At 39.1% G+C, this 71,469-nt stretch overlaps 6 protein-coding genes across 7 annotated transcripts; 2 read left to right on the top strand and 4 right to left on the bottom strand.

Annotated features, from left to right (window-relative positions):
- Positions 1-3,033: 3,033 nt before the first annotated feature.
- Positions 3,034-3,494, bottom strand: LOC145483424 (uncharacterized). The gene has a single exon (XM_081461932.1). The coding sequence runs from the start codon at positions 3,492-3,494 to the stop codon at positions 3,063-3,065; it is 432 nt and encodes a 143-aa protein (XP_081318058.1). The 3' UTR covers positions 3,034-3,062.
- Positions 3,495-3,506: 12 nt separating this feature from the next.
- On the bottom strand, positions 3,507-4,157 carry LOC145483423 (uncharacterized). The gene has a single exon (XM_081461931.1). It carries the CDS (start codon positions 4,155-4,157, stop codon positions 3,507-3,509), a length of 651 nt encoding a protein of 216 aa, XP_081318057.1.
- A 23,853-nt stretch (positions 4,158-28,010) lies between these two features.
- LOC145485358 (trace amine-associated receptor 365-like) lies at positions 28,011-30,590 on the bottom strand. The gene has a single exon (XM_081464037.1). It carries the CDS (start codon positions 30,587-30,589, stop codon positions 29,219-29,221), a length of 1,371 nt encoding a protein of 456 aa, XP_081320163.1. The 5' UTR covers position 30,590; the 3' UTR covers positions 28,011-29,218.
- A 4,536-nt stretch (positions 30,591-35,126) lies between these two features.
- Positions 35,127-42,590, top strand: LOC145483422 (uncharacterized). Its single transcript, XM_081461929.1, has 6 exons — positions 35,127-35,295; positions 36,545-36,700; positions 37,221-37,370; positions 37,666-37,815; positions 40,818-40,967; positions 42,044-42,590. The coding sequence occupies exons 1-6, from the start codon at positions 35,241-35,243 to the stop codon at positions 42,046-42,048; spliced, it is 666 nt and encodes a 221-aa protein (XP_081318055.1). The 5' UTR covers positions 35,127-35,240; the 3' UTR covers positions 42,049-42,590.
- Positions 42,591-48,156: 5,566 nt separating this feature from the next.
- LOC145483421 (uncharacterized) lies at positions 48,157-55,346 on the top strand. The gene is made up of 7 exons (XM_081461928.1): positions 48,157-48,228; positions 50,806-50,903; positions 51,379-51,534; positions 52,093-52,242; positions 53,344-53,493; positions 54,277-54,426; positions 55,211-55,346. Exons 2-7 carry the CDS (start codon positions 50,846-50,848, stop codon positions 55,213-55,215), a joined length of 669 nt encoding a protein of 222 aa, XP_081318054.1. The 5' UTR covers positions 48,157-48,228; positions 50,806-50,845; the 3' UTR covers positions 55,216-55,346.
- A 96-nt stretch (positions 55,347-55,442) lies between these two features.
- On the bottom strand, positions 55,443-67,781 carry LOC145483418 (tauropine dehydrogenase-like). Of its 2 annotated transcripts, none has more exons than XM_081461926.1 (5): positions 67,283-67,781; positions 62,798-62,942; positions 60,149-60,423; positions 57,854-58,354; positions 55,443-56,353 (listed from the first exon to the last, which is right to left on the bottom strand). In XM_081461926.1, exons 1-5 carry the CDS (start codon positions 67,364-67,366, stop codon positions 56,258-56,260), a joined length of 1,101 nt encoding a protein of 366 aa, XP_081318052.1. In that variant the 5' UTR covers positions 67,367-67,781; the 3' UTR covers positions 55,443-56,257. The 2 variants fall into 2 exon arrangements, with proteins under 2 accessions (XP_081318052.1, XP_081318053.1); XM_081461927.1 differs by having other exon boundaries at positions 66,791-67,372.
- Positions 67,782-71,469: the final 3,688 nt, after the last annotated feature.

Here is a 71,469-nt window from a genome sequence, read left to right as displayed (position 1 = left end):
ATGTTTGGCACATTAAATTTTCATTCTCAGTGTCACTGCTCAAATTATATGCTATTGCGGTGCCTAGAGAGTGGCAGGTCTCTTAAAACAGATAAGGGCATTGTTAAGTTCATTGAAAGGTGATTAAAAAGATACCATCTTTCTTCTGACTCCTCTTTAATTTAGAGCACTGCAAACCAGCAAGGGGTATTTTGATATTTACCTATTGTCTTGGGTTTAAGGTGGCTGATTACAGCTCTTTCTAGCTCTTTCCAGAAGTCATTCTTTGACGGGTCAATTCTACAACTCTTAACTAAGGGATGTGTTTTAAACTTTGCGAAAAGTTTTGTCCTATCATGCTTATCACAATTCAATACCAGTGAGCCGCTTTCCGGTTGTAAGCCCTGGAGCTAAAGTTAGGGGTGCTTTTAATAGGCGGTATTGTACTCTCAAAATCGCATTTAGTTTTGTATTAAAATGTACTTTTTTACTGCATACTATTTAATTAAACTTGTAATGAGTATCAAATAATTCACAAATGTAGGGTTTCAAGCATGCAGCAATGACACAGCAATGTCCTTAAACAATTTACAAAGCATTAGATGTTTTCAAGGTTACACGACCGTGTCTGAGGTATGAATCGTAAAAGGGAAACAAAACTAAACTTAAACATTTGCAGTTGCGACTGTAATCGTCTTTACTTATCGCTCTTTGCGTGTTCATTGTTTTTCTTTTTTAAGACACTTGTTCATCAATAGACTGATTTCGATATATTAAAATTCAGCCTAAAACAATAGACCTCAATACGAGGCTCTGGGGAATAAATACAAAGTTTGTGGGGTTTATTTCCCAAAGCCTCGTGCTGAGGTCTATTGTCTTAGGCTGAATTTTAATATATCGCAATTGGTCTATTAAAGAACTCTTCAAGTTTGGTTTGCCTCATATTTTTTACTTGCAACCTTGAAAACGCATACTCCATCGCTGAAAGAGAGGAGAGGAATTCTCTCTCTCTCATTCGCCTGAACCGTCCAACGTAATAATAAAATCTCTTACTGCCTTGACAGCTTCAGTAGCTTGCACAAGAGTCAGGGGCATAGGTTCAATCACTGATATATCATCATCAGAGTCGGACTCATCCCCTTGAGAGCTAGCATGCGCAACTGGTTGGACTGCCTCCAAAGCCTCCCTTAATTCTCTGTGGTAACATCTTGGTCTAGAGATGCAAACTGGCTGAATAACACATCTGCCAGCGAGGGATACTGCTGGACTACCCTTCTCCCTAAACTAGATTCTCCACCTTCTTCTACACTCTCCTCGTCTGAGTCAAATTGACTGTCAACCACCACTCCTGGAAATCCGGCCTTTCTCCAGCAGTTTTGGATAGTGTCAGGGCTCAGGTTGTCCCACGCTTCGGCTAGCATAAAAATAGCATCCTTAAGATCTATTGCTTTGATGGGCTGATCCTCATCCAAATACTGCAGCATTCTTCGAATCATTGCCTGGCAGTAGTAGACCTTCAGTAGTAGAACATTTTCGAAATTATCAGCTCTGTGTCTATTTCAACTTAAGTGTCACTGTCAGTAAGGACCAGGCAGGGTCCACGGATCGAGGTCAGCCGATTCCCTCCAAACTTTCAGCATTTTTCCTCTATCAGATAAGATAACGACCGGTGGTATTTTTAGTAAAATAAAATAAATTTCATAGAATTTAGACCACCCCCTAGTTTTTGGTGCTATTTTGGTCACATGAGACGGGAAATTTGGGTAAACTTCCATGAATGATTTTATGTTTTTCACATTAGCCTTATTCATTTATACAAACTGTACATACTTCCCAGCCTATAAACAGCTCATGTCTCCAATATAAACGAATTTGGTTAAAAATAACTTACTTTGGAGTGGTTCCAAATATCATCACTTAGAGGCTATCGTAAATAAGAAGAATTTTGGCAATTTTCAAAGCTGGTTTTCTCTAAAGTGCAGCAGTTTATTTCCAGATCAAAACTAGTTTTTATTAGTCTGTCTTAAAGTCTTTACAAATACGCAAACTCTCATTTGGCAAGTTAAAATCCTGTTGCGTGAGCTTTCTCGCGACTTTAACCTAATTTCCTAATTTGCATAATTGTAGTTTTTCCGGGAAAAATTTCCTCTTGATTTACGACATGTTAGAGGCGTTTATTGGCTTTTTTACTATAACGAAGAGAAAAATATAACGTTTTCAGATAAGTGGTTATACTTCAACCGCATATTTTGTCATTTGGTGGGTCAAAATCCCCTCCCGTAAGCTTTCTTCAAATTTGACTAATTTGTATGTTGTCGATTTTTCCCCGGAAAGCTTCGCGTATTTGTGGATATTACATACAAGCGATGATGACCCTACACCTAATGAAACAAATTTTCTTTAAGTTCTTGTTTTTGAAACTATTGTTGTTTCGATCTTGCAGACGTTGACAGTCCACAACGAACATGACAGTTCGCGAATCGAATTCTGTCATTTTAATAACCACAGACACGCAAATTAGTATGCCAGACAGACTCAAGATTGTGTCTTGTAAGTTAGTGAACAGTTTTGGAGACCACCAGAGTTATTTTTTCACCACATGTGATGGAAGGCAAACAAGTTGCTGAAATGACAGTCAATCCGGTGGAAGAGTAAATGTAATTCGAACATTAAGTAACATGGCTGTTCAAATTAGTGAGTCGAAACTTAATACACTGTTACGTAATAGATTCCTGGCTGGGAAAGTGACAAAACGTTACTAAAGCTGATCAATCCGTGTTTATTGCTGCTGAAATATTCCTCCTATTTCTTTAAGCGCAGCTTTTTCGTCGATGAAGAAAACCCAGATTAGTTTTATCCATGATAGCATTTAAGCATGGCAAAGGACAGCTGGCGTTTAGCAATACGTAAAAATCCTTGCAGTTTTCATTTTACTGTGTTTACCATAGCATTCATTCAATTTTCAGTCTTATATTGTTTACAATTTTACGAGTATTTATAAACCCTGTTATCTAAGGGTCCCTGCACCTATCTAAAAGGCCCCAATAGAGAAGATGGGTGTAGAAGCAAAGAGATCCTCCCTACTAAAACCATGTGACGTTATTTTTGAAAACATGCGCAACTCTCAGAAAATTTTTCAATGGCCTCGAAGAAGTCTTTCTTCTTGACAGCGGTCCACTTGTTGTCAAGTGTAGCTGATTGCAGATTTCTTTCAGAATTGCCAGTTTGAGTGAGTCAAGGTTCTTGTTCTTTACAAGTTCGCAGATATTGCTAACACCCACGATGATTGGATGGCTTGGTTTGCCCATATCATCCATCACCAAACTTCTAAGGGTGTCAAGGACCATTTCCAACTCTGCAGCCTTGATGTCTTCCTCAGGGATTTCTTTCGCATCAATACCCCTATGATGCAGTGCCGCTGTCGGACGTGAAAACAGGCTGCTGATTTGCTGCGCAGTCCTCCACTCTTCGGGCTTAAACGTGAGCTCTCCGTCTTCATTTCTGAGGGTCTTCATCTCCCTCGCTACCTACACAGGATCGGCCTTGTTTCCAGTTCTTGCACCCTCTTCAAATTTCTTCATCAAGAAGGCCTTGACGTTATCAGTCATTCTGGTGGGTCGTTTTGTTATCTTCAGAGCCCACCCCAATGGTCTAGGGTCATATCCTCTGACAGCGCTGCCACTATCCTCACCTTGCGATGAGGTTGATGGCACATCCGGAGCGAACGTCACCGCTGTCGTAATTCCCGCCCATTTCCTCCTAACACGGACATACATGGACTCACAGTCCACCTCAAGATGGTGTTTGCCCGTGTCCATATGGTTGTCTGCCTCTGCTTGGGTCTTGAACGTGAGGACGCATCCAGTCTCTTGGCAAGAGTAGATTTCGGACTGGTGCCTGACGCTCTCACCCACACTTCCCCTGTGTGTAGCTTGACCAAATGGCTTTATCACCCTTAGCCCAGTATCTCCTTGTGGTGTAACTCCAAGACCACTATAGGGGATGAGGCGTCCAGGGCCAATGTCGCACGCTTTCCACACACGGATGCCACACTCCTCATACTGGAAATTGTTAAACACGCTAATACCTGGTATCTTGCCATCTTTGTTTCTCTCTCTGGTCGTGTCCACCTTGACGACCGCTGCTCTGCACCCATGGGATTCTAGTGCTGTTTTCATATTCTCAGCAGTGACGACGTCGTGCCTCTCGTTAACCCAGCGCTTTATTGTGCCTTCATAGCAGCAGTCTTCCTATCGCAGATGTCCTTACCAGCCTGTGGCTCTGAGAAATCATATCGCACTGGCCTGACACCGGTTCTCACCCCCACTTCTCTATGACTTAGCAACAGATGCCCATTGTGGTAACATCCAGCGTTATCTGATCGGAGGTAGGCTATTGTCACAACTGGATACTCCTGTTTGACTTTGTGCAGCAATTCCTCTATGATTGAAAGAATGGCAAAGCTATTTTGGGAGCAGTTGTTGAAAATGTGTACAAAACACTCGACTTCATGCTTGCTCTCCACTGTTGCTCTAGTGATTACTGTGCTGATATGCCAGCTTTTTCCCCTCTTGCCAAAAAAATCACTCATCTGTTCTCTGTATATCACAGGCACAAACTTCATTGCCCAGTCCATTATGACAAGACACGAGTTCTCGTCTAACTTCTGGAGGATATGTTGCTTGGCTTCGTCCTGGTTACTTGACCGTAGCAAGTGAGCCTTCCAAGCCTGTATATTGCGCACACACTCTGTGTACTCAAACCTCAGCCTAACCCTCACCTCTTCTGTCATATCCACTTCGTCTTGCATCTCTGCCACCTCTCTCAGTACTCCTTCCAGACTCTCACAGCGCTCACATTTGTAGCAGTGCTGGTGATCACATTCGCTCCTAAACTCCCATGCACTACTGTCACTTAGTGCGTGGACCGTGCAGTGATCACCACAATGTTCACCTCGTCCGATACGTGTCTTGAAATCATTCTTCAAGTACCTTTTTCCATCCTTTAGTAATTTCTGAGTGGCAATCACGCTGGTGCCCTGATCTGCTAAGCCCTCCAACATAAAAAATACCTGGTCAAATGCCTCTGTACCCTCTGCAGTGGTGTTGTCAAGTCCCTGAAGGGATTTCTGCATAGAGGCCGAACACACCTCAATCATTCGGTAGAGAGAACGTTGGCTCACTGACTCGAACTCTTGTTCTTTACTATAGTCTAAATATTGTCTGATGATGCATGAAGGGATGACAGTCCTAATGACCACTGGTATGATAATCTTCTCTCCCGAGTCAAGCTTGAGAGTTTTTGTCCCGCACGCCACGTCCTGGACAAATTCTTGTCTGGAGATATATTCAATGAAATGATCCACCTTTTCGTGCTCAATTCTTGTACGGAAACTAGGAATTTCGGGGAGTGGTTGGCCTTTTCCGGCTTCTGTTGCATGCTGGCGAGCTTGATCAATGCGCCATTTGGAGAGCCCAGGGATCATCTCTTGAAGCTCAGCTCTTGAAAAGTCGTCTGCAAAGAGGGAAAGGATCTGTCGCTTTGTTTGCCAATGACCTGCTTGCCCATAGGCCTTGACTAAAATGTCGACAAGACCAGAGTTGAGATCAAAACGCTTGCACTTTCCTTGGTTGTCTCTGTTTGGATCCAAAAGTACCTCCATTTGTAACGCCTTCCAAACCAGTTCTTCTTGGCCGGGAGTGATGACAGACAATGAGGTCGCTATAGTCTCTAGCTTTGCGGATGTAATATCGCTGCTGGGTGTCAGAGACGTCGTCCCAGGTCGTGTTCAGGGTGGACATTACAGGGCTGTACCGGCCACCTAAGATGCTGTGGACAGCTTTGTTTAATTTCTGCCGTTTGCTGTTTTGTTCCTCCATCTCGTCAACCCATATGCTAATCTCTTCTTCTGGTATCGAGGCTTGGGACGAATGGGACTGCGAAGAGACTGTTTCTGACCTCTCACCAGTGCTTGAGACCTCTGCACACACCGTGGCTGGCATTGTGCTCTCCTCACAAACAGTAATGACAGAGAAAGTGGCGGAATCAGACTCCTCGATATCGTCTCCAATCCCCAAGGTGTCTGAGTAAGGATCCTGAAGCGTAATAAAATGGATTAGCAAATTATGAACAAGATTATTAGCAATTCCACAAAGATCTCCTATACATGTAACTGTGGAAGCTCTATATGTGTTTCCTAACCGATGCCAAAGGGCGCCCTCGCATTTTTGTTCTCGTTGGTACCTTCAAGCACTGGTCATTATTTAAGAGCAGTTGAATCTTAGATAGGACTGGGACCAAGTTGCCATTCAGAAACTGTTCTCGACGCGTGATCGGAAAACTCGGATAAACCGCTATCTTTATAACTAGGTCCAAAGCCTCTCGGAAATCGACCATGCCTAAACGATTCAAAACGGACACCCATTGAAGAAAAGACAGGAAAACCAACAAAGATACCTTTTATTCATGTTGCCAGTCGTTATAGATATCGGGGCACCTGTGGGGCTCATCAAAAAATCCTCTGATTACTAAGCTGTGAATAGGCAATGTGTAGTAGCTTACCTGCGCTCCAGACATGAAACAGCGAGCCTTACGGGATTTGTAGTGTGCTCCGCGGCAGTTGGAACACACAGCTGTCAATAAAAATGATGATGATAAATAGATTAACAGTACTGACCACAATCACCATCACGATCACCATCAATGTGAGTCACCCTTACCGTCACCGTAACCATCGTCATCGTACCCAGCTTAACTAAGGATGGCTGCCCAGTCTTATTAGCCCATTAAGGTTATTTCGGGCTGCCATGTACTCTTTTTATTTTAACTTAGTGTTGTTCATTTAATTTCTAGCTGAGTGCAAATAAAGTTGTTGTTGTTGTCAATCTGGTTTGTGCACTTACGGAACACCAAATTGAAGTGCTGTAATTTCCTTTCATGACAGCCAAAGGAAGGAAGGCAAGTGAAATAATGGGCGGTGGGCGTCCCTTGCAGCCCCACCCACCTTCCCATTCCCTCAAGGCCCCCTCCTGGTTCACCTCCTTCCCATTCTCTCCCATTTGAAGTCATTTTGCAGGCAGGGTGCCTGATTAGCAAATTAACACTTCAGTCCACCTCGAAGCACTACCATAACGCCCCACTCCCTCCCTCCCTTTTTTTCCGAAAAAGTTATAAGGATATGAGACAATATAACAGAATCGAGCAATGCCTTTGTTTATTTACAAGAGTCGACTAAAAGCTAAAAGCTCATTCAAGCACAAAAGCAATGGCATGGGATTACGTCTGGCTTCCTTCCCTTGGCATATTCCAATAAAAATAAAAATTTATGTACTGACCATATTAACAAGCACAAAGTAAAATACGCACCTTCGAAATAAAGTTTTCGTTTGTATTTACCAGTCAAGCCCACCCCGCAATTCTGAGGATTATGGCTGCGGTCTGGCTGCACTCAGTTTGTACTTACCCGAGCCGATGGGAACTGTGGCATGGTGAAATTGGTAAATTTCTTCCGACAAGGTGGCGTTTACGCGGTGCGGTTTCATTATAGTTTTCCGCGGTCCTCGATGACTTGGATACGAGCATGTGTTGCTCTTTCTGCCAGCCCAGTCTGTAGTTAATTTTTTTTATGTCTCGGGCATATTGTCAGTGATATTTTCTCATTTTCGGTTGCAACAAAGTATCCAGCTCTATTCAGGATCAGGTCAACCTCATTTACGTTTTCGTCTCCGGTTCTCTGTTGCCTTGAGCTCACTCCCAGGCTTAGTAGATGTGCAGTAATGTCTAATTTACATGCCAACAGGGGTACAATCTGCGACCCCGTGCCCTCCAAACTACAGGCAGAATCAGGAGAACTGAACGAGCAAGTCAAAGTAACATTCATATTGCAAACAGCAACATCAGCTGAATTGGATCAGTGTAAAGAATCGACTACAACTGTCTGTAGATGATAAGATACGGAATGGAAAATTATCCTTCCTGACGGTGTACTTCTACCAAAAATCAGAACCGCTCAATATTTCAAAGAGTTTGACAAAATGCTCCGGTGCAGTATACTATGCAAAGCCATTGTACTAATCTGAAAAAGTAATGTGTTGCTCTTAGCCATAAATACTTGGAATGCATCGCAAATTAGTCAAGCGTGAAATATTTCCCGGAAAAACTACAATTATGCAAATTAAGAAATTAGGTTAAAGTCGTGAGAAAGCTCATGCAACAGGATTTTAATTTGCCAAAAGACCTTAGGACAGACTAATAAAACATACTTTTGATCTGGAAATAAACTGCCGCACTTTAGAGAAAACCAGCTTTGAAAATTGCCAAAATTCTTCTTACTCACGATAGCCACGAAGTGATGATATTTGGAAGCGCTCCAAAGTAAGTTATTTTTAGCCAAATTCGTTTATATTGGAGACATGGGCTGTTGATAGGCTGGGAAATATGTACAGTTCGTATAAATGAATAAGGCTAATGCGAAGTACGTAAAATCATTCGTGGAAGTTTACCCAAATTTCCAGTCTCACGTGACCAAAATACCACCAAAAACTAGGGGGGTGGTCTAAATTCTATGAAATTTATTTTATTTTACTAAAAATACCACCGGTCGTTATCTTAATGCTGAGAGTTTGGAGGGAATCGGCCGACCTCGATCCGTGGACCCTGCCTGGTCCCTGGTGACAATGACACTTAACATTGGTCAAGTCATGTGGTGCATGCTAAAATATACGTCTAACCCGTAAATTGAAATTTGACGAGGGATGGTCAAATATTTACATTTTTGACGTACTTTGAAAAGTTCTCGTGTCGCTCACAATCATTTGCCCAAAGAAATTTTTACAGGAATCTGTAGATCATCCTTCTGCAATTCAACCACCAGAAGCTTAATCCATTTTCGCATCATGAAAGCTGTCTTTTTCGAAATATCTTCCCATGTGATATAATACCATTCCAGAGGGGTTTGTTTATTTTCCAGACAGCTATTTACACAAAATCGCGATCTTGCTTAAAAGGTGCATGTTTTTTAATATCTTTAAGAGCAAAGTGACCATATTATACACACAGAAAGAATAAAAATACAGCCATTGTTTGTCTTAATTTGAAGACAAGATATCACAAATAATAAAATTCTTGCCGAAGTACTTTTAAGTGAATGAAATACATGTCTTCGAAATTTAATTATTTTGTGCCCAAAAAGACAACGCAACATTCCCTAAAACCAACCCAGTACACATTTAAACATTGCACAAAAATATTCGAGTGTTTTAAAGACGGAAGAATGATGTGGTTTTGCATGCGAGGCTCTCAAACTTGTTTCATAAAATGGTGCGTCAAATGACGATTTTAACGGAATTTGGTAATTTGCATATTTCTTTGAAATAAAAGGATATTTTGCCAAAAAACTATCCAGAGGTTTTTGTCATGCCCTAGCCTATCTACCATAAGAATATGAGCGAAATCGAATTTGTGACCCTTGCCGCGAAATTAAGAATTTGTCTGATTTTTACAGGCAGGCATTCCTAAATTCAATTTTTATTTAAATTGTAACTGTGTACTGATACTGTAATATTGTTATATCGGGGAAGATTTTATACTCGGTCCGCTCAATTCACATCGTCATATCGGGAATATCGTTATATCAAAGATCGTTCTATCGGGGTTCTGTCCGATACATTTTACTGTAACTTTTGCTGGGACATAGCATATTCATTGTTATATCGGGGATATCGTTATATCGAGGATCGTTATATTGGGGTTGCACTGTACCTTGCAGGTGTGTTTCATTTTAGATTGGAAGACGGAAACTTAACAATACCTGGTACATTGACTGTACCTCAGTTGCCTGCATGCAGCCATGCAATTGAAATAAGCTATACAGACTATAATTAATTGTTGAAATACGATATACAGTTTGCAAGAATTTGCACTCTGAATGACAGGCACACACATACATACATACACACACACACACACACACATACATACATAATTTATTTGATAAAGCAGGTTGGAGATCAAAACTGGCAAGATGCTAAGTCCTGATGTGGACCTGCACTATCTAAAATTATAAATTAATAAAATCCTAGGTAATACATAATCCTACGTAATTAAGTCAATGGCTGAATAATAATCTGCAGAGAAATGAAACTTTGATATCTGTGATTCTCATTTTTTTCTCTGTTCGTGAACTGTGCCTGAGACACCACCCTCCCTTCCCTGTACGATCCTCTCTTAAAGGGGCTATCTAGGTCAATCTATCTTAGGTAATTTGTTTAATTTTGTTAATTATGAGCTCTAAACGTCAAATTGGCAGAACAAGAGTCTTTTTAATTTCATTTGCAAAATCACGGCCACATAACAACTGAGAATGATTTTCCATCTGTGTAAATGACATTTTGACATAAACTGATATAAATTTGAAAAAAGGTGTCCGACGTTTTTCAAATTTACCCAAATGCAATCCAGTTTAATCCTCTTCAGTTTTGTCCATCCATATCCCTTCTTGGCTTTCCTGTGTTTTGTTTGAGTTCTTCCATAGTTTTGAGTCGTTTTTGTGATATTTTAGTTAATTCTATGACCATTTGATCAGTGCTGAAATTGCCTAAAATTGTATGACCTAGCCCCTTTAAATACAGGCAATATGGTAAGTAAATGTATCATGTGCCTTCCTTAGCTTGCCCTTGAAAGATAGGCAGGGATGTGGAGGGCAATTAAGCATTGTAGGCTATATTGCTGCCATCTCTGTGATTGGACACATGTGACAGTAAATTTGATTGTTAACTGTATAATGTTTTGCTTGACAAATTTGAGACTGAATTTATCTTTTCACCACCAATCAATTTCCATCTATGATAGTGTAACATGTATGTTTAACTCACCTTCTAATATTTCACTACTGGCTGCTGAAAAGGTTAGAAATAGTAAAAACTGATTAGTAATTGGAGTTACTGTATGATGTGAACCAAGAAAAAAAATAACTATACTGGGAAGGCAAAATGACAACAGGCAATTTACATTGACCATTTTGTTAGCAACTCACCAGCTTCCCTTCCACTGACTGTGGAAAAAAGAAGAAAAACGGCTGAATTTATTCAAAGATTACCACGATAACTCCACAATTGAACAAAATCAATGTTACAGTTTATTGCTTTTCACTTATTTTAAATTTTTTTTTCTGTTGCCAAATTAATTAAATCTTTTCAAGCAGTGGAAGGTAACTTAGCATCTTCTAATCTTAAGAATGTAGTACAGAATATCGTAAGAATAGAAAAATCAATGCATATAAGTAACTCACAAGCCTTACTTATTCCATTAATTAGCTAGTTTATATAAGCTTACTTTACTTGAAGCTTATAAACTGACATTAAATAAAATTATATTTTTCCCTCGTCAAAAGACTATGCCTTTCACTCCTCAAATTAAATTTTTTGACCCCATGACAAGTGTCCAATTCAAACAAATCTTGAAATGAAAGAATTTGTCAAATATCTTAGAAATGATTGAATTTAGTCTCTCAATGAAGAATCACATTGACTTCATCTGTCATAGAATTAGTAAATCAGTTGGAATTATTGCTAAACTAGGACATTTATTCATGTATATCCCATGTTGTCTCTTACTTTAATATATTACTCCCTATTTAAATTATGGTATTATGTGCATGGGGTTACTGCTCACAAACATATTTAAAACGATTGCTATTCTTACAAAAATGTGTATTGGGCTTGTTGCAGCCGCATTTAATTCTTTGTTATTTTTTCCGTTTGTGCGTGCATTCTTTCGTGATCATCGCATTCTTTTCGTTTATCTCGCTTTCACGTTATCAATATTCTGTTAGGTTTTTTCGCATAATTTTGTTTTGTTTCAGTTCCCTTTTGTATGCGTCTGTCTAGTTTATTTATGCATTTTCATCGCGACGCTACTGCCATCTCGTTTTCCTTTTACGTGTTCCTTAGCTTCCTAGTCATACAACGTTTGTAAGTATCGTCTACCTTCGGCTCGTTATTTCTGTTTCTTTTATTGTATTCGTCTATAACTTGTAATTTATTTTGTTTGTAGCAACCGCTCCCTTTTCATCGCTTTCTTCGCACTTGTGAAATTGCACATTTCGTCTTATCGATTAAAGCCAAGTAGCGTGTTGAACGTTGACTACAATAGGGCTTAATTCTCTTTCAAAAAAAGAAAACATTCAATTCCCTTAAATCCATTTGCCTTTCAATGCCACTCTTATTTTCTAACATTTGTCCTTCTCAATGTATTATATTCATATGCATAAAGCCCCAGTGAGCCTCGTGAATCAATTTCTAATTAACAAATAAAGAAGCCTCGACTGTGCTCTGTTCTGTTGTAAAGCACGCAGGAAGCGGTAGAGCACGAAAGAAGTGTAACGGATAACACGAGATGTAGTCAAATGTTTTTCCCTACTTGTTGAGTGGTCTACCGCTTCCTAAGCACTTTACAACAGAACAGAGCACAGTCGAGGCTTCTTTATTTGTTTTATGATAAAGAATCTGATAATTTCCCCACGCATTTGGCTGAATTTTCAAACCAAACTTTATTTTCCAAACAAATAAAAGTGGCGTCAGCCGTGCAGTGTTCTCTGATAAAGCACGCTAAAATAAGCCAATCACTATCCTTGATAGAATTGTTCAAATAATTTGGTTGGCTAACGAAGCGACAGCTATCAATCACAAACTGGACTTCAGCTAAGCTTTCAGTTTCGAGTAGTTTGAGCGGCTTTCGAGAGAAGAACGATGCCTTCAAAGTTCACTTTTGAGTTAACTTTTAAGTACGGATCTAAAGGCAGGTGAAGGTTTATAGTCCAGAGGAATCCCGCCGTATTGTGGCCCATGAAAACGTGCACTTTTCACTGGAAATTACGAAAGGCGGAGCTCAAAGCTTGCAGATGAAAATGCAAAATGCCGGGTTGAATTTGAAAGGAGCTGCAGTTATTTACAGCTTGTAGCCGCATGCAGCAAGATTGCCGGAACTAGCGTAAAAGTTAGAAAGACTAAACAGCTCTCACTGGTTCTACTCCGAGCACAGAAGAAAATATCAGAGCAAGCTTTACACTGACCACTCGTCGGTTAACTTCGCTGAGATAACCGGAGAACAAGCGTTACTTCACTGCATGTAAGTGTTGTTTGAGCCGTTGAGCATTTTTACAAAAATAAAGCTTCTCATCATATACAGAGACAGTTCAGTTGTTGTTTTCTGTCATTGTTTTACTTAAGTATAATTTCTGCCTTTGTAACAAATATAATGTCTTTTATTGAAGCACTGTTTAGGTTGAGAATTTGTTTATTTCACTACGTGTGTTGTCGGCGGAAATCTAGCAAAATTTGTTATTTTAGTGCAGTTTTAACACTACTGTTGCTGACAATAGTCTCTCAGAGCCATATTTACTACAGACATATAGCTTGTTTCCATTGCGTTTGTCTGAATCACAGGGGATGTTTAATTTGGGGCAAATTTGTCAAAAAAAATTTGAAAGCCAACTTACCGTCATCAACCCATGCTCTGTTCTCTGATAAAGCTTGCTCTTTCAGCCAATCAGAGTGCATGTTATATGGAAACTTTATTATAAAAACCAGTACAATACATAACTATAATACCAGATCATCCACGAATGAGTGCTCTGTACAATTTCTCAGAATTGAGAAGATGACAAAATCCTTCACAAGAATTGGTGTCTCAGTCTGGAATTCCATCCCATATTCAGTGGAATTACTAAGGAAATCTAAATTCCAAAAATAATATAAAGGAGCTACTCCTTTATGTGTTACAATGTGAAGAGATGGCTATATTTTAATAATTGTACCCTTGTACCTTTTGTAATTTTGCTGTAAATTATTATTACTTAGCTGTCCATTACTTTTGTACATTCTTTCCTGTTTAATTTTAACTGTGGCCCCCATCTCGATTAGTTCTGGAACTAGTTAGTACTTAACAATAATAGTTTGTACCATTAATTATTCAACAATGGGCTTTGCAAACCATAATAAATAGTACATTTTAAAAATATATTTTGAGAAAACCATGAAGTTAAGAGGTAACTTACAGTGCACTAGCCAACCCCCGGCTGCAGACATTACAATAGGCACCTTAACATAGCAGGGCGGGACGAGCTAGGACGGCTACCGGAAGTAAATTTACTTAACCGGGCATGCGCACGAGAACTCTCGACTCATCTCTCTGCCGTCTTTGTCTCATCGTGGACGCCATTTCGCCTGACTAGCCATTGTATCGAAAACATGAGTATTTTGCTCTTGTTTTGCCTCGGCAAATGTTCCAATCGACCTTATTTCCAGTTATATTGATAAAAATGTTTATAAGGTTCACATTTTTCGTGATTGTAGTGTAGAATACTATGCTGAGATACGAAAAGAAATGTGAATAAAAATTTTCCTCGTCTGTTCGTTTGTGTTTCAGTTACTGCACGGTTACTGTTCAGTCGCTGTCACAAGTGTGCAAGCTCAAAACGAAATACAAACTGTATGGATTGAGAATACATCAGTGTAAGTACAGTCGATAAAAAGCTGTAAGAATGAATGCCATGGAGCATCTATCAAGCAATTAAATACACATTTTCAAACTGATGTTTAGTTGTGTTTTTTTTATACCACCCGGAATTTGATGCAACGTTTGTCTTATCAGTTTTTATAATGCTTGTTACAATTGAAAGGCCGTATGCAAGAACGTCCCCTAGATTTTTCGGCCATTTTTGAAAGTGCTTAAAACTAGCTGAATTTTGGCATGTGGGCTTCGTTTCACCTGAGAAACATTGCTCTGAAGTTTTTTTCGCTGGGTTACTTTTCGTTCTCAAGAAATAACGTATGCAAAAAAGGCACACAGGTTGGAAAAACCGAGTGGTTTATTACATACGCAATATCTCGAGAACGAAACGAACTTAGCGCGAAAACTACGGGACATTGCTTAACATACCTGAACGAAACTGCATGCGAAATTTGGAGCGTTTGGACAAAGTTCACTTTTGATTAAAATACCTGACGCCCTTTTCCCGCCGAGTCCTTCAAATAAACGAAGCCGGGCCTTTGTTATGATAAACAGAGCCGATCGTTTGTTATAATAGCCAAGCCAAGCCTTTGTTATGAGTCGAAGTCTCGCCTCGGTTTATTATAACAAAGGATCGGCCCGCCGCGACCGCAAGGACTTTGATTTTGCTTAGAAACCAGCAAAATGTCAATTTCACGCAGCTTATATAAGCTCAAATTTGTTGATTTCAGGTCAAAAGTGCTTAAAATGTTGACTCATGTTAACGCGCGACGGCAAGGATGTTGATTTCTCTTAGAAAACAGCAAAATGTTAATTTCACTCAACGTATAAGTTCAAAAATGTTGATTTCAGGTCTAAATAGGTAAAAATGCTGATTTCACGTTAACGCGTGACGGCAAGGATGTTGATTTCACTTAGAAAACAGCAAAATGTTAATTTCACGCAACGTATAAGCTAAAAATTGTTAATTTCAGGTCTAAATAGGTAAAAATGTTGATTTCACGTAACGCGTGACGGAAAGGATGTTGATTTCATTTAGAAAACAGCAAAATGTTAATTTCACGCAACGTATAAGCTCAAAAATGTTGATTCAGTTTCAGGTTTAAATAGGTAAAATATGGCGGCCGGAAAATAGTGTTAACATCTGGAACTTTGGTTATCTGGGACAATGATTATCTGCACTGAACAAATAAACATCAAATAAGCACTTTTCCAAATACAGCAACGTCTTAAATGGCTAAAAATCACGAGATAAATACATATTTTTCGACAAACGCGATCGTAGTTTTATGTCACGCACCGCCTAACAGATTAACAAATTAACCCTTCTGCGCAACGTACGGGTCTCCATACATCTGCATGTCCGTTGATCCCAGAAGTTCAAAACACTACAAATCATGCCGATATGAAATAAAATCAACGCAACCTGGATCAAAGATCTATGTTACAATCGATCGCTACTTGTTGGCCATTATTATCTTTAAATGAAAAAAGCCGAAACAATCTAGTTACCAGTTCGAGAAACGCAAGCAGAACGTGATCGCAATGCATGCCGGGAAGGGTCTTTACACCTCGTGCGCGGGAAAACATGGTGGTCGATACAAGACAAATTTTATAAGTCAAAAACCAGTTCTCGCTTTCCAAACTTTGACACTAGCAACGCTTGGCAAATGGGCCACAACTCACGAGAGGGTATTTTTCTTGGGCAAGAACTGCTCTTGGACTTTGCTGCCTGGCTCGATCTGACTTCGAACGCCGATAACACGATTACGGTATATCAGCTACCTTTGAAGTTTCAGAACACATTTTGATTCTTTAAAACGTGCTGATGACTTACGGGTTCATCGAGGCTTTATGATGCCTCTCAACCACCAGGCAGGCATACAAGGTACTTTAACACAATGCTTAAGATATTAGTTGACAGAGCTCTAATGCGGCACATCTCGTTTTTGTTCGATGGTATTTCGTTTGCCGCTCGATCGATTCACGTGTTGTGTTTACGTCACAATAACCGATGTAAACAATCTGTTCCCAGATTTCCGCTCTATATACTATTTTCCTTTGACTTTAAGACAGCTAAGATTCAGTGGAATACACTATAAACAGTCTGCCTGTTTGCTGTTCGACAAAATAATGTTTCTTTTGTTTTTTGTTCAACAAAAGATCTCCAAAAGATGCCGCTTGGAAAACTGAGCTTTTTGCATACGTTATTTCTCGAGAAGGAAGAGCGCCACAGCCAAAAAAAATTCAGAGCAATGTTTCTCAGGTAAAACGAAACCTACATGCCAAAATTCAGCTATTTTTGAACACTTTCTAAATGGCCAAAAAATCTAGAGGACGTTCTTGCACGCGGCCTTTCAATTACAGATTGAAATTGAAATGTTCGCCAAAAGTCAGGATTCTTCGGCGACAGAATTCTCAAACGTTCTGGTGGTAAAAAGCCATCTGAAGCAGGTCGATCAGATTGTTCGTTAAATTTTTTCATACGGAAATTCAGTTTCTCTATTGAAGTATTGACAGATGTTTGCTTCACTTATAAAGAAAAAGGAATTCAGCATCGCTGTTCACTACCGTTTAAGCTTAATAGGATAAGATTTCTATGTCTCTTATAGTCTAAAGGATGTCATTGTTTCTGTGAATAGCTTGTACGAAGTTCAAATTATTGACGTCGCCATCCTTTGCGAAAATACACTTCTTAAGCATTTTGTTTTTGGTGACACAACGGGACCCGCAAAATATTCGCCGCGTCCACTAACGTTCCCGTCCTGGCCTTTCCCGTCCTCGTATCTTAAGGTCCCTATTTCCTAAAGGAGAAAGGAACAATTCAATCAAATATGAGGAAAAAACAAAGCTTACTCTGAGACTTTCACAGAATTTAAGCTTTAGCACTCGCAGTGCAAATGCTCGAAATAGCTAGGGATTTCAAGGTTTAACGCTTAAGCTTATATGTAATCCTATCCTTACATGTTTTTTATGAACTCAATTTGAGGGTTATAAACTTACCTCTCTTGCAAAAAAAATTGTTGAATGACGGCATTCTGCAACCAAAATGAAATATAACATAAGCTTAAGCTTTTAAATGATTATACACTTAAGCTTAATGTTCCACAAAACGGTGAAATAAGACTTGGAAGTTAAACCCACTGACAACTTAGAAAACTGGTCTTAAAACTTTTATAACTTCGCCCTTATACAAAGCGTATGTTTGCAAATAATTGAGAAAATAACTCCAAACATTTGCAAAAGTGTGCTTCTGAAAGCAACCACACAACTTATATCGTTGTCACAAAGAAAAATGTCACTGTCTCCCTGCCCTGGTGGCGACACGAAGTCAATGTGAATTCAGCACAAAATCTAAGACAACAAAAATGGGCCGGTTTGCGTCAAATGAGACCCGAGCCTGGGTCTGGGGACGTTGTCCGTAACCAGGAGGGTATCCTGCCGTAACTTATTTTAAGGAATTCTTAAAAGTGAAAAGAAGAAAGAGAAAACAATTATACTCACCCCATAAGTGGCTCGTCATCGATCTAACTGAAAATTTTACAGTGCAAGCTGTATCTCTGAGTCAATGGCGGGAAATTTTCGCCATTTACCACGATTTCCTGCGGATTGTTTCCGTCAATGTATTGCTACAATTTTCCCTTGGACACATAATTGACGACGCGAGCAGGTTGTGTTCCTTGCACCACTGTATGCACTGATCGTGATCCGCCAAAATTTTACACAATTTGAAGAAGTTTAGAGAAGACATGTCAAGTAGAAAAACAGTAAACTGTAAAATTAATGGTAACTTCCAAAAGTAATTCTTGAGAGAACAGATGCGACAGGGAGAAAGAAATAAATCATTCCCCTTTATATTCCCCAGGGAGCTAGTGATAAAAACATGCGATACGTGTTTTCGTGCAGCGTGAAACATGCTTTAAACAGATGAATAATTTAATTGTGATGTAAATTTTTGGGAATGTGAACGAGTGAAGTAAAATAAAAATGATATTTCGAGTGCTAATTCTCAACTGAACCTAGTAGTGTAGTGGTGTGGAAGAGAGACTGGCAAGCGAGAGGTATGCGAAAGGTAAGTGGTTCGAGACCTGCAGGGGTACAAGGGAAAAAAAGGCGAAAAAGGGAAAAAAATGCGCAAGGAGCCTGGATAATATGGAGAAGAAAAAGAGAGAACAATGGAGCTAGGGGAAGAAGAGAATCAGCGAAAAGACAGCGCGCAAAAGCACGTGATAAAATCCTCTTTTATTCATACAGTAAGTAGTCAGTGTATTTATTCAATACCTTCGGGAGTTCCTATTGTCTTCAAAAACAATAGAGCGCATACATAATTAATAATTATGCATGCATAATAAATGTATGAGGTTATACGGAAATTTTTCCGCCAATTCTGCCGCCTGGCCATTAATGATCTTCACATCTTCTATTTTTAAACTCGTGGATACGCGAAGCGTAGAAACGTGCTTGTTGCGGGGACTCCGATGTGCAAATGTGTCACTCACTCACTCACTCACTCACTCACTCACTCAGGTGTAGACACTGCTCGTAATTAGTCGGCCCGAACGAGAGCGCCCGAGTCCGACGCCATGTTGGAATAGTAACCGCGCCCGACGCCATATTGGAATAGTAACCGAACCCTACGCCATATTAGAATAGTAACCGTGCAGTCAGTGCGAGCCTACTACTCATTGCGTGCATCGTGCCAACCCGAATATTGATGATTTTGTAGCTTTTACACGACCATTAATATTAGGTGTTTCGCTAAATTGAAGTGGAGTTGACTTCGAATGTTCGAATTAGTACTATGGCCAACTTGACGGCTGAACTTCAGGAGCATTTGAGTCGTCCAGGCGTTCAAAATGACCACGAGATGTGCATTTGTTTGCTGGAAAGTGACCTGAAAAGCTAATGTGGTAAGCTTTGATGAGAATGTGTCTTATTCCTCGACCTTAATGAGCTTATATGAGTGAAACGAATAAGTTTTAATGAACGAAACAGTTATTGAATGCAAGACAAACATCGGCACCATTATATAATATTGTAATTTCATTTTTATAATTTAGTAACCTCTAAACCTTAGGCCAGCCGAAGTATTGTTTTAACTCTGCGACGTTGTGTCAGCCTTGCAGTAGTGACGTATTATCGTTTTACTTTTCAAGTTTGGCTGATTAGATCTCCTGTGAGATCCAACGTTCAATCAAGCAGGACCTTCGTTCACCGCTTTGCAGTTTAAACACTTGAGTTTTTCATGGTGAGTTGTTTAAGCGGCGTCGAGTTAAGTTTAGATTAAAGTTGTGTTCTCTATACTTGTCTTGTTTATTTTAGTACACTGATCTGAACTCTAAGTGGGATGTGAAATGCACATAAACTTGGAAAGAAACTCCCGCTGTTATTATTATTGTTGGAACACATATTTATGGTCAACAGATTTGTCGGATCAACACTGAAAATGCTTGCAAAAGAGTCTACTTATTTTGATGTATTTTATGTACAATATATATAGAGACAAGCGGTTCCACATTGGAAAAGAAGTGCTGTCTCATAAGAAACCTTACCTATAACCTTGAATGAAATGCAATTAAAAACGTTTGTGAGCTCGTACGACTTGAATACACGCAAATTTTTCCAGCTGGCAGATCAACATCAAGATCTGGGTGTGAGGGAAGGGGGGGAGAGAGGGGAGAGTATTCTATTATTTGTTGGACAGGAGTGTCCTCTGTGACCCAAGAACCCTTAGCCTTTACCATTCCATGTTCTACTGCAGTTTTGCCACCCTAGCTATTCTGGACGTATGTCTTTGTAATATGTGTGCAAAAAAGCCAACGAAAAAAGCCTACACTTTGTGAGTTAAGTGCGACCTTGCATGGTACAAACCCGGCTTGTTTTAACAGCATTTAATAATACACCAGTAATTGCAAGTTCATCAATATGTTTCATCTCTAGATTACCTAATCCACGAGTTTGGCCTTAGGTCTCCTTTGATTTCAGCCCGTAGCTGCTCATTCTCAGCGCGCAGATGGCGAATACGCTGGTCGTACACCTCAAGGAGTGGCAAAGAGATAGCAGACTGCTCTATCTCAAAATGCCTCGGTCCACGTTTATAGAGGACGTTTGGCGTCTTCTCTATCTTTAACTTCGAAAACATTTTTTAGAAAACTTCTTTCTCGACGATCTCTTCTGATTACGTGAGCGAAATGGTTCTTGTCAAGTGACAATAGCGGAATGATTGTTGTCAAGTGCACGCGTCTCTATAACCATTTATCCATTAGCATAACTAGTACTCACTGACCATTCATGACAAAGAGGAAACAATGGGCCAACTAAGCGCGAATTTCAAAGACGCTCAGTTGCGCTTAAAAAAATGTTATAGGTAGGTAACTTTTCTCTATAGGCCGCGGAATTCGCAGAGAGATCCTTTCAGCTTAAAAACGAATTGGGGGAGTAACAGCGGTAATAGCGCAACAATTGTATTTTTAAACAACACGAAAAACGCTTTTGTTTTCTTATACTTTAAATGACAATTTCATCCTCCTAACAGTGATATTTCGAACATAATTGATAGTGGCGGTAACTATATACGGTAGTTCTTCGCTGAAGGTAGGCTACTTTCCTCGCAGCAGCTTTGGCTTTAATAGCACCTGGCCTATTGCCGAGCATTAAACAACCCAGAAAAAAATGCTTATTACTTCTCTTCACTTTTCAGTTTCTTATCCGATGACTAGGTTTTGCTTGTAGCTTTGCGCTTTTCCATTTGTATTTTAGAAAAAAACCTAGCCCTTTCAGCGTGCTTCTGAACGTTGACATTCGCCGGTTTGCGCGAAGAAGGGAAATACATTGAAACTTCGACAGCCCACGCGTCATGTAACAAATTTTCCCTTTCGTACCCCCGTAAAATTGTCGTTGTTCTGAGCGAAATTTCCCTCATCCCACCCCGAAAAGGGTGATATTGTCAACATCTGGTCGTCAACGAAGATTTTGAATCTCGCGCTCGGAAATTTGCTAAGCGTCGGTTCTTTCAAACTTTTGTTCTAGAAACAAAAGGAAGCTAATCCCAGAGCCTTTGTCTACCAAAGATTAAACATAAAGTTTGCTATGTTTGCGCCGAAATTTTACCTTTGCGAGTACTCCATCCTTCTCCCCAAGAGAAATAACGTGACTTGAGCCGCGATCCAATCAGTGAACCAGTAACTGGCTAGCGGTCAACTTAAAAAACACGCAACCTCGATGAGCTCTAAACCTCAGCCGGCGATATAGTCACGTGATACTGGTCAGCGGATAGCTTGTTGTGACAACAGTCAACTAACAATAGCGTGGACGCCCAAAATCAAAGATGTAGCTATGGTAGTGGGGCTACTCTCTTAGTTTTCAAGGTATTGGCGTACGGACGGACGTACGAACAGTCACGCGACAACCAAAATTTTTCAGATCGATGGGTTACCAAATTTTCTAAGGTATGGGGTTCCGATCGCGCGCCTTCGGCGCGCAGGAGTTCCACTAATACTTACTACTAATGTAGTCAAAATCACAACGAGAGTAATAAAAAAGCTTACCTCTAATGTAATAAATTTTTGACTAGTTTTTATCTCATTTAGTACAGTATTGTTTATAAGTTCAATACAGTCCATAGTATGCCGTCATAAGTGACATAACCGAATCAGCAGTAGTTAAATAAACTCTTTAATAAAACTTCAACGGATGCCTAGACCCCCAAAAACACACAGTCTGTGGCCAACTTCGTTTACCCGAACCATGTAGGATGACTTTTTGTCACAAAAACTATTTCCATCAAAGATATTTCACCAGAAGCAAACTCGGACATAGATGCTTGCAAGATAGATGGAGGCATCTATTAATAAAGTTAGGTACAGCGAGTTTTTCCATAACTTAGCTAGCCATCAGAACAGGTGGATTAACGGCAGAGAGCGAAAACCGATACACGAGCCCGGAGCGCGACCAGGAGCGAGAAGCGCGAGACGAGAAAAATCCGCCAATAGTCACACCATTGTTTATTCTGTTCCAACCGTTCGTCTGGCAAACAGTTTTTGCTGATTGGTTGCCTTAAGACACCTGACTCGTCAGACGCGAGAAAAAAAAAAACAAAACAAAATGTGTTAAACTGGGTGACAGGCCTACACGGACTTATACGGCTCATGACATCTCTGCATTTGCCATTCTCTTATAAATTCTTATAGCGAAAGCAGAATTGAAAAGCGAAGTCTACAAATCTTATACATAATGCTGGAAAGTCGAGTCAGTTTGTTACCAGAGTATCCCCGCTGTAAGCCGAAGAAACCTGGACGTCTTTTCACTTCTTTAATTCTTAACGCTCCTGCGAACAGCCTTTGCGGGTGACGCCGATTCGAAGTTTCAGTGACTAACTTTGATTGGGAGGTTGTTCGGAAATTAACATGTTAGGATGAACAAAACGAAAGAAACTGTTCTTCCCGGTTAATGCGTGACAATGGATAAAACATTGAAAAGAAAAGAAAAATTGAAATCTGATAAAGTCAGTTTCGTCTTGGGAAAAATCACAAACGTTTCGGGTATAGAACTTCTTCATTGAAGAAGGGGTATACCCGTAAAGTTTGCGTGTCCTTTAAGAAATCAAACGAGATGTTGGCCTCAATTTTTTGCGAAACAGTATTGCCAGTTTATCCTCGTTCAACACGCATAACAATTCAGACGCCCGTAATCCTAATAATAACGCAAAAAAATGCAACGCATAGGGATAGCCGTTATCTTCACAATGAGCCATGGACATTTTTTAAGGAGGTTCATGAAAGAAAGAGATTGAGCGATCAAGTAAGTCCAATAAATAGTAAACGTCTGTCCGTACTTCTATTTCACCGATGGGAATCTCTTTCTGAAGAAACAGTATGCAACACCGTTACGTTTACTGTTAATGCAATTTTTCGTCGGTACGCGTTCTTTGCCGGTGGAATGCCGGTGGAAATGTCTGTCTTCATTGTAAACAACAAAAAATTCCAAGCCGTGAGAGTGTTTTTACATTTGTTTATTGCTACATAGAGAAAGATCCTGGACAATTTCAGAAGGTTAGCGTTTCTTTGGTATTCCGCCTTTTTGTAACTGACTTATCGTCCGATTAACAGTGCTTATTTCTTAAGAGTTACAGCAATACAGGTACAAGAAAACAATCTTTTGAAACGGCTAATTTATGTGCGATGAGATTTTTCTTAGCTTCGACCCTTTTGTTCAATGACGAAAAAAAAAAATTAGCTTTTCAGAATTTTCTTCGTCCATTCTTCTTTTAGCTCATTGGCAGTTAGAGCTTTTACTGTGGGAAAAAGGCTGAAATTAGAATCATTTTTAATGTGTATGCAAATAATGAAGTGTAATTGGTCAAAGTCGCAGAACCGCTGTATCTCCACGAAACAAATTGATATGACTACTTATTCACTATGGGTTACTTTATGACACGTCAAAAATAGCTATTGAGGTACTTTGGACCCATTGCAAAATTATGTATTTGTTAGCCAATGACCAGACAGATGAAGGGTGTTGATCAAGTTATGTCCGGCCATTTGCAGGAAATGCACACCATCTGGATCATGAAAAGTCAATGGAAGTGAAGTAAAACTTGGAAAACCATAAGATTTCCTTTTTAAGCCGGCGAATGTGTTATTTCCAAGGGTAAAGTTATCTCGAAACAAGTTGAAAACAAAAACAAAATTGACGGGGTGCTCGTCATACCTTTTAGGGGGGGAAATTTGTGAATTGGTACCGATTAGGGTGCTAAAACCTAAAATGATTGCTGTTAGAGTTGTCGCAGTACCTTTTAGGAGTCTTTAAGGTTGTCAATCTGAAAAAATGACGAAAACCATAACAGATAACTTATTTCTGAATTTTTTACTTGAAAGCAATCGTGTCATTATTAATAGCCCACTTTCAAAACGAGTGGAAACCTGGGACGAGGGTGGGCGCGCGTTTAATTATGGGATCGTTTGGGGCATGTGTATTTGTTTTCGATTTCGTGTGCCCCCAAACGATCCCATAACTGAACGTGCGCCTACTCTCGCCCCAGGTTTCTACTCTTTTTGAAAGTGGGCTGTTAATTTGTTATTTCAGAATTGGTACCTCTTAGGGGTGTAAATGAATTCGAAGCCACACTCAGAAAATGAGATTTTGGCACCCTTTAGGGGTGTTTTCGAAAAATTCCGACGAGCACCCCCGTCATTTTTATAGGGGAGTACCCCACGGGCACCCCGGGATATTAATGCCCGAGTAATTCTACTCAACTATGAGTAAAATGCCCCTATTAATGCCTGAGTAATTCTACTTAACTATGAGTAAAATGCCCTCTTTACTTAAGATAGTGAGTTCAATCTACTCAATATTTTGGGGTTAAAACCATACACAAAGTGTGGGTATCCAACACTAACTATGTGAGTAAACGTTTGCTCAAAAATGTGGGTAAAATGACTAAAAGTAACTCGTACTCAATTTAACCAAAATAAAGGGTTATTTCAACTCCCTATTTTGAGTTAGTGTACCATAACTCAAAATGTTGAGTAAAGAGCGTTTACTCATGCTCTTTTTGCTGTGTAGTTCATGGTTTTACTTAAAACAATAACAACGAAAGTTTATAACAATATTTAAAAGATTTCACAGGAAAGGTAACCTTATTGCTCGCAACCATTAATTTTGATGGAACATAGCATATTAATTTCACGGTGTCTTTTCAGGCTTGGTTGCTGTTACTATCAGGATCTTCATATTGCAATTTGCATGGATCGCGCAACTTGTTTCCACGGCAGCTGAAGGTTCTTGCGGATCTAACCGATGTAAGTGATGTAAGGAACTGCTGTATGTATCAAGCGTGTGGGCAGACAATGACTCTCTAAACATAACTTTTAGATGCAGGGGCCGTTAAATAACAACCACGTCTGTCGATCATACACGGCCTTCAGCTTCAGCTTTTACGCCAGTCGGCGGTTTCTTCAATAGATCATATGACAAGTAAAATTAAGACGGGTTTAATCATCTCTAAATTAAGCTTTATGTTCATTGCCGCATTTTCCATTTCACTAATATGAACGCCGCAAACCATATATTCCAAAGGGAATAATGACTAATAGTCCATGAAACGACTCAAAGGAAAGCTTGTCACAAAGATTTTTTATTGGGAGCCAAATGGAGAAATAGGCAGTACGTCTGGTAAATGCAGCATAAAATTCTTCATGTAGTGTTGAGTGTTTTCCCTAGGTTTCTAATCGCTCAGTTTCTTATTATAAACCTCTAATAAACATTGGCCTTTCAAATAGGAGATAGTCTGTATGAACTCTTCCGTTCTTGCGGTTTTTGCGTCAGCTAACGCATAGTCATTAGTGCGGTTAATGTAAAGCTCTCAGAGTAAATTTAACCAGTATTTTGGGTAAAGAGTACAGTGGTGTGGTCATGACTGTCATGAAACTTGTAAATGAAAAACTCGAGAGGCCTGAAGTTTTTTTTAATGAAGAAAGGAATATTAATAAGTTGCGCATTTAGAAAATTTCTTGTAGCTCGTTCATTGACAATTAAAGAAAGCATATACTTTTGTTTTTTTGTTAATGTAAACTGCATATTTTACACACTTACAATGAACTCACCAACTTTCATCGCTTCTCACTTTGCGATAAAATATATTGTTTTCTTTTGAAAGCCATGCTCGCCAATCTTTAAAATACATTTAATGCCCAGCTGTTCAAAGCGCTCTTTATGTAAAGCTGGTTTTGTTTTCATTAAAACACAAAGCGCGCCTTCTTGCCATTAAGTTTAGGAAGGAAATGGAAAGGATTTTGTTCTTGTACTTTTTTCCCGACTTTTCCGGAGATACCTGATCAACAAATTAATATCAAGACATTTTCTTACAGTTTCGTTTCAGCGTCCATAAGAACTATATGACTATAGTGTATGTGTGGTGCTATTAATTGTTTTCTCGTCATTAAAACAGGAGTGGAAATTCTGCAAATGCACGGTTTGTTGGCAAAAAGTAACGAGCATTTCGTGGCGAGACGAAGGAAGTCTTGATTTCAAATTGCTGTTCGCCAATCGTAAATGTGACAAGGTTAATCAAAAAGGCGAGTAATTAAAGTAAATTTGATTCCAGGCTGAAATACAAAAATATAAATAAATGAACCGAAACGCATCTTAACCATTGCGCGAGAATAGAAGGGTGTTACTTCGAGCAATCAGGAACTTGATTCATAGTTAATAGAGGCGAATAGTAATTAAGTCTGGCAAACTTCAAAGGACAAAACAGAAGTGCCAAGAATTATGCTGAAACACTGCCGACGTCGCGGGTCGACGTGTACAATTGTTTGTTTTGCGGTCATACACTTTGCGTTTTCTTAACCTTGCATCACTCACTAATGTAATAACCAACCACTAATATAATACTAACTACTAATGTAATCAAAATCACAACTATGAGTGTAATACATTTTTGACCACTAATGTAAGAAAGGAGATTTTATCTCATTTAGTACAGTATTGTTTATAAGTTCAGTACAGTCCTTACTATGTCGTCATAGCCGGGTGGCATAACCGAATCAACATTAGTTAAATAAACCTTAGTTTTGAATAAAACTTCAATGGATGGCTAGACCCCCAAAACACACAGACTGTGGCCAACTTCGTCTACCCAAACCATGTGGGATGACTTTGTGTCACATAAACAAAACTATTTCCATCAAAGATATTTCACCAGAAGCAAACGCGGACAGAGATGCTTGCAAGTTAAATAGAGGCACCATTAATAAAGTTAGGTATAGCGAATTTTTCCATATCTTAGCATACCAGACAACCACATTTTAACAAAGTTGTTAAAGGAGTATGATGAGCATCTCAATCGTGATCTATGAAAGAAGTTGTAAACGAACTAAGTAATGGTGCTTTTTAGCGGCCAGTGCTTGTCTGAAGTAAACCATAAACTGCCAAAGACAATACTGCCTGGAAATGAGTAACAATTACCTAGATAAAGGCGCACACCTTTCAATTCGCAGTCTTAGGTAAGTCATTTGCCATATGATATCTCGTGAGCAAACTATCTAATACCCCGTATATATGATGACATCTGGCAAGCAAATTTCACCACGAAGCCTCTATTTGAAATTGTAAATTTTATCCTCAAGAAAACAACACGAAGGTACTTTCTTATGTTTCTTTCTTGGTGCGCGCATTTGAATGAATGAATGAATAAATTAATGAAAGACTTCATTTAAGTGTCAAAGAGTATTTAGCTAAGCTAATTGGAGACACTATTTGCACATGTATGACATGGCGTTTACGTTGCGACGTGAATAGGGTCCTTTCGATATTCTTGGACGCGCGTTCCTGAGAACTAGAAACGAACATGTAAACGAGGTTTAGAGGACAATTAAGATGGCTGCCAGCTCTGGTGCGGGCTCAGGAAAGCGTAAGGCTGAACTATCAGAACTTTGAGTAAAAAGTGTCGAGATAAAAGTCCCGAAAATCTCAGAAGAAGAAGAGCCAGTCGATCCAGCAATTTCAATGAAAGAACAACTGAAAACTACCGATGAAGGGTACTTGACCAATCTTCCTTTAAAGTATCAATGTCACTGGTTAAAACCTCTAAATCTTCAAAAGGAAAGTCCGTTTGGGTCCCCTTGTGATTGTTTGGGAGACGCTGACAATAATTGTGATCTAAAAGAACTGCCTCTTTGCTTGTGACACTGGTATCTTTACCTTCCTGGGTAACCCTTGTACTCTTTTTAGGTTTAGGATATTGTTCATAAAGTGTTCGTTTCTTCCTATCATCCAGTGTCTTTTCACGGGAAGAAACAGGACCTTCGTTTGTCGAGGGATTAAAATACTTCGGTAATTCACCTGGGATAATCTCTCTTCTCCGCCAAGCGACGATTTGATAGAGGAAGCCTCGAAATGTGCACTACAAATCCGGGTTTTTTTCTTTATCTCGGAGTTCGGGATCACTTCGTCGCGGACAAAAGTTCTTCCTAAGCCTTCTACAACTCTGTTCGGAAGGGAAACAGAAAAAGGAAAGATCCGGACGATTCCTTGAACTGTTCAGGCAGTTTGCTACAGACCAAAAAATCAGCATAACTTTGGAAAAATAATGGCAACTTACACATTACATGCAGTGCACCCGTTTCTGTTTTAATTTTCCACGCGCGCGGTCCTCTAAGCCTCGTTTACATGTTCGCTTTCTAGTTCTCAGGAACGCGCGTCCAAGAATATTGAAAGGACCCTATTACCTGCGCAGTAAGAATGCTCAGAAACAATGGGCACGAACGTCCTTAATTGCAGTTTTTAAAATTCTGTCTCAAATCGAGTCACTGTTCAGAGATGCTTCATAAGTGGCCGTGATATTCGCTGTCGCCGCTTCTGTTCCTCGAAACGTTCCATAACAGCTAGCGTTTGGCCAGTTTCATGGGTCTTGTTGGAATCACCGGATTTCGATCCTGGTATAGAGCGGTTTTCAATTGAGTGTCGTAAAACCAAAGCCAAAGTAATCAATCTAGTCAATCACAAACGACACAGGCAATACAATGAACTAATCAATATTCGAAGTATTTACATCGGGCTGGTGCAAAGCGCGGGAAAACGTGTACGAACGAGCTATGATTGGTCTTAGTTTTACTTCTAATTGGATGAAAAAGTAGCGCGAATTTTTTTAAGCCAATCGTGTAGCGTAGTTAATGCAAAACTAATTACTTTTAAACACTCAAATAAAAACCGCTATATTAATTTCACGGTGTTATTTCAGGCTTGGTTTCATCTCTGTTACCTTCAGGATTGTGTTTCCACGCTTTACCTTGCACTTTGCATGGATCGCTGGACTTGTTTCCACGACGACTGAAGGTTCCTGCGGATCTAACCGATGCAAGTGATGTGAGGAACTGCTGTATGTATGAAGCGTGTGGGCAGACAATGACTTTCTCAACATTACCACACTGGGAGTACCATGATCAGAATCTGAAGCATCAGTTAGATTGCAGGTTACTGATCTTCTCAAGCGTTGGGTACGTTTTCCTTCTTTGTTCAGCTCTGGCGACCTAAATGGATCCCTTCCCCTAACAAATTCAGCGGCACCAACTGCTGACTGTATTGCTTGAGGCTTTTTCATCCCTAACAGCTCACGAATAGCGTTCCTAAAGCGGTGGTCTCTATAACAGTAAAGCAGTGGATTAAATAGAGAGATGAACTGCATTACTCTCTGAGAAAACCGCATGGCGGCATTTGTACGAAAGACTGGCATAACGTTTCCTAAGATACCAGTAACAAATATTGGGACAAACGAAGATATTATCGCAGCGGTTAGCAAACCAGTTGTCTTGGCAACTTTAGACTCCAGTTTCGCTTTTATTAGAACGTCGATTTGAGAGATGTCGTTTAGTTTACGATTGCGTATTCCAAGGTAAACCTTTCGATAAAAGAATGCAACAAGTAATAAACAAACAGTTTCCACGATAATCCAACCGGTTAAAACGCCGTTCAAAATTTTACGATCCACAGCTACCACTATCGTTGTAAAGTGCGCAACAGATGGGAAGAGCGCAGAGAGCCAAGTAGCTATGGCAATTTTTTTGAGGCGGCCATTTGTGATGATAAGTTTGTAGTTCATCCATTTTTGTACCGCCACGTACCTCTCCCAAGCAACGAGAGTCAAGTGATGTAGGGTAGCCGTGAAGAGTAAAGGGAGAAAGAAAAGATTCACCGAATATAACATACAGGTATACTCAAATGAAACTTGACGTAATGTTAAGAAATCAATAATGGCAGATGTTGGCATAACTATAACGCCAACCAGAAGATCCGTAACGGCCAGGCTTGACAACAGAATGTTGGAGGATTTTTGCAGCTCTTTCCGTTGCTTTATTGCTAGGATTACAGATCCGTTCAAAATAATGGTGGGGAGTGAAGCCATGACCGTGACGAGGCCTATAATCAAGTCAAAAGCTGACCCACCACTGACTTCCCATGATATGTGCGGTGCGTATCTGCAGTGAAAGGTTGCGCTGGATGAACTGATGTTGTTGTTTGTCATGTTCAGGTTCATGCTGCATATGAAGAATTTGTCTCGTTTGGATGCAGGGGCCGTTAAATAACAACCACCGCTGTCGATCATAAACGGCCTCCAGCTTCAGCTTTTACGCCAGTCGGCGGTTTCTTCAATCGATCCTATGGTTTAATTATCTTTAAAATAAGCTTTATATTCCTTACCTCATTTTCAATTTCACTGATATGAACGCCGCAAACCATATATTCCAAAGGGAATAATGACCAATAGTCCATGAAACAACTCAAAAGAAAGGTAAACAAAGAAACAGATGGTGTATTTTGTCACAAAAATCTTTAATTGGGAGCCAAATGGAGAAATAGGCAGAACGTTTGGTGAATGTACATAAAATTCTCCTTCATGTAGTGTTGACTGTTTTTCCTAGGTTTCTAATCGCTCAGTTCCTTATTATAAACCTCTAATCATCACTGGCATTTCAAATAGGAGATAGCATGTAAACACTCTTCCGCTCTTGCCGGTTTTTTTTTTTTTTTTGCGTCAGCTAACGCATAGTCATTAGTGCATTTAATGTAAAACTCTCAGAGTAAATTTAACCGGTATTTTTGGTAAAGAGTACAGTGGTGTGGTCATGATTGTCATGAACCTTTTAAATGAAAAACTCGAGAGGCCTGAAGCCTTTTTGATGAAGAAAGGAAAATTATTTCGCCTGATTCAATTCAAAATTACAGGCATCTCTTGATAAAATGAAGTTTCCAAAATAACTCCAACGTTTCTACTCATACGAAAAAAGAAAAAGAAAAACTAAATAGAAGTTCTTATGTCTGATAAACTCAGATTCGGAGAATAAAATAAGTTGCAAAATAAAGTATATTCGTGTTTTTTTGTTCGTGTAAACTACATATTTTACACCCTTACAATGAACTCATCAACTTTCATCGCTTTACACTTTGCGATAAAATATATATTTTTCTTTTGAAAGCCATGCTCACCAATCTCTGAAATACATTTGATGCCCAGCTGCTCAAAGCGCTCTCTATATAGCGCTGGTTTTGTTTTCATTAAAACAGAAAGCGCGCCTTCTTGTCATTCATTTTAGGAAGAAAATGGAAAGAATTTTGTTCTTGTACTTTTTTCCCCACTTTTCTTGTACTTTTTTCCCCACTTTTCTTGTACTTTTTTCCCGAGGATACCTGATCAACAAATTAATATCAAGACTTTTTCTTACAATTTCGTTTCAGCGCCTATAAGAACTATAAGACTATAGTGTATATGTGGTGCTATTCATTGTTTTGTCGTCATTAAAACAGGAGTGAAAAATCTGCAAGTGCACGGTTTGTTGGCAAAAAGTAACGAGCATTTTGTGGCGAGACAAAGAAGGTCTTGATTTCAAATTGCTGTTCGCCAATCGTTGTAACTGTGACAAGGTTAATCAGAAAGGCGAACAAGGAAGTAAATTTGATTCCAGGCTGAAATACAAAAATATAAATAAATGAACAGAAACGCATCTTAACGATTGCACGAGAATAGAAGGATGTTAGTTTGAGTTTAGCAATCAGGAACTTAACTCACAGCTAATGGTGGGGAATAGTAATTAAGTCTGGCAAATTTCAAAGGACAACAGAAGTGCCAAGAATTATGCTGAAAGACCGCCGACGTGTACAAACGTGTGTTTTGCGCTCATACACTTTTCGTTTTCTTAACGTTGCATCACTCACTCATGTAATACTTACTACTAATGTAATCAAAATCACAACTAGAGTAAAAAAAAAGCTTACCACTAATGTAATAAATTTTTGACCAGATTTTATCTCATTTAGTACAGTATTGTTTATAAGTTCAATACAGTCCATAGTGTGCCGTCCTAGGTGACATAACCGAATCAGCATTAGTTAAACTCTTTAATAAAACTTCAACGGATGCCTAGACCCCCAAAAACACACAGTCTGTGGCCAACTTCGTTTACCCGAACCATGTAGGATGACTTTGTGTCACAAAAACAAAACTATTTCCATCAAAGATATTTCACCAGAAGCAAACTCGGACAGAGATGCTTGCAAGTTAAATAAAGGCAAAAGTTAGGTACAGCAAATTTTTCCATAACATAGCTAGCCTTAAGAACAGGTGGATTAGCGGGGCAGAGAGCGAAAACTGATACACGAGCGCGGAGCGCGACCAGGAGCGAGAAGCGCGAGACGAGAAAAATCCGCCAATAGTCACACCATTGTTTATTCTCTTCCGACCGTTCGCCTGGCAAACAGTTTTTGCTGATTGGTTGCTTTAAGACACGTGACGTCAGACGGGAGAAAAAATGCAAAATGTGTTAAACTGGGTGACAGGCCTACACGGACGCCTACGGCTCGTGACATTTCTGCATTTGCCATTCTCTTATAAATTCTTACAGCGAAAGCAGAATGGAGAAGCAAAGTCTACAAATCTTATACATAATGCTGGAAAGTCGAGTCAGTTTTTGTTATCAGAGTATCCCAGCTGTGAGCCGAAGAAACCTGAACGTCTTTTCACTTTTTTAATTCTTAACGCTCTTGCGAACAGCCTTTGCGGGTGACGGCGATTTGAAGTTTCAATTACTCACTTTGATTGGGAGGTTGTTCGAAAATTAACATGTTAGGATGAACAAATGAAAGAAACTGTTCTTCCTGGTTAGTGCGTGACAATAGATAAAAACACTCAAAAGAAAAGAAAAATTGAAATCTGATAAAGTAGAAGTTTCATCTTGTGAAAAATCACAAACGTTTCGAACATACAACTTCTTCATTGAAGAAGGGTTATACCCGTAAAGTGTGTGTGTCCTTTAAGACATCAAACAAGATGTTGGTCTCAATTTTTTGCCAAGCAGTATTGCCAGTTTATCCTCGCTCAACACGCATAACAATTCAGACACCCGTAATCCCAATAATAACCCCCCCCAAAAAAGGCATAGGGATAGCCGTTATCTTCACAATGAGCCATGGACATCTTTTAAGGAGGTTCATGAAAGAAAGAGATTGAGCGATCAAGTAAGTTCATTAAATAATAAACGTCTGTCCGCACACCTATTTCACTGGTGGGAATCTCTTTCTGAAAGAACAGAATGCAACACCGTAACGTTTATTGTTAATGCAATTTTTCGTCGGTACGTGTTCGTTGCCGGTAGAAATATCTGTCTTCATTGTAAACAAGAAAAAAAATTCCTAGCCGTGAGAGTGTTTTTACATTAGTGTATTGCTACATAGAGGAAGATCCTGGACAACTCCAAAAGGTTAGCATTTGTTTAGCATTCCGCCTTATTTGTAACTGACTTATCGTCCTATTAGCAGTGCTTATTTCTTAAGAGTTATAGCAATACGGGTACAAGAAGACAGTCTTTTGAAACGGCTAATTTATGTGCGATGAGATTTTTCTTAGCTTCGACCCTTTTATTCAACGACGAAAAAGAAAATATGATATGATACATCATGATACAGCAAAAATAGTTATTGAGGTACTTTGGACCCATTGCAAAATTATGTATTTGTTACCTAATGACCAAGCAGACGAAGAGCGTTGGTCAAATTATGTCCGGCCGTTTGCGGGAATTGTATACCACCTGGACATCTGGACGGCATGAAAAGTCAATGGAAGAGAAAAGAAACTTAGAGGACTAATTGAATAAGATGTCCTTTTTAAAAAAGGCTTAAAAGCCGGCGAATGTGTTATTTGGAAGGGTGAATTTATTTCGAAACAAGTTGAAAACAGGGGAATATAACGTCATAACGAACTCCGCTCTCCAGTCACTTTCAAGCACTCCTTCCTTGTTTCATAAGTTTTTAAAATTATGAATCTAAAACCTAGAGTCTTTGAATTTCTTGAAAAACAGTTTCGCGCGTGACATGCAGGATTATAGTGGCTGTTTCGACGGAGTCAGTCAAATAAGAAACTAACTACATTTATAATCCATCGACTATTTTCGCTTCCACGCGATTGGTCTAAACGCGTCACGTGACTGAATATAACTCTGCTGTAACCGGGGTATATCCGAGTGACATTCCCCAATTTTCAAATTTTACTTGTTGGGAAAATATTTGAAGGAAAATAAACACCATTTAATTTCAAAAATATGCTCGGATATTTGTCCTTGGACATAATCTGTTATTCAAAGCTCTCAGTTTTCCTCGAGCTACGCTCTCGAAAAACTGTTCGCTTCGGAACAGATGATGCCCGCGGACAAATATCCGAACATATTTTCGCGCCCAACGGAGGCTATTGTTTATGTATCCTAGCCTTTCTTGTGTACAAAAGAAACTGAGCGCCCGTATTACTAACAGGGTGGTTATTTTGGAAAGGTTTATTGAGTATAATTAAAAACTGGATCATTGGGTAAGGCAATTCGAGAGTTTCCATTGGCTTAGCCATCATGGGTTACGAGCCATTATACCATGCTCTACAAAGATGGTAAGCTTAAGCGTCATTTCTTGGGGCGTTTTATTTTTATTTTAGTTTGGTTTTCTATATTTCATGGGCGTTTTAATAAAAACATTCCACTCGCGCTCGTTGGATATGAGATGATTATAGCCAACTCGGTGCTACTCGCCTCGTTGGCTATCTACCATCATCTCATATCCAACGAGTGCTCGTGGAATGATTATTGAATATTTTCATTTACTTTTCACTCGTCAGCTGTGATTTAAGATTCTTATCTTACAGAGTGCCGGGTAGTTAGCAGGGTTTGATCTTGGTCAATTTACTCGTTAGACCTCCAAAGAACTGAAGATTGTTAAAGACGATGACTTCCTTTCGTATCTACGTCCTAGTGATATTGAGTTTTAGTATGGCTTCTGGTAAGTATGTAGTTTTAGTGTAATTTTTCTTCAGTTCTTTGCCACTTGATTTCTAAAGAGTAAACAATTTAGGCTCGACCGAGTGTAAAACGGCAGCCTGGGCAACAGTGACTTAATGCCGGATATTGATCTCACAATCTACTCGTACGGCCTTCTCAGGGTTCGCTTCTCAGGCGAACGTCGAAATGTCGTCGCAAAATTTTTACTTTTTTTAAACTTTTAACCAGATGGTTTTAAGGTTCAATACTTTCCCAATGTTTTATTGAATAATAAATTGGGTCAAATTAAATATTTATGCAAAAAAAAAAAAAAATCTGCAAGATGTGTAATAGATCTGTCCGTCTGAAAGTTGCATGCCTTCAGCACTTACAGATGCACATCTCACATTTAATTCGAACACCTTGAAGGGAAAATTTAAATAAGACAGGAGTTTACTCGATCTTTGATCCTGGTCAAAATTCTCGGGAAATTGTTCCTCTTTACTTAGGCACCGTATTCTTTCGAGGGTAAAGGAGAGGTGGAGGAGTCTCCTCTACCCCTCCTTTTACCCTGGAGTTTACCCGATGAGATGATTTTCTTTTATTACTGCTTGTCCATAGTGTTCGTTACAGTGTGTAATGGGCTACGTTCAAAATATCATTCAAATTTAGCTTGTTACCGCAGTCTAGAGTACTTTATTAAAGAAAACTGAAGAAGGATGTTTTCATTTCCGTTGTTTTCGTTCCCATGTCTAACAGTCTATGTCTATCAAGGACTCGCTGACAAGCCGAATTTTAATATATCATCAAAAGCGGCTAATTGCCTATCTTTGACAATGTTATATAATGTGTCTAATTGCACTTAATTAAAGTGGAATGAATATTTTGAACTGCGGAAATACAAATGAAATGAAGATTTGACTATCGCAGTTGTGATTGCAATTTAAGCAATTGAAGTTGAGCCCGTGGCGTCAGCATTTGCGCGACAGTGCTCTACCAAGTGAGCCATGAATACCGGTACATTGAGAGCAGGTCATAACCCAGTTGGTACAGCACTGCAGCACTAGCGCAGAGGCGATGGGTTCAGATCCAGCTGAAGCCCCAAAATTTTTGTAGGGCTTAAATTGCTTTCCGACAAAAAGTTTGGGGCTTCAGCTGGATCCGAACCCATTTAAAAATGTAAACATTGCAATTACAACTGCAAAGGTCAAATCGAAATTTAAATTAATTCAAATCAACAGGTGCGGACTATAAACTAAAGAGAGGGAGAGAATCTCGGCCTTGTTCCCACAAGACAACGGATGGCAAATGTTGCAGCATTCCTTTCACTTATAAAGGAATTAAACATTATTCCTGTACAACAGCTGATCACAACAGACTGTGGTGTTCACTGGATCCTACCTACAAAGGAAAAGGGGGAGACTGCGGTGAGCAATACAGATGTTTAACAACGGTCGTCCTTCAGTTTAGAATAAATAGTTTTTGTAAAATGCAGTTGAATAACTGAACTCTGTTGGGTCGGTTTCTTGTATATTAACCGAGTATGTATCCATTCCAGACTAGTTTCAGTTGTGCTCAAAGCGGTCTATGTTGCGTACATGTTCGGTTTGTGCCACAAAACTTAAAAAAACAGTCTCCTTGACAACAAAACGCTCACGAAACCGCAAAATTAAACTGTAATTACAGCAGTAGTGCCCTTCATCACTTCGATAGGTATATTGGATGTTGGCTTCTCTACAAAGTCACATGCTAAAGAGCAAAATGCTAACACTGAGTGAACAAAGATTCGCTTTTATCAGCTTTACATACTGAGTGGGATTTACCGCCAATGTAGGACTTCTCCTTCCTGTGCAATATCTTATTTCATTTCTTTCGAAATTGTTGGATCCGTAAGTTAACGTTACCTGTATGTGATTGTTATTTCCACGGCAAATGTTGACCACCAAGCTGAGTGTTTGCTCAAGACAACAGACGGACAATGCTGCAGCATTCCTTTCACTTTCAAAGGAGTGGAATACAATTACTGTACCACAGCTAATCACAACAGACTGTGGTGTTCACTGGATTCAATCGAAGACGGACGATGGGAAAATTGTGGTACGTATATAACAAATTGAAGCCAGCTTTTATGCGTCTGTTCTCTCGTTGATGATAAATTGCGTCATAGCGTGGCTGTGGATCCACGAGGGAGCTGGTTTAAAGAAAGTAAACTTGAAAATGTTTACAGCGGAGGTACAACTCACCTTATAGACCATAGTTGACATCTACAGTATGTTGATGAAACATCTACAGAATGTTGATGAACAGCAAATAATGTTATAAAGAAAAAGGTAGAAAAGGTTGATTTTTCTTCTTCTTTCTATTTTCCTGAAATCATTCCTGGTCCCTAAAGCTGCATGTTATCACAAGACGACTCGTGGAAAATGTTGCAGCATTCCTTTCGTTTACAAAGGAATCACACATCATGCCTGCACCTCAGCTGATCACAACAGACTGTGGTGTTCACTGGATTCTACTTACAAAGGAAAATGGGGAGATTGTGGTAAGTGTTTACTTGGCCAGAATACTTCCGATTTGGAAAAGACAAAAAATTCCAATACGTTAAAGTCTTCGCCACTTTCTAGCAGTTATACTTTGACGGATCAATGCTACCACGCTCTCTCCATTGATGCTACAATAATAATAATAATAATAATAATAATAATAATAATAATAATAATAATAATAGATTTGTATAGCTCCATATCCAGGGCTCATGGCGCTTTACAGTAAAAAATGTTATTAAAAATAAAATTTACATTAAAAATTTACATCAGTGATAAAAAATTACTAACAAATAAAATAGCTAAGCTGTAAAAATGAAAGTAAAACTAGGAATCATTAAAACCTTTAAATAAAAACTGACTAACTTAACTAAGTGACTGACTAACTAACTAGCTAAACTATCTAATCTACTAATTAACTAACTAACCAAAAGTCTAGTTATAAAATTTGTTAAAAAGATATGTCTTTATACAAGTCTTAAAATCTGATAGCGAGCCGCTCCCTCTTATATTGTTCGGAAGAGAGTTCCATAGGCTAGGTGCTACAAAAGAGAAACACCTATGACCATAGCCTATTAACTTGACAGGTGGTACTTTCAAGAGGTTTTTGGAGGAGGATCGAAGATTTCTGCTTGGTACATAAGGCTCTAGCAGTTCAGTAATGTAATTAGGGGCCTGGCCGTTGAGCGCTTTATATGTTGGTGTCAAACAAATATCAGATCATTTTTAAACAAGTTGTGGTCATCCTCATGGTACAATAAGTTACAACGATACAGCCGGTTGAAAACACAGCACACACATGTTCACACACTTGAGCCTGCACTAATGAGTTGAGGAACTAAACAGACGAGAAACCTTTTTTTCCCTGCATCCTGATACGCTCTCATTTATTTTCTTGAAATATGAGAACGTCTTTCTATTATCTTGCTGTCTCACACCTACTCCATTGTTAAGCTCTTTAACTGAAATTCTGTGTTGTTGTTCGTTTTCATTTTGTCTGAGGTATTACTTCAATTCCTTATGTACATGAAAATTTAACAGCCTTGACAACAAAATGCTAATGAACTATTTAGTTTCTAAACTGTTCCAGTTTCCTTTTTCAAACCTTTTACGTTGAGGAGTCGTTCATTGTTGATACACAGTAAAATAACTTTGATTACCTTCTATAGTTCGTATCTGAGCTTTGCGGTGGGTTTCCGATAAATGGGTTTTCTGATAAATTCCGTCTTCATTGGGAAACACAATTGACCTCCTGGTTGTAAACTAAATCGATGTGTTTAAGTTCATTTGTTACCGCCATCAGACAAAATGGCTCTTACTTGGTTTAGAAGACACCATTGATGCCAAACAATAGAGACCAAAAGTAAAAACAATGTAACAGCAGTTCTCTCGAGCAGAGTTCTATTGTGATGTGTCCTGTGTCTACTACACCAAAAAGGGGCCAGGTAAAGACCCAGTTCGGATTTAGCAGCTTTTTCTTGGTGCCACTTTCGGATGACCCTATTTTCGGGTAGCTCCAACGTACCAGCAGGATCATGTTACATGGCCTGTTGGTACGACTGTAGATCTCAAGTATCACTTATAGCGGAGCTCCGGCGGCCCGAAGGGTCGCTAAGCGGAGCCCCACACTCATATAGGACAGAAAAGGAAACCCCTGAATGGATTTTCTCGTGGTTATCATGGCTAGCGGTATTGCTCGTGGGCGCGTACGCACGACGGCGACGACGACGGAATCGTGCAACATGGCGGCCATACTCCAGCTAATAGGTTGACAGAGACATGCACCCTCGGTTTGTAGCGTAGCTCTTTGATATTGGACATCCATGTTATGGTCAATTGACATCTGTCAAAACAAGGTATCCGCTGACCAGTATCACGTGACCACATCGCGGGCTCAAGTTTAGAGCTCATCTAGGTCACGTGTTCTTTGAGGTTGACCGCTGGCTGGGTTGTTCGGAAGTCGGTTAACGCTAACCCAGGATTATAAAAGTTAACCGAAGTATAATTTTACTTGTATACAAATGTTTTTCGCTGCTTTTTGTGTATTTTGAGGACCTTGAGATAATTGAAACTCAAAACAGAAGGCCAAACAACAGAAATGGAAAAGTCCACCGTAAAGTTTCAAAAATCAAATTAAAATTCTCGCCTATATTGGGTTAGCTTAATCGGGCTTTGAACAACCCGGCCCAGGAGCTCCGCTTTTAGGCTTGGCTAAATCTGAAGCTGAGCTTTACGAACCTCAAGTACCCTGAAAGCCTAATTAACTCCATCATTTCTCACTTTGTCACCTCAATGATGACCAAAGATCCTCTCGTGCCACCTCAACTACCCGTCAACGAAGATACTGTTCACCGAGTGGTATTGCTATTTAAAGATCAAACGTCGGCCGATGCAGTGAAAAAACAACTATCTGACCTGAGCAAGAAAATCGATCACACTCTTCAACCAGTATTCAACAGTCGAAAAATCTGTGAAGATCTCAAGATACGTGAACCAAAACCACCTCTAATTAATCAACAATGCGTAGTGTACAATTACCAATGTGATCTGTGCGATGCAGAGTATGTCGGGTATACCAGCCGGCATTTGCACCAACGTATTGACGAACACAGGTTCTCCGCAATCGGAAAGCATTTAAAGAACGATCACGGCCTTTATAATATCGACGACCTTGCCAATAATTTTTCCGTCCTAAAGAAATGCAACGGAAAACTGGATTGTTTGATTTACGAAATGCTGTTTATTAGAAAGAAGAAACCTAGCCTGAACACGCAATCGGATTCCATCCGCGCGAAACTATTTGTTTAAACAAATATGTTAATGAACAATCACACCTCTCACCGCATATATAACACTGTTGAACCGTTATTTTCTTGTCACTTGATAATGATGTCATGACGACATCGAAACGTTGTGTAAATGTTTATCGAAATTTAATCTCATTTAAAGTTAACTTTGTTTTATTATTCTTTCCGCTTGCGGACAACTTTGACCGCAAAAGTTAAATGTTTACAGAGGACAACAGGTGGAAAATGTTGCAGGATGCCTTTCACTTACAGGGGAGTGAAATATCACTCCTGCACCACAGCTTTTTTGAAAAGACCTTGGTGTTCATTGGAATCTGTTTACAAGGGAAAATGGGGCTATTGTGGTAAGTATGTATTACACCTCACTTGTGTTACACTGTTTATATCATATACTTTGACGCGTCAATTACGTGCGCTTTAAGGACTTCCTTATTAATGATTCTCTACTGTTTGTAAGGCCTACGGGAAAAACTACTGACCCTTTGTTGGAAAGATTCTTAAAGACTTCTTCATCTCGATGTTTGTTATTGATGCGACTAGTTACTAATTAATTGTAATTTGAAATCGGTCTTGCGTTGCGCGTACTTTCGACTGATTTTGAAATTACTCACCCAATAACTCCCTTAATAATAAACCTGCAAAATTTTTAGCTTGTTGACTGGCTGAGAGCACGTCAACAAATCCCTAACGGTGTTGAAAGTGGAAATTGAATTGCATGTTGACTATTAACAAGTAATCAAATGATTTTTCTTGTGCAATTTGGAATAATATTAAAAGCACTCGCACTATGAGGTCGTGCTTCTTTTTAGTCTTTGAAAATTTTATTTGTGCTTATTTGTCCCACATTGCACTCAGAATCATTTGATTACCTACAGGTCATGGATTCACTTCCTGTTCGAAGATTTCAGATTTTTCCGACTGCCTTACGTCAATGATAGTATGAGAAAGATGTTCAAATATCGTCCTATACTTCTACCAAGCTTCTTCCAAGTTTCTTTTTCTCAAGTTTTTACGTTCTATTTCTTTCATGGAAGAATGAATGTTTCAACAAGAATCTTATTAGGATATACCGAAAAAAAAGAAAATCTATGACCAAAAGCGTGGTAGTTTATTAACTTTTCATAAAGAATCCGTTCTAGTCACTCAATTTCCACTCGCGCTTATGACGTCGTAACCATGGTCACACCACCCTTAACTGGCTTGACATCAGACTTGATTAGAACTTTTATCAATAATTGTAGAACTGACCAATCAAAATTTTTCATTAGTCTGGTGCCTTTTTATAAAGAAGCCTTTAGTTGGATATCCAATATACATCTTTGCAATCTCAGTTTTGGTTACTTGGTGATTGTCTTTTCTAGAATTCAATATTTTATTTTTCTTTAATAGTAAAAGTTTTTGTATTGCTTTATTTCTTCAGCCTGAAACTGGTTACCACGTAACTGCATGACGAGGAGAAACGAAGAGCAAACTAATTCAAGGGATCAACACAAAAAGGAAACTTTAAATGTCTCAAGCATTGCTCAATTCATAGTCTGAGAGAAGAAAAAAGTTGGTAGTCATATATCTTTCTATTTTGGCTGTCCTTGTTCTCACGGCCGTTGGAGACTGGAGCCCTGTCCAGTCCGTTGGAGCCCTGCTTTTTGTCCTGTTGGTAACCCAGGACTTGTACTGCACATCTTCACAAGGACAGTTTGTACGTATTCACGGGATGCCACGGAGGATTTTACTAACCAAAAATTGGTTATTTTAACAATGTGATAGTCACTGAGTGACTGGCTGACTAACCGAATACGGCCTGCCTACAGATGGACGGACAGACTAACTAAATGACTTAAATTATGAACAAAAACATAAGAAATTTTCCAATACTCACAAGTGCACTACTAAACTTACTTTGTTGGAACTGTTTTAATGTGTACTCCAATCAGATTCAACTGAATCTTTTTTCTTGTCTTTGATCCTTACTGTACATGTTCGCGTGTTTTGATTATATTGTTTAGGTAAAGCGCACTTTCTGATTGTTTAATTCAGCCTGCGTTTTGCCATTATGAAATAACTGAGATACAATTAGCGCCCAGATTGGTCAAAAACCCATCGTTTATTGTACCGGTAAACACACAATTCACGATTTGGCAGAACTGTACGGGTCCGCAAATGATCCCCAAATTGGACCGCAAATGATCCCGGACCGGAAATGACCCCCGATAGGGACCGCAAATGATCCCGACTAAAAAATTAAGAATGGAATGGATGGTGGAATGGTGTGGATAGGGAATTGCCGTACGTGAATACCGATGTTTTTATTAAAGCCATCTTATAATTATAATGGTTTACAACTTGCTTGTTTTTCATACTTTCGACTAAAGTTTGTTGCTAACTACGATGTTATGAATATCACCACTCAATCATCAAAACACGACTTGGCTTGCATTTCTTTACAATTCTCAGTAAAATTATGATTATATCTTCCTTTGTTAAACATTGATATTTCGGTGTTATGGTTAAATCACATTTTATCAGCCATTAACGCCACTCGTCTAAAGTTTTAAACTAAAATCTAACCATGAAGCAACTATTACAGAAGACGCTGTCACCTGAGTAGACCCACAAGCCTACAACGCTTCATCACTCTGTAAAACACCTAGTGTGTAGCACTGGAAATTGGAACAAATTTATTTTGTAATTTTTCGTTGGTCGTATTTTGACTTTAATTCCTCGGAAATGACTACTTGAGTATTCTAAGAAACCAAAATTCCAAGCTATAGTTATGAAGTTCAGCTTCATGACCAAGCAAGGCCAAGGCTTCCGCTTCGTTTTGACAATTAGCTGCTTGATAAATGTTTGATGCTATCGCCACCGGGATTTCGAGAATGTTTACAAGTATGTGTTTTTCTAAGACTTCTAATTCAATAGGTCGTCTTCACGTGACGTGCTTTTATCCTCATCAAGCATAAGAGGCGGTATATTTATATCTGTTTACAATTAGCGTGCTTCGTTTGGAAACTAGAGCATTTTGAATTTTAGGGTTATGGAGTTTGCGTGACATAAAGCTACGATTGAGTTTGTTGAAAAATATATACTTATCTCATGATTTTGAGCCTTTTTAGAAGTTAGAGCATTAGGAAAAGTGCTTATGTAAATGCTTGTTTGTTTAGTACTGATAATCAGTCGCCTAGAAAGCCAAAGTAAGTTCCAGATGTTTACACTATATTCCGGCCGCCATATTGGTGTACCACGGATGTACACCAACATGGCGTTTTCTTACTGGGCTCTGTAAATTTCTAGGAAACATTTACGACGAATATTTGAAGTTTGGAGAAATGCACAGGCCTAGAACTTGGAGAAATGTCTTATTTAGTTATCTTCTATAGCGTACATCACAATTTCTTAGCTTTTTCCATTGGTTGGTTTCGATCTATTATTTTTTTTATTGCGTGACAGTGAAAACGATCTGTACCCTTCGAAGAACAAAACAGCAACTGTGGAATATGTTTTTGTAAAATGATAAAACATGTTTTTTAGTTCATAATTTTTGTACATGTTCTCACCTTCCTCTGATATAAATCCATGCCATTCCTTATTTTTTGATCGGGATCATTTGCGGTCCAATATTGGGATCATTTTCGGTCCGGGATCATTTGCGGTTCAATTTGGGGATCATTTGCGGTCCTGGGATCATTTGCGGACCCGTACAGAACTAGAAAACTCGGAACACTAGCAGGAATATTATAAATAGTTTAAAATCAATATTAAGCAAAATTATCGATTCATTCAACATTTGCATGGAAATTTGCAAGGAAAAATACGACTAGAAGTTTTTCGCGATATATAGATGCTTGATCTTTTTTTCTTTGCAAAATGTTTCGCTGATTCCGTTTCCGCTTGAGTTTGGAAGGAAGTTTTAAGCGCTTTCAGTGCTTTCCACGATCTGTGGAGGACGCAGTAATGACCACAGCTGAGTTAGGCTGATCAATTTTGAATACATTTCATAATTCTCAGATGCAGAATTTCTGGAATCGACCTTTATTCCATTTGCAAAACTTTTGAAAGTTATCGTTGAATCACTTCGCCATGCGTATGAAATTTGTACTACTTGCAAAATTCCCGTACAGTCTTTTAATTTCGGCATGACTGATTCTGGCCATGACTTCCTGCATTTCACCATTAAAGCACTTTTTAATCAATTAATACACTCACTGTGTTTTTTGAGCTAATAGAGTTAGTATTGATTTTTCCCAGAAAAGTAATTGTGGCACTTTACTTGTAAGGTGAGACCAAAAAAGAGAAGAAAGGACGAGAAAGAAGAGCAGAGTACAATACTTACCTTAGGTCTCATATGTCAAAGAATGGTAGTATTTAGTCCCGGGTATTTAGTTAACCTATGCTCCAGTTCACTCACCCAATGTTTCCCTACTCTTCCTTTACATTTCCCAACACTTTTTACAAAACGAGAAACCATTTAATGCACGCAAATGAAGTCAAAATGTCTTAATCGTTAAGTCCATTTTGACCTTAATTTCCAAGGCAACCCTTTCAAGTCTCAGGAATAAACTTTTTCGTGTCCGAGAATTAATTTTTCGCTTTTCTCGAGACGTGCTTTTGGGACGCTTGTGATGTGTTGTGCTTTTTACTGATATTCTTGGTAAGATCCTTGCACATTACTCAAAGACTTAGCTCTTTATCAACTTGATGTTTACAAACGTAAATAAGCCGCCTTGGAGACTTAAGGCCTGTTTACAAGGAGGCAGGGTTATCCTAGCAAGTGAGTTAACCCTAGCTGGAGGGCGAAAGATAGCCCGGGTTTAAAAGCAAAATTTCACAGGTAGGTTAACCCTACAACCCGGGACAACTTTATGCGCGGTTACACTCAAAGGGTCTGGAAACAATTACAAAGTTAACCCTGCTAGGCGGGTTAACCCTACCTGGAGTGTTTACAAGGGAAAAAGTCAACTCGACTGCCAGGGTAACCCTAGCACGCCCGCCTACCCGGGGAACTCTGGCTGCCTCGTAAACGCGACGAAGAAAAATAGAGGAAATATGCGAGTGCTTTGGTAACCCGTTTGCTAGGATAACCCTCTCACCTTGTGAACAGGCCCTCAGCGGACCAAACATTTCAAGCGCTAATTCTGACTAAGGGCTGACGCTCGAAACCTCACCGTCACCAACTGGCCTTGGTGGTTCATTTACCTAAGAAGTTCACTTGCCTTCCGGCGCAACCCAACAGTTTCTTCAGAAGCTAAACCTTTGGTCGTGTTCTATTGTCATCAACCGTTCCTGGTTAGTTGGGCTGGTTGGGATTTTTCGTGTTTCTACCGGGGAAAAACCGTTTTCGGTTGGTTTAGTTGATCAACTTTTTCAACCGGACTGAAACCAGGTTGAAACGGTTGAAAAGCATTTGCGTGATTATGTCGCGTGATTGTAGCCCGCGTAAGGACTATTCCCAGGAGCTTCCGCGTTTCAACCGAAAACGGTTGGAAAAGTGTTCTATTGAGAAACGTCAACCGTAACAACCAAAACCGGTTACGGTTGAAATGGTTGATACCAATAGAACACGACCTTTGTTCATATTCATCAAAAAGATGATTACGTACAAGCCATAACGTCTGTCCAGTCGATTGTACGAAGCAAGCGAATGCGAACGCGGCGAAAGAGGTGATATTTGTCATAACAATTCTGCTTGTTCGTTCTCACTCTTGTGGACTACTCAATTTCATTTTTTGCAAACCAATCGGATGCGAACAGATAACTTGTGTTTTTGTTGAATAAATTCGAAATACTACATTCAAATTTTTGTCTCTGATTGCTCAACCGCTTGTAGTTCAGTACGAAAGCAAAAAACGTACCTTACGCTGACGCCAAAGCTCGCAAATACGCCGAACGGTGTAACTATCCCTTTCATCAACGAAGTTTGAAACTTGATACTGTGTTAACGTTAACGTTGCGCTGATTTCTTGAAGTTGTGACTTATTTCTGCTTGGGTTTCATTAAAACAGGAAGTTCTTTACCCTTTATTTGTTTCCGTGATTGTATAAAATTTACAGCCTTCGGCGCTTCCGATCTACATCAATTAAACTTTGGACTTTCCACGTCTTTGGGCATATTAAAGTTAGTCAACATCTCAACTCTGCATTTTATGTCAGATTATGCTTTATTTTCTCTTAGTGACAAGAATATCCTTTACTTTTAACAAATAATGAAGCCCGCTTCTAAACGTGTTGTTGTTAGATATTAACGGTTGCTTTTTGGAAGATCAAGGTCAAAAATTACCTTGTAGGCCTTCTTCTAGCCATTTTGCAAAAGCAACTAGATAGACCCATTTAACTGCCGCGTAGTAGGTTAAGGTTCCCCTCCCCCCTCCAAGCAAATTTGACGCGTATCTTTAAATAACGCACAAGGAGGGAATAAAAATCATTCAAAACAAAGAAGGAAACGAAGAGCAACTTACATGATATTTTAGTTGCTGATGAAGCAAATCCATGTAAATGTCATAGAGAAAACCTTTTGTATGCGATACCAACCGAAACAACATTTTATTAACGTCTAAAAGTTTAATTTGTACATAGTCTTGATAATTGTAACTCGTTTTAGTTGTCCCCAATTAGCAGCAATGCTAACTCTGATTGACACTTAAAAAATTTGTTGTTATTAAAGTTATTAACCAGCCAACAAAAAAGGAACCAAAATTATATCACACCTCATATAAACTACTTACGGCGGTTTGTAATAGATCGGTTTAATGTTGACACGTTCTTCACTTCTTAATAATTATTTTAAGGTTTGTGTTACTTTCGTGAAGATTTTAAGATAAAAAAGATACCAAATAATGAGGCTTTCTCAATTTTATAGCGATGTTTGTCGACCGCCCTAAGGCATAAGCCAGTAGAGGAACTGAAGTATATTTTGGTTAATAAGTGGAAAACCTTTCTTGATGCGTATCGGAAAGAAAGACAAATTTTTCTAGTCGAAACAATTCATGACCGATCAAAGCTACCAAATGTAAACAGTTTCAATAAAGTGCTTGCGTTCTTCTGAGGAACAGGTTGCTGCGGCTAGATTAGATTATAACAGATTTCCTTTCATAGTTGGCGTTTTAAGGCAGCAAATGTTTTTGCATGTGTTTTCCTTTTGCCTAGTGCTAAAAAAAGATAAAATGTACTGCAAGCCAGAATATTATCATAAAAGTGAATTAATCGGTTCAACGATTCGAAAGCAAATTATAATTCATTTGTCAAGAAAGCCTCTATTCTGACAATATAAGGCTTACGCATTTATCAGAAACAAATATTTAATCGAATCGCGACACAGTTCTCTCTTTAATAGTCTCTATACATTTCTTTACAGGTGAGGAGAATTTGATAATCTGTCCGGGGACAGCTTCCTGTCCTGGTGATCAGTTCATGTATTCTTATGACGTTGTATATCATGTCACTGTTCTGGATGACAGCGTTTGTCTGACCTTATGAACAAGTTATCGAGTCGAGATTTTCATGTTAACAAATTTGAATTTTAAATAGCGGCTGTTTTTAACAATTACTGCTCATACTAACTGCGGTAACAAATCTTATACAAGTTGGTTCCGATTGTGTGGATTCAACCTCAAAGGTAAGGGGGAAACTACGACATACAATTGAACCACTTCAGATGCTTTTGCAAAACGTTTGCCATACTTGGCGTTTTATATGATGTAATTCAGGGAGCCGAATTCTGACATTCTTTTTTTGGAGGGATTCTAATTGCCGTTAAACTACCGCATAGCTATCCCGTGATTCTTTGAAAAGAATGCAAACCTAAACGGACTACAAACTAGGTAACAACATAACGCTTTCAGTGAAATTTGGAAACTTCTTTGACGAAGTATTGACTCTTTTACAACTCAGGAGGTAAACTATTGATTTCCTATACTGCAGTATGTCTCCGCGTCGTCAGAAAAGGAGTATGAGGAAAATTTGGCCCTTTGAAATTTAACTAAAGCTTATTTGAATAAAAAGCTGAAGAAAAAATAATTTCAATGTTTGTTAGAGGATGGGGCCCCGGTAATTTGATCCCTCGTCAAGGACATTACGCTAGGCTGTGTTAAGAAATGACACGTTTCGGTAAAGTTTTGCATTATCAAGAGCTTAACAAATAAACACTGCCCGAATAACTACTAGTCTGCCGTGACGCGTATTTAGATTATTTAAGCGGAGATAATGTAAGTATATATTTCGACGTAAATATTGATCGGCCGAATTCGCACCAAAAATGCTAGTAAGTTCACTGGAATTTTCGTATTTTACTGAATATCTGAGCCAGAAATTGTGATTATTTCTTCATTTATCGACTGCTGCTGCTACTACTGCTGCTGCTACTGCTGCTGTGAAACGCGTCTCACGATGAGAATGAAAGCGCCGGAGTTAGAAATCCTGCACGAAAGGAGCGGTCCGTCTCCTGGATTTCTCGTGCTTCGAGGACATATTTCCACATTTTTTTAGCCGTGCTGGTACACAGGTTTTCACTTTGACATTGCATGAGGCCCAAGAAATCCTGGATATGTTCCAGATAATCGAATAATCCTTACAAACTCTCGCGGAATGTGAAAATAGTCGGGTTAAGCAAATGCAAAAGTTGACCGCCATTTTGCAAGGTTTTTTGCGCCCGCCAAGAAATCATTGCACCTACAGCTAAACTATCCACTTTGAACTTGCTCAGACCGGTGGAGAAGCACTAGCGCCTGAAACGGCAAAGGAGACGTCAGATACCTCTTTCGGTAGACTTACAGCAAAAATTAATCTGCTACCGAAAATTTAGTTTGCAATAAACCAGCAAGGCGCGCCGAGTGAGCATCGCCCGGTGGCTTCTATAATGAACAGGTGCAAAACCACTTTTCTGAACTTCTATTGAAATTGCTATTAAGACATCAGGAGCAGGTTAAGCCCTTGGACATTGAGAAAATTGTATTATAACAGTGCCGTTACCTACGTGAACAATACAGCGATCCCGTCGTTGCAAAAACATTAGCTTGGAGGACTCCGGGTTGTTTAGTTTCCTCCGGAGAGAAGCCTCCCCCGCAAGTACTATTGTTGCCGCTCGTGGCATTTGTTCTACTTGAAGCGACGAAAGATGCCTTAATTCGACCAAGTATAATGCGTCGATTCACAGCCCTGGTGGTCCCGTGGATCATACCGTAAACAGTTCTCAAATTTTCCGAGATTTTCTAGATCCCCTCAGAGTTTCACTATGGGAAGTTCGCGCAATTACGAACGTTTCAGAACCAGACCATTTCCTGATGACCCAGTGGACAGGACATGAGCAGTCCTGATGTCCGTAGCGTTTCCTGCTTGTTTGGGACAAAACCTGTAGGAAAGATAAAAGTTTACGAGCCAGGACGTCATACTTTGATCATAGGAAGGAGTGCACATTTCTCCCGTTCAAACGTCGATTCCCTTTTGTCCTACCAACTCAGCGTCTCGGGAGGAAAGAGAACTGTTTTGTGGACAGCAAGATACAAAAGCTCCTAGAGCTGCAAGTGCCTAAGGAGGTACAGAAGCGCCCCATCTGTGTTTCACCACTAAATGTTGTGTCCAACGCTGGAGGAAGACATCGGCTGACAGTGGGCCTACAATGGGTGAACATATTCATCAGTACTCAAAGTTTGGAACAGTCAGAACTGACGGAACTCAGACATATTGTTCGCCCAGGGGATCAGTTTACTAAGCTCGATTTAGAAAACGGGTTTTACGATATTTCGGTACTAGAATCAAGCCTCCAATAACAAAAGCTTAGTAAAAGTACCAGCACGATCTCTCCGGAGACTAGTTGAACGAAAAATTGTAAATTGTTCCCGAGTGTGAGATTGAGATCCTTCTTAAAGGAGATTATTATGAGTTGCATTTAGAGGAGATACGTTTCAGTTAAATGTTGTGTTGCTCTCGATGGACTGTTGTTTGTCGTGTTTTCACCATATAAAATTATATAAACGTATAGTAACTGCACTCACTCGGTAAGGTCACCGTTTTGTCCTGTGCACTGAACGGGTATGTCACAGTTACTTATTTTATTGGTTATATTTGCAAAAAATAAGGCAGTATCGATTTCTTTCCTATTGCTCACTCGGTCGCCAGCTAAAAGTTTCAGTTAGGAATTTTATTTTACATAAGTCAGGAAAATTGCACTGTTTTGGTTTGTTTTACTTGTCGCTAGCCTCAAGAAGATTGTGGAAAATTCAAGAAGACTGTGGAAGATGCTGCTCTTTTTTCTGATGTACATCCTACTCATGTCAAGCACAAACATGGCTGCTGGTAAGCATGCCCAGTACCGTAGTGAGGCTTTATAGACATTATTGAAGATTCATGATATTTTATCTTGTATTTAGATTAGGTGTTCCCAGTTAGAGGTGTGCTCATATCTAAGCTGTATTTGTACACACATTAAAAAAGTTCTCATCATCATTACTATGAAATGCATTAAAATCGACTGCGTGAACTAGCAAAGAGAAATGAAATAAATTTGTTGAGCTATTACGTTTCCATTTTCTGACAGATTTACACAGAAATTTGCTCTCCCTTACACTATTTTATCTTTTTGAATTTCAATACAGCCTATTTTTGTAGATGCAGCGCCCTTATTGACACCAACCTGCCTTTGCGCTGAATGGGTCACCCTGTCAAAATAATGTTACTCTCTTCCTTCCATCCTTCCTTACTTACCTACTCACGCTGTATCTACAGTTCACACTTGTCAACGGACATTAAAACAATTTATTGATATCTCAAGGTTCTCAGCGTTGTTCCCACCCGACAACGGATGGCAAATGTTGCAGCATTCCTTTTACCTATAAAGGAATTAAACACCATTCTTGTACCACGGCTAATTACAACAGACTGTGGTGTTCACTGGATTCGACTTACAATGGAAAATGGGGTGTTTGTGGTAAGTACAGAGCTAGATTGTTTTTAACTTCGGATAAACGTTTTTGGCAAAGGACACACAGGACATTTCAGAAAGGAAAAACATTCTATGCCCTAGTCACCTTCAATCAATGCAGTTTCCACTCCGTTTTTCAGTTTTTAGGTCACTACACGTAGCTATTGGCTTAAAAAGGGTCGCGCCACTTTGTCATCCAATCAGAGGTAAAACCAAAACCAATTGTGACTTTAACTAGCACACATTCTCCCGCACGTCGTCTCTCCTTCGTGTGTTTGCCTCGAGTTTTGAGTTCTTCACTGGATCGCATGTGTCCTTTGTGATTGACTGCAGTGGTTTCGTTGGTTTTAGTTTTACGACGCTCAACTGAAAACACTCTATTTCACCGATTACAATTTACGATTGCTATTCACGGTTCAGCAATATCAAGCTATGGCGTCAGAATACGATACCTTAGTTGCGTACCTACTAAACCACTTGAAGTTTAAGAATGACAGACTAAATTTGTAGATTAAGCTAACATTGTGTTTTCATTGTTCCTCCCATCTCTGTTCACCACACAAGTTGAATGTTTGTCAAACACGATGAATGGCCAATGCTGCAGCATACCTTTCACCTACAAAGGAGTGACTTACACTTCCTGTACTACAGCGAATCACAACAGGTTGTGGTGTTCACTGGACGCTACCTACAAGGGAAAATGGGGAAATTGTGGTAAGTAATAAATTTGCATTGTGATAAACCTATTGCCAAAGTACTGCTACTCGGGGCTTCTCTACCCTGGCTAAGAAAACACAGAACTAAACAAGCCCAGCGCTTTAGTACCGTTATAAAACCCTGATCCCGGTGTTAAGATTCTCCAAAATAGAGTTCTTACGTTTATGTTCCTGGGAAATATTTTGTACAAAAAAGTCCAGGGCGCACGATTGAAACACTGTCTATAAACAGCATGCTTTCAGTTTCCATATTTCGAGCAATTATATGCCGTTTTTTGGTCAGTTTCGTTACTCTAGTACTCGTGAACAGTAAATTTCAAACGTAATTCTTTATTCGAACATTAGGAATATCTCGTATTATTAAAACCTGGATCATTGGATAATGCAGTTCGAGAATTTTCATTGGCTTAGCCATTATGGGTTATGATCCATTATACCACGCTCTACAAATAAACTAAGCGCACGCGTGAAATTTTTAGGGCGTTTTTTTTTTTAAATTTTACTTTAGTTTTCTATATTTTGGTGGCGTTTTTAATAAAATTATTTCCCTCGTGCTTGTTGGATATGAGATAATTATAGCCAAGTTGGCGCCACGGGCGTCTACCATCTCATATCCAGTGCGCGCTGGTGGAATAATTGTTGCTTAATGTCAAATCAGTGGCTCGAGCATTCTACATGCAGCGAATACCGTCCAAATAACAGTACAAATATATAGCGATATTGTACAGTTATTTGTACAGTAGAAAACCTGTTTCCCGTACAGATCGGCGCGCGCACGCAAAACAGTCATACTGTCCCTCTGTCATTGATAAATTCATTGACTATAGCAGTTGGATAATAAATCTCTTATTAGATGTTTTGGTGTATATTTTTACTCGTTATTTGTATACGGCACAACTCGTGAAAATAGACAGCGATACTTCACGCGAAAACATCTAATAAGATATATGCATACTTGTTTACCAATGGATACTTAATTCAATTTACCTACTGGATCATAGTTAATATCTGCAGTGTAAAAAATGAACAAAATAGCTAAGTTGTCTTAACCCTTTTCTCGTTCCTTCCATTTTCCTGAAATCATTTGTGGTTCCAAAAGTCGAGTGTTCCCACAAGACAACAGCTGGCCAGTGTTGCAGCATTCCTTTCACTTACAAAGGAGTCAAACACTATTCCTGTACCACAGCTAATCACAACAGACTGTGGTGTTCCTTGGATTCCACTTACAAAGGAAATTGGGGAAATTGTGGTATGTATTTAACACTCTAGTTTTTTAATTTTTATTTTTCAATTTCTTATCTGCTGCTAGAAATCTGTGAGTCAACGTGTTCCAAAGCAGAGTCCATAGCTCGATTACGTAAAACAACGGGTGATTTGCACGATGGCGTCATTTGACTACAACTACCAGAATCCTTCACTTTCTCTGTTTCTTATGTTAATGAGGGCAATTGTTATTTAAACCCCACTGGGACTTTAAAATTTAAATAATACAGAAAAAACAAAAGGAATTCTGGTAGTTTTAGTCAAATGGCGACAACGCGCAAATCTGCTATTATAAAGTAAACAAGGATTTGTAACATACACGTAAGGAAATTTGAGGACGTCTTCTTCTTCATTGTCTTCATTCTCGCTTCCTCCGTCGCATTCATTCGTTTTCACAAAATCACCTCAAAAAAGCTACTTTCGAATGAAATCCGTGGATCATGATACATGAGAGAAGATGAAAGTTAGATTCCAAAAAACGCTTCACAATTAACTCTTATTCCAGTTTTTGCTCCATTATAACCCCTGGTTTACAGTTCGTTTTCAGTTCGGTCTTGATTGTGTACGCAGTTGACAGTGAAAGATGACATGTAATTAGATGCCTCCAAAAACCTTCCTTACCACGTTACTTTGGCACGACTTCCAGATGGCACAGCTGAACGTTACTGTGCTATAAAATAAACGAGCTTCAAATTGTTAGTTTCAAATTGTTAGATTAACTGCGTTGTTTGATCGGCTTATCGTCTCTTTTATTTCTGTGAAATACTAGTCCAGTGTTTGCACAAGACAACTGGTGGTCAGTGTTGCAGCATTCCTTTCACTTACAAAGGAGTGAAGTACAGTTCGTGTACCACAGCTGATCACAACAGACTGTGGTGTTCACTGGAGTCCACTTACAAAGGAAAATGGGGAAATTGTGGTAAGTGATTTGCTTTAATAGGTTTCACTTGTTCCAAAATTCCACCCAAAAACCCCGCAGAAAACAATTTATCGGTTTGAGTAAAATGCGATTTTGTCACGATATTGTTAAAGTCCACATATAAGCCGCTTCTTAAGATGGGTGACGAGCTTAAGTGGCTGAGATTAAGGAATTCATGTTAACTTGTCACTGTGCGTTACAGCCACCAAAAAGGAAAATAGTAGGTGGTCGTTGGTCTTTTCATTTTACTGTTCATAAAATCAATTTTTCTTGCACTTCTTTCCTGATTTGTCCCAACTCGATCGAAGAGGTTTCTCTCGAATTCACTTGACATGTCTTCCATAATCCACGTCACAGCTCCTTTGCTAGAAAGAAGAACTGCTTAACTTGGATAAAGGTGAATGGTTCGATGGCGACAAATGAAACAGTTTTCGAAAATGATTTTTAAAAAGCTTTGTTCAAAATCGAAACGTTTCTCTCAGAATTCATTTGGAGGAATTCATTTAAGTAAGAAAGAAAAAGAACCATGAACAAACAAAAACACAAACAGGTTGTGGATTCTTTAAGTGTTTAACAAACATAAGGGATCGAACGATGTTTTATGGAACTCGAAGAATTGTTGTTTCCTAATTACTTTAATCGCGAAACAAATGCCAAGCGAGTTTTATGAAGACACTTAATTTGCTGAATTTGTTGTGCAATATGCCTGTTAATTCTTTTAGTTTATTGGAGTGATCCTGCTAATCATTCTAAAAGCTAATAATGCTTTATATTATTTCTTCAGCATGATGGCTCAACAAGTGACTGACTGCGTTAAAAGGAGAAGGGAATAACATATGGGAAACAGTAGATGTCTCAAGTTTTAACGATGAGATCTATAGTCTTCAACAGAAATAAAGTTTTCGAGTGATGCATTTCAATATTTCGTTTTTCTTGATTGTCGCGGCCGATGTAGACTGCGCTACTTGCAGGTCGTCTCTTATTTTCTCTTGGTAACATAACCCAAACACCGTGCCATGCTCCTTCTTCATATGCTAATTACCAATTTACAGAATGCCACATTCAGAACCAAACAATATATAAAAGATGCTCAAAACGCTCAATATAAAGCCAGTTTTGGTTTATGCAAGTAACGGTGAACCATCCCCCTAATCCTCCCGAAGTGCTGGAAACTGTTTTGAGCCAGGTGAAATACTGAAAACTAGCAGTAATTCGACCTTCAGCAGAAATTTCCCCCGACCACGTGGCTATTATGTGACAATCGTCCTATCAAATCGGTAACGAAGATTCGGGGGATTAGGGGGACGTACACCGTACAAAATTTCCGCATAATATACACTTGTTCGATAATAGGGTAACATTTAAGCATTTTTTTTTTTCATTACTTTGTTTTTTGTCAGTGTTAATATTTAAACATAAAAATCAAACAAAATCGAAATTTTTAGGAGTTTGGTAATCGCACGTTTGATTTAGTACGACTGTCGACTGTTCCGGCGGTAATCGAGCGTTCGATTTCGTTCGATTGTCGACCGTTCGGCAATCGAACGTTCGATTTTGTTCGATTGACCAAATTTTAGTGTGAGTTCGACTATGTTCGATTAGCGAACCCAATCGAACGATTGGTGTTCGATTGGGTTCGATTAGATACGCCGGGATTGGTGCACCACAGAGCTGAACCAACATGGCGTTTCCATATTGGGCTCTGTAAATTTCTGCGAAACATTTCGACGAATATCTGCAGTTTGGGAAAACGCACAGACCTAAAACTTGACTTAATCCACTGAATGGTTTTCGATTTATTCTTTTATTGGCCGGTGACGGTGAAAACGATCTATAGGTGATCAGAGACGATTAGTTTAGGGAGGGGTCCGAGGAGAGATTGCAGTGTGGAAACTGGGTCCTTCCTGGGAGCAACATCCCTTCCTTGCTGTGAATAAACAACATAAATAAAAAGTTAGGAGGATCTCGCGAGGCTGCGAGAGACTAGGGAGATGATCTTCGAATCTAGAGATTCGCTGGAAAACAAAACCAACTGTTTGTCAAGGGCCCAGAAATTAAGTGTTTTGTTGTATAGCTGGGTTTAAAGTAAAGCCTAAGGCAAGAAGAATTACCCTCAAGCTAAAGTAACCTCATATTAGTGGGAGAGCGGGCGACATGTACATTTTTTTTTTTTTGCAGGGTGGATAACGCTATCCACTAGAAAAATCGCTATCCAATGGAAATGTGCTGGTGAAACAAAAAACACTATCCACTGGATAGCGATTTAACCAGTGGATAGCGTTATCTAAGCTTTGAAACCCCGAGGTTCGGAGTTAAGTTGAATCTAACGAGCGCTGTTATTGGTTGATGTATGGTCAAGTGACAATGGCTAAATCTAAATGTCGCCCGAAGGTGATAATTTAGCAACTTTCGTCGGCTCTCCCCGCGAACCAGAGTGCATAATTCTTCTTGCCTTATTACTTTACACGTAACTCTAGATATATAACAAAACACTTAACTAGTAGTCCCTTGGGAAACAGTTACTTTTGTTTGCCCTCGAATCTTGATGTTTCCCTCGACTTCGTCCGGGGAAACATCGAAATTCTCGGGAAAACAAATCCTACTGTTTCCCTCAGGACAATTAAGTGTATATTATTACACGACTAAGTTAGTTAAGAGGGCCAAGAACTAAAATCAACCAATCAGACTGCTCCATCGGCGGTCCAATATTCTCTAAGTATTGGACCGGGCACTGTTCTGAATGATCTTACAAGATCACTCTTAAAGATAATCAGGTAGTTTTATGGCTTACATTAATGAGAGAGCTTGCTTTCACATGAAAGGTTACCTTTCTTTTCTTTCTAACTCTCTTTCCCCTCTGCCTCGTTAAATATCAGACGGGAGTATACGCCTAGTCGGCTCCCAATCCGAATTGCCCGCGACGGTTTTGCGATGTTTTTCCAGTCCGTAATCGTAGTATCCTTTCTATACATTTTCATTTTGCTCGGGACCGCTTGCTCGGGACCGCTTTAGTTTGCTCGGGACCGTACTAAGAGAATATAGGCCCTCGGTCTTTTTTTCACAGACCTCGCCGTGATCGTTGCGTACTGAAAACGAACCTCGGGCCGATAATCTTCCAGTAAGGCTTTCGTGCTTGCAGTGGCTAATAGGATATATGTCTACCAAGAGAAACCGTCCTATAACTATTTCATACCATGCCATAGAAAATGCAGTGGTCAGCACAATCAATGCAGTGCACAGTTTCCACGGCTTTCCTTTATTTTGATTGGCTGTGTCTGTTATAGCATGGTATGTTTGGAAGTATGAAAGAGTCCACGTTTTCACCCAGTTTTCCAAGACGCAAGCACTGTCTGCACCGTAAACTTTTCTTCACATTGTAGCGGTTACAACCTACCAAAAAAATGGTAATTAAAAGTGAGACACCTACCTTTACGGTTCCCAACAAGGTCTCCTTGGTACGAAGAACCTCGCAGTCAGCACCTAACTCAGTGCTACGGCAGACCCAGGGTGATGACTCAAAATTCATGATCGTACATTGCTGCGTGACATCACCCAGTGCTTCACGCACCTGGAACTCGAACCCTGGTTCCCCTGGTAGGCCGACTATTATTACGCCTGGTTTGATATAAGGTCTCAGGACTTGAAGAAAATCTTCACGAGTAGAGGCCGGCAGCAAAAAGACCACGATGTCAACATCTTGCATGGCATCCTCTGGGTTATGTGTTACTAATGGAGGTCGAGATGTAATACAAGTTGGTTGTTCTCCCCTCCGATGAAAAGTAACGTTGAAGCCGTTCTTTAGCATATTCCAGCGGTCTGGGAGAACTCGAACTTCAGTACCTCTCACAGATGATGCAATAGCGGCAAAAACGCGCGCTTCACTGCCCCAACCGCAAATCAACAGTTTTATGCCTGTACGAAACCTGTCCTGAAAATTAAATAGAACTTATGTAAATTTCTGAAACATATACCATCAGTTGGAAAATAACCGATATAAGCAAACAACCGGTACACCCACAAAATACCGACAGAAATGCGGTATACGCGTAAGGACAAAGAATATTGTCCACATAAGCTCCATCTTATTTTGGCTTGTCGAAGGATGTAAAACCTAAGGGATTATCTGGTTCTCTCAAGATCCTGCGTGGGTTTTTACCATAGTAAGCCCACAACAAAGTCCGATTTTGCAAGTAAGCTCATACTGTACATTTCAAAGGACCTAAATAGTCGCTCTTTCTTTTAAACTCCCTCTCTGGTAAGCCCCACGTCTAATTTACACCCGCTTCTCTACGAAGCTTCATCATCTCATTGGCTTGGCTCTATAAACAATTTTACAATATCTGTAAAATTTCCCCCACGTGCTCATTGGCTAATTTTTATCGTCAATAAAAGTACAGACAGCCACATAACGCTATCAGAGGCGGATCTTGAAAATTTTGGTAAACTGGTTACAATTCAGCGTTGTTTGTTTTCGAAATGTGGAAAAAAAAATTACGTCTTGATGGGACTCTGAAAAAGTTAGGTCGAGATTCATGATAGAACAAACACATGGAAAACTGAGTGACGTCAGTTTGTTTGTATATGTAATCGCATGGGCCCGAGGACAATTACGGATTAATTTCACGCGTATTTTCAAAGTTTTCACAAAATTGCCCGAGTCGCGAAGCGAGGAGGGCAATTTGGAAAACTTTGAAAATTTATCACATAAAGAGCAAAATTCTGTACAAAGGAAAACTTCCAAGGTCTTGCCGTCGCGTAAACAGGTTTGCCGGTTGTCATTAAAAAACAAGCTAGCAGTAGAACGGGGAAAGCCTACTATAATAGTAAGTAAAACACGGCAAGTTCAATTCACTCAAAGCAATTTCTTTACAAATAAATCTTTAAGCAATCTAATTTTGTTCACCTGTTTTGCGGAGCTTACAAGGGCGTGAAACTAGTTCAGCGATCGATGAAAGACGTATACAAAAGTCCAAACTAGCTCTAATAACTTCTTGAATCCAAAACTCTCCTATCCACCGCGAAAACTTAACGTAACAATACAATTTGCGCTGTTTTTTTGCGCCGATAACGTGACCTGTGATACTAATGAGGCGACCCGAAGCAAAACGAAGAAATTAACTTTCAGTTTGGCAGCCACGAAGTTCTGTAACTCTATGCTTCGTGCGACACCAGCTGTCCGGACTCACACTTTTTTCAGGCTGCGAATCAATACATTTTTGGATGGAAAAATCCTTTTACTTTTTCACCGAAAGACTGCGCTTTGCTGCATGTCACGTTAAAATGAAATTACCCGGTTTAGATCAAACTCAGAAGCGATCTGCGTTTCTGAAATTCCTTTTCAAAATCCGTTTGATGTGGAAAAAAAACTTAATGCAGGCTTACTTAGCTAATTTGCATCGTGTAATCATGCCCTCTTGATTACCAAAAGCGCCCTCGTGACTAAGAAAAAATGCCCTCTGTCTCAGGGAATCAGCATTCGGTAATTTTGCCCCGTATGTGATAAGCTCTGTAAACAGACCTGGCACTCTTTCCTTTGAACGCAGTTTCCATTATATGTATATCTGTATGTCCTAAAATGCTTAACTGTGTTCACAGGAATTTATGTAATATTAGTCCTTGATTACTTTAAAACAGCTTTACATGCGCTGAATACAATTATGTTAAGTGAAAATGAAAACCTGATAAAACATGCCCGTAGACAATGAAATGAAATGATACATACATACAAATTTGCTCCTAAGGCTGCAATCCCTCCAGTAATCCCACCAATGGCAGCATTACCGCCTAACCCAATACCGGCAGCTCCTGCACTCTGTGCCAATGCAAACGCACTTCCAGAAGCCACGGAGCCTCCATAGAACACGGATTGAATAGATGCTGCAATTGAACCAGCCGCAACACCTCCACCAGTAAAGCCAACAGCACTAAGAACCGCTGGAGCGGCTACCACAGCTGCAGTACCAGCTGCCAGTCCTACAGCTGCATAGCGCAAGCGGTCTGAAAAATACAAGAAAAAGTTGCAGCTGCATAGAGCAAGAATCCACTTGCTGAAGAATATAGGAAAAGTAATAAAGAGCAGCAGTAACTCAGCGAGGGGAGGAGAAGGGGTCACTTAACTATTCTAAACTATATTAGGGACTATAGGGGAGGCGTTGCCCAAAAGGGTTACCTTGATATCCAGCTGTAGGTACACTGTATACCATCAATAGGGGAGAGATGTTACAAGTTGAATACAGAAAGGGTAGGAAAACTGCCAAACCAAACAGCTAATTCGAAAGTCTTTTGGGGAGTTTTATTTCCAAATGTAAAGAAGAGGGATGTAATGTGTCTACTATAGGCATGTGAAAGGGGTGCCATTTTCTACAGAAGCTATACGAAAGGATTACCTTTTCTGTCACAAACAGTATATTAAAGGAGAGGGTTTGGACCACGGGGTGGAGCCTCCGAATGACAGGCTAGACTTGTTATGGTTTGGAAGAGCGTGACTGTCATGCTGTGCTATCAGTGTTCTTGTCTTGGCCGAAAAGCTCTTTGTTAGTATTGTAATTTTTCCCTGGATAACAAGACCGAGAGCCGCGCAAATAAATAAAACGTTTCCATTTCACAAGGAAACTTTTCTTTTACTACATGTTGATATATTTGGAACTTAGAAATTTTCAAGGAACACTTTGGCTGTGGAAGAACCCGTGCGCTACGATTAGGCCTATGTTGTTGTTGTTACGAAGCCAAAGAGTAGAGATGACTGAGTCCGTTGCGTTCTTTGGGCCTGGCGTGAGATCAAAATGTTGTCGTTAATAACTTTTGATCGTCTTGCTCGCATGAACAAAGCCAAACACAACGAAACGAAAGTAAAAACGCCTAATGGTTTGAGTCTCGAGCATGTTTTCGATTTAGGCACACAGTTTTGGATGAACTCAGGTAGATTTTCCCTGGGGAAATTGGTTTTCCCTAGGTTAGTCTCTGATGTTAGCAAAGCTATTCCTATCCTTCCCAGATGGGATGCTTGTCCATTGCAGATCATTAGCATTTAGTTAAGTTTTCAAACAGATTGATCGTCGGACCAAAAGATGTTTATGAGTACACCCTTCCAAGGGGTGAACTCCCATATAAAAATGATGGGGCTCCTCGTTCACCTTTTAGGGGTTAAAAACGCGGTTTTGGTACCCCTGAGGGTGTTCAGCCTCAAAAGGTCAACAGCAAGAGCTTTTACGGGTATTAAGCTGAAAAACATTTGACAGGAGATGCGTTGTTTTAGAATTGGTACCTCTTACGGATGAAAAACGTTTGAAGCCACGCCCACAAAACAGGATCTTAGTACCTCTCACGGGTTCTTTTCAAAATTTCCAACGAGCACCGCCGTCCTTTTTTATGGGAGTTCCCACAGTCTTTTCTATGACATTTCTGACAGAACAGGTAATTAATCCTCAATACTTAATGCATTGATAGAAAAAAGAACTTCAACAACAAAGAACCAACACCTTTTCTTCATCCTGTAAAAGAAATCCTTCCCGTACAGTTGATAAGAGGGAGCAACCCCAAAGTACTAGAATTCTGGCCTTAGATCTCTTACTAGTCCTCTACATGTATTGGTTAAAATATTACTCTCACTATACCGATTTCAACCAATATAGAAATATAGAGATATAGGAAAGTATATAAAAAGTATATAGAAACAAGTATATAGTATATAAGAAGTCAATTGTATATATATTGTAAATTGTAGCTATCTGCCTTAAGAACATCTGTATACTCTATACAGACAGAAATAAATGTATGAAATGCATGCACATGGTTGGATAATCTACCAACACGAGCAGAAAGCAAGATAATCTAGCATCATAGGTCATAATCCCGGGGGGGAGGTACTTCCTTATATGGGCTATATAGGTATGTGCGGCCCTAAAGGGTGTGGTTTCCAGCTGTTTTGGTCATAAATAGGATATCGCTTTTAGTCGATTTTGGCCATTTTGATCATAAATAGGGTATGGTTTTCGCACTCTAGCCTTGATATGGGTATGTTTTTAAAAAAAGCCACTTTTTCTTCATTATCAAAAAGAAAATCATCAAAAGCCCTTCACAAATTATGTTTACAGTAAATTAACATTGGTCTGAACTAGGGAACTAATTATAACACAGGTCTGAAACAGGGTTTTGATTTAAGGTCTGCTCATAAATAGGGTTTTGAATTTTTGGTCAGGTCATAAACAGGGTAGGAAATAAGCAGATGTTGGTCATAAATAGGGTTAGGGTTTTGGGAAGCGGGCCTCGCATCCCCACCCAATTTTTCTGAGAGTACCCTGCCGGGGTCATAATCAACAAAGAGAGCTAGTTATCTATCCACCTCAGTCTTCCTGAGATCTAAATATGTTACCTCTGTTTATGAAGGAGCTGCTCCCATTGCTAGACATGTCCTTCCTGACCACCGGAGGACTTTCCCCACTGCTGGATTCAGCACTGGCTGGTGAAGCTTTGGGCCTGGCAGGAGGTTTATCTGGTTTATTTGGCTCTTGATCTTCCTATACAAAGAAACATTTATTAGATCTAAATCTTGTCTAAAACTATGTTTTCTTCTTTTTACTTTTGTTCAATGCATTATCCCATCTTTTGTACATCCTGTGTAAACTCTTTCCTACTGATTGCAATCAATATTGAAAAACCCTACATATAAACACTTTGAGCAAGAGGTCAATGTTACTTTTGCAACATAATGGGTTGTAGACAATGCTGCAATAACCTGAAGCAAACATTTTTTGTTTTACCTGTATAGTTATTACTAATTGATGAGGGTCAGCCTACAATGAGAGACATTGTATATCTTGGTTCCTGATAGTACTGCTGTAATGCAGGGAAGGGTCATCCTGGATAAATATTTATTTATTGTAATAAATTTATGCTATTAGCCATTCCGGTTGAAAAAAATCTAGAAAATGTCAGTGATTTGCAAGTAGTTGACAATTATTATTGGTCAATGAAAATCAGTTCTTAATAGCTGAGTTCAAATAAATGCTTGATTTCAAATATGCACTGGTACCTTCAATAAAAACCTGGAGCATTTATTTCAAACTCAGTCTTGTAGACCTTTTGTTTAGTTATATCTGACATCTTTTTAGGATTCAGTATTATTATTTAAAAGAATATAGTAAACAGTTAAAGAAAACTGGTTTTCAAGTTTTTGCTCACCACCGTTGCCATGGCACAAGAGATTAAGGTGGGTAGTTCTGTATTTCCTACTGTAATGATATCTTGTATTCCTTCTGTAACATTCCTTTGTAAGTGCAGCCATGTTTATAACAGCTAAGAGGTTTACCTCTGGTAGGTTGCACAGTTAAATGTAAATGGCCATGAATATTTTGTTCACTTTATCATCAAAAATAATTAGAGTAAACATGTTTATATTAGTAAAGAAACACCTTTTCCCCACATACATTAATGACTACACTTATAACTTATGAACAATAATTTAATTATTGTTCACAAGCATGTTCATTGTTTGTTTCCAAATATATGCCATTCATGCCTTTTTAATTTATGCAGTTTTATGGCGCTTGCCTCAAATCTTTAAAATAACACCAACACCTGGACAGATATACATGTATGTTTTTATTACATAATTATTGAATGTATGCGGGCAATTTTGAAAACATGGACATCCCAAGACATAAGGTGCATTCTTTTGAGGTGATCTTGATTAGGATTAGTGATCCAAGATCACTCAGATCATGATATATCAAAGGAATCCAGAGATAATCCCACTCTGGTCACAGATTAATCAGCTCCTTTAATGCACCAAGATTAAAGTGATTTTTGATCACTGATCCTGATCCAGATCACCCCAAAGGAATGCACCCGTAGCTAGTTTTGATTAAAGAAAAGCATTCGATGGCTTGATTTTTGCCATGTTTTCATGAGAGAGGTTAATACTACAGTTACTACTCTGAGTAACCTTGGTTTGGTTACTCAATTGCAGTTACATTGTATTAGCAAAATGGTTAAATAACCTAAGTTGTTTCTCTGTTTCATTTTACCACTGTCACAGTGTTCTCCCAAAGCACTGATGACTGGCAAAAAACACTGACAACTAAACTAGTTCTGAGCGTGCCAGCGAATCGTAAGAAAGCTGTGATTTTTCAAGGAAAAAAGAGTAAATGTATTAGAGTCTTAAAGTTTTATAAGTTGTGTATACTTTTCAGTTACTATTCCACGGTGAAAACCATTTCAAATTTGCCTGAAAAATTAGAAAAAATACAGAAACAAAGCAAAAATCATGAATGAGCAAACTATTCTCAGCTCACTACAGGTCAGCAATTTATACTTATGCAAGACTATACATAATATGTTAATCACTTAAGAAATGCTTTTCTCATGGTGGCAACCCTAATTTCAAGATTAACTTCTGTTATGGTCTTCAGCTATGCACATTTCTAAAGATATGATGATTTTGACATTAAGTAAATGCTTCATGTGCGGCTCATAAAATCCCAAATTATAGGACTGACCTCTTTTTTGAATTAGATGGTGCTGTGCTGCTTACGACACAAAACCCTTGATTTACTTCAAATTCTCGGGAGAATGCATGTTGTTTGAAAAGTTTTAAAGTGTAAGGACTTAGGAGGGGGGCATAGGGGCCTATTAGAAACCAAAAAACCACACAAAAAATCGCTGAAAACCACAAAACCACATTAAATTTTGTCCAAAACTGAAAACTGAATCTCTTTCTGTTATTTAATTGTTGTAAGTCTAAACTTGTTTTACTTTCAAAGTTCTTTCAGTGTATCCCCTCATTAGTGCAGAACTCATCATAATCTAAAAATTTGCTTTATCTTTTTGTAAATTGGCTCCAGACCTATAGCAATGTGAAACTAGAAAAAAAGCACAATAACATGATTTAGGTGATTTTTGTTTAAAAGAAACACCACATTCTGAAGCTGCTTTTTAATTGCCATTGTGTAGGCACAATGGCAGCCATGCACATTTTACAACCAAACTACTTTATTTTACAACCAAACAGTCTCTCCTTTGCTTTTATTGCCCATGAACAGAGTGAGTGACCACAATGTTATTCCGACGACAAAAAGGGGGTACAACTTGCAATCTGGTCTACAGTCTAAGGTCAAAGTCCGCACGATATTATCCCAGTCATGTAATATTTAAGAAATAGTCTTTTGCTTTGATGTTATCTTTAGCTTTTCATACTGGTAGCCTGCTTGGCAGCCGTTACGACCCAAACAACGGCTGGTCCCTTGGAATTACAGTTTTAGCGGGACTCCAGGGTGTAACTTCCTTGACAAAACCAGAAAAACCACAAAATACATTGGACAGAAAAATCTGAAAAACCGCCATCAAGGTTGACAAAAACCGAAAACCAAAGACTGAATTGGAGAAAACCCGCAAACCGCACATGACACCAAAACCGAAAAACCACAGCTTTTAAAAATGTAAAAACCGAAAAACCCAGGCAAAAAACCAAACATTGGCCAAATCCACAAAACTGAAAATCCCAACACCCCCCTCTGTAAGTGGATGGAGGTTTGACCTTAACTTTTTTAAGTATAGTTTTGTGTTTGACTTCCTTCCTTAGCTTCTATAGACAAAAACGATCATACTTTATCTTGGATGCAACAAGAAACTATCATCAATATATACTTCTCAAACCTCTGCTTGCACTGGTTTTACTCAGTTGACCCTACTTTTATTACAGTTATTTATAATTTATGCAATTAAGGTCATTCCTCACATTTGCATCGCGCATCCTTACTGCGCATAATTTATGGCCTCATTAGCACGCGCTCGTGCATGCGCATAGTGAAAACATGACGGATTTGCCTTGATGTTGAGCTCTGTCAGTTGAAAAATGGCTCTAGCTCACCAATGAGCACCGGCAACCCAATTTTTTTCCAGTAATTGTAATCAACTAATCATAAGCTTTGCGTGAGAAAAGACTGATCTAATTTCTATTGCTGAAAATTGAATAAATAAGAAAAATAGCAGATACACTGTGGCCTTTTCTATTTTGCAGTCGGTAACCATGTCAAGAAATTTGGTTCAAATTTTTAATCAAGGATTTAGCTTTCTGTCTGAATCAAACTTAAAATGTTTAGTTCTGTCCAACACAATGTATTGACTGTAGTTCAATGCGTGTTCTTATGAGTCTGGGCTCACAAAGATTTTACAATTACTGGGAATGCGTTTTTATAATAAGCATTAAATAATACCAAAATGGGGCATTTTCAATGCCTCACTGCTCCTTAATGAGCATGGGCACCCCCCCCTTTTTTATTTCAAAGTTGAAGTTGTCATATGACAAACATTCAGTGGACAAAGTTTGAACAAAAATCTATTGTCACTTTTATTTCAGAGGAATTACCTTAAGTGTTGGTGAAATCAAATTTTTCTTAAGCCAAGAGCTCCTCTAGAAATAGCTTACTTTCAAGTTATATATCAAAACGCAGCTTCCTAGCGAGACCTGGAGGGCACAAAGAAAGGTAACAAAGTGAAAATGTTTATTCCTTTCTTTCGTTTGTGATCACGCTGAATTTTAATGTACTGAAACTGGCCTACTGTCCGAATAATGCCAAACAATGAATTTGAAAAACGTTTTATTTACCATATTCCTGGGTAGCATTCACAGTTATCAGGCATTGAGTCAAACAGAATTCACAAGACACTCAAACAAAACTTGTTTCAACTCGCTTAGAATATTAAATGACATTAAGCTTAATGTTTCCTTTCACAACTTGACACGCAAGCTTACAAATTGTCCAGCCATTTTGTAATGTAGGCTGAAAATTTAGTGTCGGAGTATCGAGAAGATTTCTCTTAATTTTAAAAGCGTTTCTGAATTTTCTGAATTACTTACCTGTCCTGCCGAGTTTTGTCCTGTTTGGTCGCATGTCTGATCCTCCGTTTCACCCGCCACAATATCATCCTCTCTTTCCGCCATGATCTGATTTCTCAGCTGATCGGTAGAATCGGAAGTCTATTCATAACAAACCCAGTCCCTCGCCAACAAAAATGTGTCACGGTGTCATTTGAGGTGCTAATTTTCCGTTGATCTGGTAACGATATCTCCACGTCACGGCAGCGCATTAGTTCTGCAATTTTCATCGCTTCGCTTTTTGTAGCGTTTGCAGTCTCCGAGGCGTGGTTCTTCTTTGTAAACTGAGACGGCATACCCAGGTTAAGGCTCAGCCCGAATCATTTTCTGCTCGTTGCTTATTTTTCTCGTTTTGTGAGCGAGTAAACCGAGACCTCTCCATGTGGCCACCGTGATTTTAAAATATCAAGCCTTTGTTAAAAGGATTTCGGGAGGCTTTCATTTCGCGAATTTTTATTCCATGTAATGTACGCTAAGAGAAAAAAAATCTAGTAAATGTGAATCACAAGACAAAATACATGTGGACAAAGCAAGGAAAAATTATAACAAAAAAAAAAAAAACGGACAAAAGAAAACTTTTATTTGCTTAATTCCCTGAGTTTTAAGGAACAGAATGTCTGAGCAATAGCGCTTTATTACGTTCGTTTGATCTAGATCTTTTGAAACTCGAATAATCGATGCAGGAGTGGTGTAACGCGTATAGCGTGGGGAATGTCACATTTTTTTTTTTTTTAAATACGGAATCTGTTATCGGCGCAAAAAGCAGTTTTACTTAATTCTCAGTCAAAGTTGATATCGGTCCAAGACCCTTTTCTACAAGAAATTTGGGAAATATGGTCAGAGGTTAACTTTGATGATAAAATGGAAACTGAGCAGCAATTTCTTGAACAACACATATGGCATAATTCGCTAATTAGGAACGAAAACAGACCGGTCTTCTACAAACATCTTTTCCTGCATGGAATCACTAACGTAGCCCAGTTAATGACGGACTCGCGCAGTTTTCTCCCCCTTGCAGATTTTATCAGCACTTACAATATACGAATACAACCCATTAAGTATTTCGGCCTTATTTCTGCCCTTCGGCACCATTATAACACTAACTTTCTTGGTAAAGAACCTAGTAGCACAGACACTTCCGATACCTTCCTCTCCGAGACTTTTATTAAGAACGATAAAGCGAACAGAGTTGTTTACCAGAAGCTCCTCTCTTTCAAAAGCACCGTTCCTTTTAAAAGCCAAGAGAAATGGCATGACAGCATTAAATCTGATGAAAGATGTTCTGCTGACTCGACTAGCGCCTATTGTCTGGCAGCTAGGTGCACAAAAAGCACAAAACTCGTAAACTTTCAATTCAGATTCCTTCATCGTATTTTACCAACGAACCTTTTCATAACAAAAATTGATATAAAGCAGGACCCGAACTGTTCCTTTTGTACCAACCATCCCGAAAACCTGATCCAGCTCTACTGGAACTGTACAATAGTAGCCACCTTTTGGGAAAATTTGACTGAAAAACTTAAGCAGGTCAATCTAATGACGATAGACTATTCAAAACACACCGCCATACATCTGGGTCTGAGACCGGACACCTCTAAGTTTTCACTTCAACTAAATTTCTGCTTTCTTCTGGTAAGATATTATATATGGCGCTGCAGGGTCAACAAGAAGATCCCGATTTTAACAACTTTTCTTGTGTCCCTGAAATCGCAGTTTCGCATAGAGTCCAACAACCTCGATGCAGTTTCTAAGAAATGGAATCCTTTACTTGCACTTCTCAACATCACGGTACCATAAAAGCCATCTATCTACTTTCTGCAAGCGAACCAAGGCCAAAGTGCAATTGAGAGTTAGACATACCACCAACATTTTAAATTTAAATTACTTATCTCTGAAATCTTTCTGCGCTGCTTATTTCTTAATTGTATTTATGATTAAGTATTAATTATTAGTAATTGTTGTTAATAAAATTACTATATCAAGTACGTAGTTATTGGATAATAATATTTAAAAAACTAAAAACCGGGCAGAGGAGTCGCCTTTCTTTTTTTTCTTTCTTTTTATTTATTTATTGTTACCACTAGTTTTATCGTTTGTTGTTAAACCTGCTTTAGGTATTTTAATGTAAGTAATTATGTAGCTTTTTTGTATGTTATTCTGTATGTGAACAAATAAATAAATAAATAAATAAAAATTCTCATTTTAATAAAATGAGATAACGATTAATTTGTACGTCTCGGTTTTAAACTTGCTAACGCTTCTTGTTTCCTTCCGAGAGACTTAACCCAGATTGCGTACCGCGCTCCTTCGTTCAGTGAAACGAGTATTAAGCGGACCCCATATTAAGGGGACACCCTCTATTAAGCGGACATCAGCTTGAGTCCCAAAATTTTCATTGTGCATTTAATGTAAAATAAACCTGCATTCATCGGACACCTCTGTTAAGCGGACACGGACACCACATTATGCCATTTTGTTGCATAAAACCGGCAATAAGCGGACACTTCAAGGGCTTTTTATTTCTGAAAGCTCAGCTCAGACTCCTTTAACATTGTTCAGCGATGTCGTTTTAAAGCTAAAAAGTTTATTCCAGATTGATGCATTGACTTACTGGACATTGTGCTATGAGCAGTCTTTGATCTTACACTGTGTTCCACTGAGTTACAAAGGGTTAATAATAAACTATTATTGCACAATATATTAGAACCTGCTTAGAGCGGATACCCTGTATTAAGCGGACACTAGTGAGGGTCCCAACGGTGTCCGCTTAATACAGGTTTCACTCTATTATTTACGGAATCAGCATACATTCACTAATTCAGCTTGGTTCATAAGTATGCAAAAACTTGATATCCTATTCGGATATCACGCGACTTCTATAAAGTTCTTGTCGATACAACGCTTACATGGTAAAAATACTTTGTTTCACATTTCTATTTTAGCAGCTTCCCCGAAAAAAATGCAAACCAAGACAAAGATATATTCATTTGCATGAAAGTGTGAACACGTCACTAAAAAAAAATGATCTACATCAGCATCATGATTCACCATCAATCACTTGAAGTCTGGTACACCAGTTACCCGAACTTTCGCGAGCGAAGTACAGCACAGCTGGTATCATTTTATCGAGTTATGAAAATGTTTTCAATAAGTATGGACGAGTTGCTCAGAGAAAGGAAGTCCATGTTTAAAGTTTCCTCTGTATTCATTTTTTGACAACTTCAGTGATAAAACAACACCAGCTATAGAATATATGCCCTTCATGAACTCTTTTCGGAGCCGCCCATTTCCGGCCCCTTACAAACGTTGGAGCCTCACTTCAAAGTAAGTAATGCAGGTACAAATGAATAAACTCAGCCTTCTGTAGGGGAGAGGTGGCAAAGAACTTACCTTTGTCTTGGAATGTAGCTAAAAATGTTGTTACGTTTACATTGATCAACGTATGATGTAACAGAAGTTAAGTGTTCTGATTACTGTTAACAAATTGATTGATTGAAACCAAAACTAGGTTATCGAGCTTGTACAGCTCTAAGACTATTTGTAATGTATTGTATTGTGTCGCACTTGACCATAACTAGTCTTAAAATTAGCCGTCGTGAGTCTTTATTTTTTTAGCCGACTTGGAGTAAGCAATGAACAACGAAAATAAAAATAACAGCGATCAAGAAATAATGCGAGTGGTTATAATTTACTTTTGCAAACGTTGTATGATATTTTCAGTGTCAAGTCACAACTCAATCGTATAAAACTTAGTTGTGAATAGAGTGTGTAACGTCCGAGGCAATAGGTATTCACCGAGGATATATGCTGAGCTTGTAAATTACCACCAGTGGTTTAAAATGCTCCCATATATCACCTATTCAGTTCTCTGAGGGAAAACAGCGGCGTCCTAAGCATGCGCATAAACGTTAGCTTGAATTCTCTATTCTCTCGCCTTGGTGCAACCCTTATATATGACGAGCAAGGGGGAGTTCATGGACTTGGCTAAGCTTCATTAAACACACCAAAAAGAGATATACAAAAAGTAAAATAAAAACATCAACAACAAAATCAAAACCAAAAAACAAAGAGCAAAAAAACATACAGCAAAACAAAACAAAACGACAACTACAACAACAAAACTCGCCTAATCGACGGGCGTGGTTCAACTTTAATTTAAAGTCCAGGGA

The sequence above is a fragment of the Orbicella franksi genome, chromosome 4, assembly GCF_964199315.1.
Source record: "Orbicella franksi chromosome 4, jaOrbFran1.1, whole genome shotgun sequence".
Lineage (NCBI taxonomy): Eukaryota > Metazoa > Cnidaria > Anthozoa > Scleractinia > Merulinidae > Orbicella > Orbicella franksi.
The sequence above is the reverse complement of the archived record's forward strand: the minus strand, read 5'-3'. Positions and strand labels throughout refer to the sequence as shown.

Excerpts from the sequence above, each read along its gene's own strand:
- LOC145483424 (XM_081461932.1), bottom strand. The coding sequence starts at position 3,494 with ATGAAGACCCTCAGAAATGAAGACGGAGAGCTCACGTTTAAGCCCGAA.
- LOC145483423 (XM_081461931.1), bottom strand. The coding sequence starts at position 4,157 with ATGAAAACAGCACTAGAATCCCATGGGTGCAGAGCAGCGGTCGTCAAG.
- LOC145485358 (XM_081464037.1), bottom strand. The coding sequence starts at position 30,589 with ATGATCGACAGCGGTGGTTGTTATTTAACGGCCCCTGCATCCAAACGA.
- LOC145483422 (XM_081461929.1), top strand. The coding sequence starts at position 35,241 with ATGACTTCCTTTCGTATCTACGTCCTAGTGATATTGAGTTTTAGTATG. Across the intron at positions 37,371-37,665 it reads CGGACGATGGGAAAATTGTG|CTGCATGTTATCACAAGACG; the intron begins GTACGTATATAA and ends TGGTCCCTAAAG. Across the intron at positions 37,816-40,817 it reads AGGAAAATGGGGAGATTGTG|TTAAATGTTTACAGAGGACA; the intron begins GTAAGTGTTTAC and ends TGACCGCAAAAG.
- LOC145483421 (XM_081461928.1), top strand. The coding sequence starts at position 50,846 with ATGCTGCTCTTTTTTCTGATGTACATCCTACTCATGTCAAGCACAAAC. Across the intron at positions 51,535-52,092 it reads TGGAAAATGGGGTGTTTGTG|TTGAATGTTTGTCAAACACG; the intron begins GTAAGTACAGAG and ends TCACCACACAAG. Across the intron at positions 53,494-54,276 it reads AGGAAATTGGGGAAATTGTG|TCCAGTGTTTGCACAAGACA; the intron begins GTATGTATTTAA and ends GTGAAATACTAG.
- LOC145483418 (XM_081461926.1), bottom strand. The coding sequence starts at position 67,366 with ATGGCGGAAAGAGAGGATGATATTGTGGCGGGTGAAACGGAGGATCAG. Across the intron at positions 58,355-60,148 it reads CCTTAGGAGCAAATTTGTAT|GACAGGTTTCGTACAGGCAT; the intron begins GTATGTATCATT and ends TTTAATTTTCAG. Across the intron at positions 56,354-57,853 it reads CCTTGTTGGGAACCGTAAAG|CAAGGAAGGGATGTTGCTCC; the intron begins GTAGGTGTCTCA and ends GTTTATTCACAG.